This window comes from Marmota monax, unplaced genomic scaffold (assembly GCF_021218885.2).
Source record: "Marmota monax isolate L192 unplaced genomic scaffold, Marmota_monax_Labrador192_F-V1.1 WCK01_AAM20220418_F8-fsc00062, whole genome shotgun sequence".
Lineage (NCBI taxonomy): Eukaryota > Metazoa > Chordata > Mammalia > Rodentia > Sciuridae > Marmota > Marmota monax.
In genome coordinates this window covers 5,092,967-5,165,055 of record NW_026695221.1, presented here as the reverse complement: position 1 = coordinate 5,165,055, position 72,089 = coordinate 5,092,967, and the positions used below count along the sequence as shown (strand labels likewise).

The following is a 72,089-nucleotide window of genomic DNA, read 5'->3' as shown; positions in this document are numbered from 1 at the left end:
ATCATTTAAGCATGTTTTTCCTTGATTTTATTGCCTTTAAAAATATTAGTACACATACATAAAGAGATTAAATACCTCAAGTTTATTTTAAAATTAAAAAAAATTCACCCAGAATTCTGCCATCTTAACACATTTCCAGCCTCTTGACATGCAAACATACCTCTGCATAGTTGCAATTGAATTAGATATAATCTGTAATATTTATTTATTTATTCTGCACAATTACAGAGTTTAAATATGTATTCTCAGAAAAATGAGAAATTATATCCCATCTATGAATGATGCATCAAAGTATATAAGTGCATTCTACTGTCATGTATGACTAATTAAAACAAAAAATAAGATAGAAAAAAATAAAATATTAAACCGAAAAAAAAAAAAAGAAAAAGAAAATTGGGTTTCCCAACTCTCCCATTTGGCTTCTGCATCACTTGCATAACTAATTCCCTGCATTAAATTCCACATGTATCAAAACAAAAAACAAAAAACAAAAAAAAAACCAAACCAAACCAAACCAAACAAACAAACAACCAAAAAACAATTACAGAGTTTATATATATGATCCTTATAGCTAGAGGAAATGCACATATAATATTTTTCCCTTACCCTAAATATGCTCCTGTATTGATTTATAATTTCTGTTGTTATTTTATAACTGCCAATAGGCCAATAGTATACAAAATTGAAACAATTTACTTTAATATTAATAGGTTGTAAAATATTTTACAGATTATGTTTCAATATCTTTGTGCAAATAATTTTTTTGAGAAAAAAATTTGGGATAAATTTCAAGTGAGATTACTGTGTTATACACTTTTTTATGGTGCTTAACATATGTGCTATTAAAAATAAGTATTTAACCATAACACAAGTGATGCTCTTTCCCTGTATCCCAAAATGAGCAGTTATTTGAAATCATTACTTTAGGATTTATCCCTGTGACCAGTTAGATTTAGGAAAGTGGTGCATTTTGGTCACAGAAGTATATTTACCATAGATCCTCTGTCAACTTATCCATTTCTCTATATCCATCTATCCATTCAGTCTGCTACTCACCCACAGTATCCACTCACCCATCCATTCACCCATTCATACACTCACTCATCTACCTACCCCCCCCATTCATCCATTCACCAACCTACTCACCCGTCCATCTACTCATCCATTCATCTATCCACCCGGCATCTACCCACCCAGCTTCTCACCTACTCACCCTACTCATCCATCCAATAGATATACAATAAGTATCCACCATTGACCAGGCATACTGTTTCCACCATTGTTGAGGCAAAGTGGTTAGAGCTAATCCCCTCCTTCTTTCTTTACATACCTCTGGATTTTTTTTTTTTTTTCTGATAGACAAGCATTGTTTTCCAGCTAAAGTAAAACAACCCATGTGCTTCACAGGAAGGAACATTAATCCATGCTGGCGATATGTTGTTGCACTAATGCCAGGCCTGTCAAGAAACATGACAGGGTAATCTCATTAAGACAAGGCATATTGTTTTCCACAGTGAAGTAAATTAAAGGAAGGTTATTAATTCAATAGTTGTTAAAATTTTGAGATTCTTCCTTTAAACTTAAATGCTTCACATAATTCTGATTTTTATAAATTTAGGTGTGGTTAATTGGTAGCATCTCTACTAGGCATATAAGAAGAGCAGAGCTTTGGGAAGGAGTTAAGAGGAATGGAGAACGTGCCCACTGAGTCTTACACGAGGCTGGAAGGTGGCCTTTCCCTGTTCTTTCCGTTCCTTCTTCCTCTTTCCCTCCTTCTCTCTATCTTTCCTTCCCTCCCTCATTATAATGTTTTTGGATCAGGCAATAGGAACTAAATTACTGTTTCAGGTAGTCTCATTTGTAATCTCAACATCTCTGGATATAGACTTCTCCCTCTTTATGTGACCAAATGAATATTTTCTGACTGAACTCGCTTTTGTTCCCATTGCAGTCTTCTACACACACAAAAACGACTCTGTCTGAAACCAGATGCCTTATGTGTCTAGTACTATGTGACCTGACACCATCCACACTAATTGTTTCCATTCTTAACTAGACCACAGCGTTTATTTGAAAAGATTATTCATCTTCCCCCAACTTCCCTTTCTTGCTCTTTGCAGCCACGTTCTTTTATTTGCTTCTTTCTTCTCAGTTGCTTCTTTTCTTTCCTTGGCAGCCTAACTTTTTTTTTTTTTTTTTTGCTTTAACTAAGCCCCCAAGTTGTCCTAGTTCAGAGAAGTCTCTTTTCAGATACACCATTGCTCTATTCACTTTTTTGACAGTTTTTCTCTTTTCAATAATCCTGAATTTATCGAGAAAAAATCAATCAATATATACTTTGTGATTATGGGCAAGACATTATGGTGAGTATTTTGGAAGGACAACGAATGCTTAGTTTCTGTTCACAAGGATCTTACATGATGTTCAGGCATATAGGAAATCTTCCTCCTAAACCCTGAAACATAACAAACCCAAACCAAAAAAATCCAGCAACCACACACTTTAATAAATTTCTGTGTATATTTCTCTTACAGATGTTACTTCATTCATCTGATTCCTCCATTATGGTGTGAGTTTTCCTGAATGCAGGAATATTCATCTCTGTAGGTTTCACTTAGCTTTTAATATATTCAGTCATTAATTCAGAAAAACCTTTATCAAGTGTCTTCAATTTGTCAGGCACTGTGTCACTCTAGATAGCAATAAATAGAATGGTCGAGTCAGACAACTGTTACAGATTTCAGAGGAAAGAGTTTTTCCCTTGGGTTTGTGTGGTTAAGGAGGTGAACTGTTGGGGGGATGCTAAGAATGCGTAACATTTGGTAATATGGGTGGAGGAAGGCCCCAGTCTATCCAGCCAAGAGAAGTAGAACAGGAGTGTGGGGACTGGGCAATGTAACAATGAACCTGGGAAACTGAGTAGAACGGTCTGGCCAAAGTGGAAGATCTGTGTTTGTGTTGGGATGTCTGGGAAGATAAGTCTGGGGGAGGCAGGCTTTTGTGTTGGAGAAACTCCCTGGCTGCTCACCACACTTGGTCTTCTTGCTTACTTTCCCACCTGCTCTTCAGCAGTTTCTATTTCTTCCTGGCCCCTTTCATCAATTTTACTCTCCTAAAGGATTGGGGCTGGATTTCTGCAGGCATATCAGATTGCAAATTCTAATATAATGTTTGGATACTGTACATTGCTACATTCTTAATGAAAACATCTGGCTTACCTCTGCATAAACCTGTCTGTTCTCGAGTGCCCTGAACCTACATGTTTACAGAAGGCTCTCAACCGCTTTACATATTTACAGCACTCTGCTTCAGTTCTCACACAGAAAATTCCAGTCTGTCAGTATCTCTCAACTGAATCTCATAAAACCTTGTAATGTCAGAGCTGCGAAGGGGTTTTGAAAGCTCCTTTACTCAATCCCTTCATGACGTGGTGGTGAAACTGAGAACCAGAGGGTAGTTATTTGCCCAAGACCACATTGCTGACTTGCTTATTCATGGTTATTCTGCCGTTTTGTTCCTTCATTTAGTAAAAAATTTAAGAAGTGCCTATATAGGCCACATGTGAGACAAATATGAATAAAACATAAAGGGAAACACTTGAGAAATATTCTAGAGGGACCGACAGAAGAGAGAATTAGAATCCATGATAAGTGCCATAATTTGATACAAACAAGTGGGGACAAAGGAGTTTACCGTGTCTTGGAGAACCAGCAAAGACTTTGTAGACCAGAGGTCTTTACCAGTGGGTCTTTTAAAAAAATGAGTAAAGGGACCACCAGGAAGAGATAAAGCAAGGTCATTCTAGGCTGGGCAAAGAGCAAAACAGCAAAGAATCATGGTAGGAAGGGTATGGTGCTGCTTGATAATGGTCAGTAGCACATTGTGGCTGGGGTCCTCAGGAAGGAAGGATGGGCTGCAGAGGGTGGTAGGGGGCAGACTGTGAAGGGCCCTGTGTGCCCACCTAAGGCGACAGTAAGTTCATGGAGGTCTTTAATCAGAACGTGATCTGATTTGATTTTTTTTTCTACAAGTACAATAACATCCATGGCACTGCAGCAGATTACATAGAGTCTAACAGGCCAATAGGAGACTAAAAAGAGGATTGTTAATAAAAATGAATATTGATGAACTCCTGAATTAATCTGGTGTAAAGAATTTGCAGAAGGGGGTCCTGATTTGGAAGGTATAGACTAGAATGCACAGGGGTTGGCAGTTAGTTGGTTCTGGGGATGAGAAAGAAGGAAGAGAAGGAGATGACGGAACTGGTAGTTTGATGGGCTGGTTGGAAGGGGAAGTTAGTGAAGGAATGCAGAATGGAGTGCTTGGAGAAGAGTGCAGAATGAAGGAGGAGAGGCTGCATTCGACTTGACTGCAGCCCTTCCAGGAAAACAGAGGCAGCAGGGGCTGGAGACTGAGCCTGGAAAGTTAGATATCACTGTTTCCCATCAGTAGTAGGTATGTCAAGGCAGAAATTCAAAATGAAAGGCACTGGTTCCTGGCTCTGTTCTTCCCATCCAATCAACATACTGCTCACTGCCCCTTTCTCTAACTCTCTATGCTCACTGGATTCTTGCTGGAGTGAATGAGCTCTGTGGCCAATCTCTCTTTAGTGGAGACCAGGGGCTCTTTGTTGGTGTTTTTATTATTTTTTTCTTCAAGTCATTTCCCAGGACTGATGGCATCCCAGGACTCCGGGGGAGGGCCTGTCAGAAGGAGTTTATTTATTTAATGGAAAGAACTTAATAATTTGGTTTTGTTTTCCCCCTGGTTCTTTTTCTTTGTAGCCCCTCCTCCTTCCTGGGCTTCGCAGGGCGGGAAATGGGTCAGTAGCTTGGCCAAAACATTATTGAGTATTTAATTCCTCGACTGTTTTACAAGCTTGCCTGGTTTATGTAACTAAGCTCTCTGAGCCTTGCCCTTGAAGGAGTGTGTGTCATGTGTGTGTGTGTGTGTGTTTTGGGGGGTCAGTGAAGGGTGGGATGTTGGTGGGCAGAGGTCCCGTTAAATCAGGAGAACTGACAGCAGTCTGGGGTACCTGCTTGGGCTCTTGCTGTTTATTCTTTATTGTGCTGGCCTTTCGGTTGGGTCTTGTTTCTATGCACAGGTTGTTTTCTCATTCTGTCTGGGGAGCTTGGTTGAGGGGGTTTGTCTCAAGGTTTCCTGTGAGTTTTGAAGACTCTTGGCAAAATGTGGAGAGACATGATTCCAAGATTTGGTCATTTGCCAGAGTGGTTATATTTGATCTGGAGCAGACAGCAAAGAGCTACATGCCTAGGAATAAAAGTCATTCCCATGCTTCCTCTTCTTTCCTTGGGAAGACACTGACTACTAAGGAATTTTCTACTGGCCCTAATTCCAACTCACTACAGCCCTTCTCCTGGAAAAAAACACAACCAGCTCAAATGTAGCCTCCTGTATTCCTCAGCTCAGTGACTTCCCTCTTGACCAGACTGTCAGGCTGAACATTTTAATTGGAACTTTGTCACAGATTGGATCTGCAGTGAGGGAAAGGGTGGGAAGCAGGGCCTGCGGAATGTGAAGACATGTGGTAGTGAAGGCCTGTTTCCCTCTGTTAGAAAGTGGGGTGGCTGTGGGTCTGAAATTTCCCAAATGTCTAGGATTTCATCTTAGGAAAGTATGTAACATTGCTAATGGATTGGAAGTGGGAACAGAATCGTTTTTGATGCTTATTATGTGCTAGGTCCTGCATGAAGGTTCCTATACCTCATTTCATTAAACTTGCCAAATCCTTAAAAGACAGGCGTTATTATTATCATCACTATTATTATTTACATTGTACAAATAAGGAAACTGAGGGCCGGGAGTTAAACACTATGTCTGAGGTGGTTCCACTAATCACTGTGGAGCCGAGCCTGATCCCCTTGACCCCACACCTCTGCACTGTGTGACTTTCATAGCGTTTCTCACACACTCATGGATCAGATTCCCCACCACAGAAATGTGATTATCCCCTAGGTATGATTATCCCCATTTGACAAATGAGGAAACCGTGACTAAGAAAGGTTAAGTGACTTGGCTAGAGCCACAGGGCTAATTAGCAGTAGAAGCAGATGCAGATTTTGATCTCCTGATCTTCATCCAGAATCTTCCCAACTGCACTTAAGCTGCCTGCTCCTTCTTGTCACTGCTGTACTCAATCTTTTTTTTTTTTTTTTGCAGGGTGGAAAATTCCCCATTTTTAATCTCCAATCTTAAAGTGTAACTTAAAGAACCCCAGGGAAAACAAATCAACTGCAATGCTTTCAGTCAAGGCTCCCTAGAATGAGTGGGACAGTTATTGTATATAATATGCTAACCCAATTAAAAACATATTTATTGAGGATTAACAAGTCTGTAATAGCTATAAATCTCCTTTATGGTCATTAACGTTTTAAAATATGTTTCCAATAACAATGCAATTATTTATATAATTGCCTGAGTAAAATAGAATTAAATGCTTACTTGGAGAGTATAAATTTCAATCTGTAAGCCTCAAGAAAGGGCCTGGAATTATGGGGGTGGAATAGAAAGAACAATGAATGTTCCTTTAAAAGAAGAGAGAGTGAGCAGGAGCTGGGGAAAGTTGGCAAGCGACCCCCCAATCCCATCTGCCAGCCCTGGGCCCCAGACCTACTGGGGCCTCACTGAGTGTTTCTGTTGACTTTTCACATGGTGCCCCTGCCAAGTATTTTCACTGTGTTTCCAGATGTACCTAAAGTATTTCCTGGGTGAGAGTCAAAGCAGAAGAAGCAAGGTGGTGAGTGCCGACAGGGCCGTGGCAGGTCAGCCCAGGTGGCCTGCCATCCCTTGCTTTGTTACTATTGAAGTCATATAAATCAGAGGAATTACATAATGGTATTGTTTTTGTGGCAACAAGTTTTAACAACCATTGTTGTAGAGTTGTTGCCATTGTTGTGACAGAGTTTCACTGTCACTGTGATTTTGGGGGACATTATTTACCATACACCGAGAAGGAATTGATGGCATTATTTACCACTGAGATGGAAATGAGCTGTTCAACAGATGGTGTTTCCTCCAACAGTTCTGACCATCTGGTCTTACTCATATACTTGCAAATGTCAAACTTTAAACTTATTTATGACTTCATTCACCTCCCCTTCATTAAATAAATATTGAGTGCCAATTAAGTGCCAGGCACTAGGTAGGCATTTTAAATGAGTAGAATAAGTCACACCTTATGATGTGATAACAGGGTGTGGGGAAAAAAATCCTGAATTAATCTGTCTTATCTACTTGATTTTTTTTACTAATTTATTCATGAATATTTATTGAATGGTAATTATGTACCAGGAACTAATCTGTGTGCTAGGCCTATAATAGAGAAATAAATAAACTTCATGCCCTCATGGAGCTCATATTACTGATCCCTGAGATTAGTTAATAGAAGCATAAAATGTTCCAACTGCACAATAAGAAATACTACTTGAAAAGCTATCCATATTGAAAAGAAAACAGTAAAAATTATCTCTATTTGCAGATGACATTATTTTGTATATAGATAATCCTAAGGTATGCACAAAAACCCATCAGAATTCATAAGTGAGTTCAGCAATATTGCAAGATACAAGACCAAAAAACAAAAATCTACTATATGTTTATACATTAGCAGTAAATGATCTCAAAGTGAAATTATGAAAACAAATTTGTTTGCAACACTGTCAAAAAGGATAAAATACTTAGGAATAAATTTAACTAAAGAAATGTAAGACTTGCATATTGAAGACTACAAAACATCGTTGAAAGAAATTAAATAATACCTACATAAATGGAAATATACTTTGTGTTCATGGATCTGAAGACTTACTATTTCTAACATAGCAATACTCCTAAAGTCGGTCTACAGATTCAATGCAATCCTTATCAAAATTCCAGCCCCCTTTTTTGTGAGGGATGGCAGGAATGACAAGCAGTTCCTAAGATTCATATGGAAATTCAAGGGAAAAAGAACAAGAGTAGAAAATAGAAAACTGACACTTAAATTTCAAGACTTACTACAAAGTTACAGTTATCAAGACTGAGTGGTACCAAAACAAGGATATATATGTGTATATATCACACACACATACATGCAAAATAAGGATATATATATATATATATATATATATATATATATATATATATATGTAATATTATATATAATTCATTCATTGTCCAGAAATAAATTTTTGCAGTTATGGTGAACTGATTTTCAACAAGGGTGCCAAGACAATTCAAGGGAGAATTAATAGTCTTTTGAGGCAACCTGATATCTACATACAAAAGAATAAATTTGAACCCCTAACTCATGTCATATATGAATATTAAGTAAAAATGGATTATAGACCTGAATATAATAGATAAACCTATAAAATTCTTAGAAAAAACATAGTCATAATTCTTTATGACCTTGAATTTGACAATGGTTCCTTAACTATTTCACCAAAATCTCAAACTACCAAAGGAACAAAAATTACAAACTTATAATTCAAAAGATACCATCAAGAAAGCAAAAGTCAACCAATGGAATGGGAGAACATATTTCAAATCAAATATATGATAAGACTTCAATATCCAGAATTAAAAAAAGAAACCCTTACAACTCAACAATAAGAAGACAAGTAGACCAATTAAAAAGTAGGTATAGGATTTGAATAGACACTTGTCCAAAAATATACACAAATGTTACTAAGCAAAAAAAAAAAAAACCTGATGTTCTGCATCATTTAATATTAGGAAAATGCAAATCAAAAACACAAGGAGATATCACTTCATACCCATTAGGAATGCTATAATACAAAAATTCAGATAATCATAAGTGTTGGCCAGAAAGAGAACTTGAAATCTTCATTTCTCATTGTGGGAATTGAAACTGGTGCAGTCACTTTGGAAAACAGTTGACAGTTCCTCAAAATATTAACTATATAGTTACCATATGACCTAGTAATTCCACTCCCAGATATGGACTCAAGGGAATTGAAAACGTGTACACACACATTGTGTGTCCCTTTATAAGAACATTCATATAAAGAATTATTCATAATAACCCTAAAGTGGAACAAATCCAAATGTTCATAAGTTGATTAACAGATAAATAAAATGTAACATATCCATATGATGAAATATTATTCAGCCATGAAAGAATGAAGAACTGATGCATGCTACAGCATGGATAACCTTGAAAACATTATGCTAATGAGGAAAGCCATACACAAAAGGGCACATATGATTCTATTTATATGAAATGTCCTGAATGAGTAAATCTATGGAGACAGAAGGTTAATTAGTGGTTTTCAGGGGCTGGAGGAAAGAGGCATTGGGAGAATGACTACTAATTGGTGCGGGTTTTCTTTTTGAAGTGATGAAAATATTCTGGAATTTGCGGTGGTAGTTGCACAACTTTATGAAAATAGTAACAACCCTGAATTACACAGGAATTCAGGGTTGAATTAAATGGATGAAGTTTGTGGTATGTGAATTATATCTCAATAAAAAGTAAGAGAAAAATAGCCTTGAAATGTAAATACACATAAGAGAAGTTATAAATGTTTAAAATTTTACCTGTTGCAGATCTGGTACATAGTAGGTGCTTTCTAATAAGAGTTCAACATATATTTGTTGAATGAATGAATGAATGAATGAATTATCAAGTTATTTTTCTAGGAATCAGGTTTTGAAGAAGGAAAAGGGCAAAGGGACGCTTGATAGAACTTTTTATAGTAAAGGAAGGGGGAGGGCATTGGAGGGTGGAGAAAATAACTATGTATTTCTGCTTTCCAGTGTATCTCTAGTGCCTAGTACTTAGTAGGTTCTCAGTGAAGACTTTCTTAATAACCAAATGATTTAAAACCTCAGGAACTTATTTGAAATTCCTTGGTAAATTTAGAAGATGGGAATTGAGAAAATGTACAGAGCCTTGGTGAGACAACCAAATTTACCTTTTGAAGCAGGATCTATTTATTGGAGAGAAAATTTAAGCCTTGTTTTACCAGACCCTTTGCATTGCTATGCACACGGCAAAGGCATCTCCCATCTCTTTCTTGCTATCCTACAGCATGGCTGGGAGCTAAGTCAGTCCATAGAGGGAAGCAATAATTTGCAGCAGACTTGTTCTGACTTGATGGAAGGGACTCTATTATGAATTAGGTACTATTATTATTTATAAATTAAGGAACTGAGGCATAGAAAAGTAATTTGCTGAAGGTCAATTGTTAGCAAATAACAGACCCAAGCAGTATGACCACAGGGTTTTAATACTATGCAACATGGCTTCTTGGATTATGATTCTAAAACACAAATTCATGAACTGAATATATTGTTTGCACCTCTCCCAAAACTATAGAGTAAGAAGTGGGATAAGAGTAGGAAGTGGTTTATCGTCAGTTGAGAAAGAACCAATTCTTGAACCACATAATGGTTTTGCAAGAGAATTCCTTTTGGTGAGTCAGATGGCTTAGAGTTGGCCCAGGCACTGGGATGGGTCATGCAGAGCCCAGGTGCAGGATTTAGATGTCATCATTTATGTCCTTCTTAGTTGATGACAACTGCAGTGGCCATCTTCAGAGTTTTGGCTTTCTGTGGTCAACTGCTCTCTAGTGTTCATTTGGTTGCTGAGCATAAAGAAAATAAACTGAGAAGGTAAGGTGAGAGGAAATTACTTTTAGAGATGGAGCTGAAGGGTGTTTCAGGGAGGCTACTCTATCTTCCTGCTGTACAAAGGCAAGAAGATGCCCAATGACTCGCCAAGGCAGATCTGAAGAAAGTTTAGGTTGATTCCTGCTCTACAAATTAGATTCCCAAGCTTGCATTTATAAGCAATAAATTCCTCTATGAGGTTTGTCTTTACATTTTGTTGGGAAAATTTCCTCATAAAGTCCCTCTTCAGGCCATCATATTTCTCTAAACACTTGCTCTACATGTCTTCTGATTTTTCTCCTCTGGTATATCCTATCCTCTACTTCTGTTTAGAGCTTCATTCCAATCTTTCTTCCTCTCCATCCATCATACCCCAACTTGTGATTCCAAGAAATTTTGTTTTATTAGGGCTGCCATTTTGAAAATTCCACTTCCAACTCTAGGAAGTGCTTTACAGGTGAGACAGGATACCTCTTCATTTATCCATGAGTTGAAGAATATAAATCTATGCATGAGTATTGAGTTCTTATATTATCTACTTTAATCTATCTCTAAACATGAATATTGTGCAGTGTTTAAGTCAAACAGTCATCTAGTAGCTATTTAAACACTTTATAAACAGTTCAACTTTCAGAATATTCTCCTGGGAACTTTTTTTTTAGTAGTGCAGAGATGCAACATCCACCTGTTAGTCCCATTTCTTCTCTGATTCCTGACAAGTCTTGGAGAATTTGAAGATATCTTTCATGGTTTTTGCTCCAATATCCATGCCAAAACATTAACCACTTTCTTCATTGAAGCTACATGTCTTGTTCTTTTAAAGATCCCTGAGGGATCCAATGATTCTTTCCAGGCATCTTTCAGTGATGCCTGCAAGTGAAGCAAGGAATATTCCAGGTGTGGTCCAATAACACAAAGGAGGATATTGCTTGTGTGTTTTGAGTTCCAGAGATTTATCCTAAGAACATGTTCGTTTTTTGTTTGGTGGTCACATTCCTATGTTAAACTTTCAGAAAATTATATCCTTAAGTTTTTCTCACCAATTTTGACATATTCCTCTAGGGTCTAGTAATAAGATAATGAGTAGAATGAGATTTGGGTGCTCTTTATGAAGAGAAACATCCTCTGTCTGAAGTTTTGCTATCTGTGCAGATGACTGATTTAATATGTGAAGGTTTGATGGTTCATGCTGTCATGTGGCTGACCGAACAAGGAAGCTGAGTGGACTGGGATAATGGAAAAATGGCTACTGCTTCATTAGCTGTTTAGCAGGATAAGATGTGGGTGATTGAATTGGGTTTGAAAATCAGGGTAAAATTTTTCAGAGAAGCCAGAGAAAGAATAGCTACAATCAGGAATGAGCGGAACCCAATGGCTGCATTTCCATTTGTTGAAGTGAAGTAAAGAAAGTTAAACATGGTACTTTCTGTCTGAACTTGTGTTATTTAAATTCAGACATGAGCAGTTAGTGTAAAATTTACAGACCTTGATAAATTCTCATTCTGGGATGGAGGGCATTTGTGTTGCAATCAAAATATATGTCCTGAGGTTGTTTTTTTTTTTTTTTAACCACTCTGATAACACACTACTGAAGACACTACAGAGGATGGACATAGTTGTATTCCTAAGGCCCCTTTATTGAAATTTTCTCAAAGATATGGAGACTTTGATTTCTTCCCAGAATTTTTCAGGCATCCCTGAGACCAGAGATTTAAAAGCCTAGTTGTTCACAAATTCAAAATGTAAGGGCATTACCTCCTAAACCCAGAGGAGGTGCTCTGACATGAGGGAGGGTAGAAGAGAGTTCACAGGTCCAATTGGGTAGGTCACTGTGGTCAGAGGGAATCATGTTGGTGAGAAGGGAGAGGAATGGTATCTTCTCTTTTTAGAGGTGCCGTCTCGTCCACTTACTCCCTCTGGTCTCTTCATTGCTTACCCCTGCTGCTGGAATGGATGAGTGAGAGGGCCCCCACAAAGGCTCAGCACTGGGTGAAGAAGGCATAGAAGAGGTGGCCCTGGATTTTCTCCAGAATTTGGACTTAAGACTAAGAGTGCTGAAGGGGCTTATTAAGCTGGTCATGAGGGCTTGTTCTATTCAGCAGTATAGAGTTTTAGGTCAGATTAAAGATGAATTTATCCTGAAAGCATCCTTGGTTAAGTGGACCTTTAGGAATTTAGAAAGCATGGTGCCTGGCAAGAGTCTCAGAGATCTCCTCATCTCTCATCTTTATTGATAAATGCTGCACAGCATCCTTCAGGTCACTTAGCACATTAGCTGGCACCTACTAGGTACTAAGTCAACATGAACTATTATCATAATTAAAAGCCAGATTAGTTTCCTCACATAGAGTTAAGCATTCTCAAATATTTTGGATCTGGAAGACCTGGAAGAATTTGGGGGTCACATGAATCACCAGCAAGGCACTGTATAGAAACTGACTTTGTTATTCGTGTTCCTGACAGCCCAGCCCCAGAGTGACTTCCTGAAGAACCCCACAGAGTGTTAGCAAAGGCTTTGGGGAAAGACCTAGGAACCCTGCCTTGTCCCTTGCTATGTTAGGCATCAAACCCTGCCTGCCTTTGCCAGAAACAGCAACCCAACAATGCTCTCTTCTGCCAGATCCCAGATGCCTTGCCGAGTTAGGCAGGTCAGAAAGGCAGATGTCGGCCAAATGTGGCTCCATTTGAATCATGTCCTGGGAAGTGTGTGTCAGAAGCAGGTGAAGGATGTTAAATTTCACACAAACTATATTCCAGATGAAAGGTGAGGACGTAGCAGCCTGAATGAAGCTTTACCTTGGTGCCCAAACCACTCTCTGTTATGCAGAAAGAAAAGCACCAGAAGTTCTAGACCAGAAATGAGGTCAAGTCTGGTGATTGGGAATTGAATTAGGAAATAGGGAACATCAAGGGTGCTACCACAGGGTACTGCTTCCACCAGTCATGTGACCTTGAGGCTTCAGAGAGGCAATATGCACAACATGTGAATGTGCTTAACACCACTGAACTGTACATTTAAAAATGATTAAAATGACACTGTATATATTATGTGTATTTGAACAAGAGATGCCAATGTGAAAAGTGCTATGGTTTAGATATGGTTTGTTTTCCAAAGGTTTGTGTGTTGGAGGCTTTGTTCTTCAAGTGGTGGAACCTTTAATACTTAGGGCATGCTGGGAGGTGATTAGGTCATTGGGGACAATATCCTCAGTAGGGATTAATGCTCATCTCCAAGAAGTGGGTTAAATCACAGAACTGGACTGGTTACTCTGTGAGCAGGTCCTTATAGAGCAAGTTTGACTCCCTTAGTTTTCTCTCTCTCTTTCCCTCACCATCACCCCCCACCCATCTCTCCCTCATGCTCCTGCCATGTCATACAATCCACCATGTTTTGATACTGGAGATGTCCACCATCAGAGGCCAAACAGATAATGGCAGCCAATCTTGGACTTTCAGTCTCTAAAGCTGAAAGCCAAAGAACCTCTTTTTAAAAATAAATCATACGGCTTAGGTATTTTGTTATAGCAACACAAGATGGACTAAAATAACAGACTACTAAACAAAACAATAGCAACAACAACAATGGAAATGATTTCCATTCAGTTCTTAAGTGCAAGCAATATAATGAGGAATAAAACAGGCCTGTCAAGAGGCACTTGAGGATCAAGTGAGAAAAATGGTGTAAGCCCTCAGGAAGCCTATCCCAATGTGCTTTTTAATTACTAGGGTTCTGGTCTATGCCTTTGAATGATTTTCTTGTCCAATATCACCTTGGAACCCATGGGTATACTTTCCACACCAAAATACGGATCCTTCCAAGGCTACATTTTTTCTCCAGGGTTCTATCTAGGACTCAAGCTGTCAGTGTCATGCTAACATGATGAACATGATAAGTTCATTGTCTGTGGCACCCTGCATCTGCAAAGCCTTGGGCAAACATCTTGCACCCTCCTTTTCTTCAGCCAAGACAGTGTGTATTTTCAAAGTAACTTCACTAAAATCTAACCAGGATGCATGAAAAAATAATAACCAAAGATGCAAATTTCATAAATAGAAAAGTAGCTGTACTTTATTGAATGCATGTCATATGTTTGACATCAAACTAAGTACTTGACTTGTCATTTTTAATCCTTGCAGCACTCTGGAAGGAAATTATTTTTGTCCTTAATTTTTTTTTTTTATAATCAAAGAAGCTGTTGCTCAGAGATATCAGGCACACAAAAAAGCTAAACCAAGATTCAAAACCTGGCTGACTGATTCCAAAGGCTTCATCTACATTTTCTTTATCCTGCTTCCAGATTTTACACTCAAAGAATGTTCACAGGGACAGTAAGGACTCCATGGTAACTGTGCTCTACCCATGGTCTGTGAGCACATTTTAGCCTTTTGCTTTTTTGTTCATCTTTTAGCTCTTACCTCTTTCTCAGTAAGCTCATAAGAGCAAGAACATGGCTTGCTTTGATCAGCACCATACCCCTATTGCTCAAAACAGAGCTTAGCATACATCAGAGACTCATAATGTCACCAAATCAATGAATGAATGTATTATCTGTCAATGACGTTGCGTTCTCGAACAGCATTTAAGGGCTGGTTTACCAGGCCACATTTTCCTATTGTCTAAGGACAGACATCATCTTTCATTTGTAACTCATTTTCAGAAAAACCCAGAGTATTTAATATTAGTTTCTGTGTGACACTATTAGCTGTTGGTTAATTTAGGAGATCCATAAAGTGAGTAAGTCCTTCCATAACCCAGTTACCTCCTTTAATTCCCTTGAGGACATTACAGACTATTGTTCACCCAGGTGAATAATAATTGTAGTTATGATTATGGTGATGATGAAAAACTCATATTTATGGGACAGTTAACCTGTTTTAGGTATCATGCTAACTTGACATGCATTCTCACATTTAATGCTCATCCAAAATTCTTTAATTATATCCACTTTGCAGATGAAACAGACTTGAGTAGTTCAGTAAAATAGCCAAAATCATGCCTAGTTCTTTCTGCTTCCAAAACTTTGAATTACTCACAAGAAATTTTTCTCCCTATTGTCTCGCAGAATGCACTATCTTAGAAAAAACTCTGTTCATCAAACCTATGATATCACAATACCCAGAAACACCTACTACAACTACTCAGTCTGCACTGTAAGAATCAGCACCCACTCTGTAACAGGTAAAATATTATTTTACAGGTAGATATGAAATTATCAATTTGGTTGATGAAATTGCCCCTTTTCTCTTTCTTCTAGAACCATCAGCCACTGCTGCATTTCCTAATTCTTCCTTCAAAGGAACACAGCCCTTTTAGCTGTATAAATCTTGGATGAACCTCATTCAAGGCCAATATTTTGTACTTAATTTCTTTCTAGATGGAACAGTAAGGATCAAGGGGATTTATGAAGAGTGTCTTCCTGGAGCCTGACCTTCTTCTCATGTTTATAGCCTTGTGTCCTCAGTGGAGACATCCTGGAGCCTCCAGCTGTGTGATGTTATCAGCTTGCCCCTCACTGCTGGAGTGGAAGTTCTTGGCTATGAAGGAAGGGCTGGAGAAAGGTGAAGTGTGGGGCCTCAAACAGGGCTCTGGTGGTTTACGGGATGACTTCTCAGTGACTCACTCTTCTACCACCTGCTGTGAGAAGAGTCTGATTCTCTGTGGGAAGTTTCCTTATAACTTCTAGAGCCCCCTGCCCACTTTCCTTGTTCTGCCTGACAGAAGGAGCAAATCCTTGAATTTAGCAGTGGAGATGGAGAGGGAATTGGGGGGAGGAAATGAGAAGTTTTAATTCTAGAGAATTCAGTTTGGAAATATGTGCCTACAGGATTGAAACAAATCTCCATATTGCCCCTGGAAGGGGTTCAGGTCTTTATAAAACTCAAGCATCATCTGCTGATGCCCATCTCTTCAAACCTACACATTCCATGATTCTAAAGTGAGCAAATCCATGCTTCCTGATTTGTTCACTCTAGAATCCTTTCTTCTTCCTCACCTCAGTGACAACTTGGATATTCCCCAGGGAAAGGTTTCCTTTGCAGTCTCTCCCAGTCTCACCTTCAGAGAGATAGGGCTGCCATGTTCTTATCTTCATGGGTCACTGGGAGATTGCCACTCAGAGTAACCCACCCTTTCCTCTTGTGCTGACACTTGTCTCCCTGGCTTAGGCTGCTGTCTGTTTATACTCTGGAGGGCCAACCTGGCTCAACTCCACCAATATCTGTAGGAAAGGGAAGTGGAGAGAGGGGAAGGGAAGGAGGAAGGAATGGTGGTGATGAGAAAGAAGAGGAGCAGGAAGAAGAATCTGATATTCCTTTTCCAATCTAGTTTCTTCCTTCCCAACTCATTCTTTACCATTGCCTTTGATGCATCCTATAGGCACTTTCAAATCTACATGTCTGAAACTACTCACATTTCCTCTTTAGCAAAAGATTTTCTCTGTTCACTTTCCCATCCTGCTGATAAAACCATAAGTAGTTAATTTCTTCTGAAGAACAAATTGACAATACGTTTTAAAGACCTTATCTTGTACATTTCGTTTGATCACAAATCATGCTTTTAGGAACTTATTCTCAAGAAGTAATTAAAGATACACAGAGATTCAGTTTCAAAGATGTTAATTATAATTAAAATTGGAATCATGCAGGACGGTTTGTGTCAGAAAACATGGAGTAGATTTGTGATAACTCCATAAAGTAGAATTCTATGTAACTAGTAAAATGATGGTGAATTGCAATTATTGATGTGGAATGATGTTTATTATATCTGATAAGTGAAAAAAGCTTTAAAATTTTAATTTTAAATTAAAATATTAAAAATACACAAGTGTAAGGAAAGAAAAAAAGAACATGGAAATATAAACCAAACAGAATGGTTACAGTGAGATTGCAGATATTTGTTTTTTCTTTTCCTTTTACTTCATTTTCAGATTTTTCTTTAAAAAACTTTTTATATATATAATAATTAAAAGATATGAAAAGAAGAAGAAAAAAACCCATGTTTTTGCCCTGGCTTTTCTATTTCTGTTAACAGTATAGGTATTCTTGAAGTTGTTGAATACTTTGAGTGAACACTGACACCCAGGGTCCAATTGATTCTATTTTTACCATCTGTCTTGGGAACTCCTTTTCTTTCTGTTTGCCTGCAATCTCTGAAGATTGGACCTCATCACCCCACACCTGGACTATTGCAGTGGGTATCTTGACTGAGCATTCTCCTCCACCTGACCAAGGCAGCCAGGGTATCACTCAGGGCGGTTCTTGATCCATCACTCCCTGTACAGAAACCTTCAGTGGCTCTCCCTCGTGAGTTAAGGCTGGATTTCTTAGTCCAGCAGTCTATCACCTGGTCCCAACCAGTGTTTCCTTATTCTAGTTTCACACTTGGACTCTGTCTGCTTCAGTAAACTGTTAGTTTCTTGGGATTGTATTTACTGCTTCACTCCATTTATCAGCTGGCCATTCTGCAATTATATTGTCCTTCCACCCTTGCTCTGCCTTACTCTTCAATGCCCCACTCACGCGTCATCTTTTCTATGATGCCTCTCTTGATATAGTAACCATTGGAAGTAATTTTTCCCATCTCTGAACTGTGGAGCATTCTGTGCCACTCCCAATTTATTTTACACCATGTTCAGCACTCTTTTCTCATCCAGCTGGGCCAATGTTCTTCCCCTGGAGTATACTCAGTACACTCTAGACTCCGAGTCTTCTTCCTTGGAATGCCTTATCCTTGGCTCAACCTTCACGTTCATTGCATCCCCTCAGCTTTGTTGGCCTAAACCAGACATTGAAATGACAAGATTTGGACCTGATCTTAATCTTTTCCCATGTGTTTGCTGACTTCTCAACCCATTAAGACATAGTTTCTGGATCCTACATGCTATCAGAATTAAACGAGCAAAGGTCATCAATGATATTCGTTTGCGAAATCTAATAAACTCATGTGAGGGAAGGAGTACAGCATAGGAGGACTGACTGTGCAGCCAGACAGATGTAGTCCCAGCTTCCCTTTGTACTGCTCTATCTTGTACAAGTCACATAAGTTTTCCAAGGACCAGTTTCCTCATCCATTAAGTACAGAGGAACAATAGCACATTCTTACTAGGATTTTTGTAAACATTAAATGAGATGATGTTTGTAGAATATTTGAACAGTGCTGGACAATACAAATAGTTATGTAAATATGACCTCCTAATATTAATACCTTATAACATTACTTTGGTCTCTGCCTACCATTTACCTTCACTTTTTCCTGAGACCCTTTCCTTTTACCCCTTCTGTATGGTTTGTAATTCATTTGTAGCAGTCTGCCTACAACTTCTCAAATATGCTCTGTGTTACCTGAGTTTTGGGCTTGCTTTTCCTTTGATGAAGAATATCCTTCACCCATTCCTTACTCGCCTGGTAGATTTCTAACCATCTTTGGAGACTGAACCCATGTATAACCTGCAAAAGCCCAGCTATTCTTCTCTTCCCCAAAGAGGGATTTCCTCTCTCATCTGAGAGATGTTTGTATCTTGTTTGCATTTCTACTTAACAAATACCATACTGCGCTATACAATTTGTGTTTCCATTGTCACCCCGTCCCAAACATAAAATCCTTAACTTGGTTTCTATTTCTCTCTTCAGTACCTATGTGTGGCACATATTATATACTCAATGATATTTGCTGAATGAAAAAAAAAACATGGAAGGAGGCAAAGCTCAGACATAGCACAACTAGGAATTGAAATCAGGATTTCTTACTCTTAATCCCAAGTTCTCTCCCTGACATAACCTCAAAGTCACAGACACATGGAGTCAGTTTTGCAGGTTGTCATTTAATGTCTCATGGCCTTTGACTGACCCTGAGAATGAGATTTATTTCCTAGTGTTATAAAAGCTTTAGACTCCAGATTACCTCTAAGGAGTTTCACACAGAAGGACCAAAAGACTTCAGAAAACAGTAGGGATGATGAAGGCTCTGAGGCTGCAGCGGGAACCTCAAAGACCCCATCCAAAACAAAACAAAAAAGTCTTTTACAAAGCTCAGTAAAGAAATAGAGACACTTAAAAAAATTGAAATTAACGTGATCTCCAGGCTGTGTTTATTGAAACAATCTTAGGTTCATAATCAAAACAATGTTTTATCATTTCCCCTCCAGGCTGGTCATAAGCTACAAACTGGATCATTTGACACATCTCTTGTGCGCTTGAAATTTGAATTGAAACTCTGCCATTTTAACCATACAAAGAAAAATAACTTTACAAAGCCCCCCATATATATTTTTTTCTGATTCATCCTTTTGATATTTTACTTGGACCAAAACCCAAATTCACTTGGTTTTCTCCAAGCACATATTTGGGCAACTTCCATCATTGTTCTTGGAAATGACTTTTCCTTTTGACATACTGTACATTCGATATACAACCTGGTTAACACCATCAGAGGCCACAGTATTGACTCCCCCATGGGCTGTCAGGATGATCTCTGAAATATTATGTCTCCACTTAGGTTGACCAGATGTTTAGTTTTCAATGTTCAGGAGTGTGTGTGTGTGTGTGTGTGTGTGTGTGTGTGTGTGAATTAGTGAGTTTTGTGTCTGCTGGGGAAAATGCTGGATAAGCATGTTTTTTAGAGGGTTTGGGAAATTTCTATGGCTTGTTTGCTGATATGAAAAAATGTCAGAATATGCTTTGGGAAGATGTGTGTGTGTGTATGTGTGTGTGTGTATGTGTGTTTTCATTTAGCCGAGGGAGTCTCCTAAGAATAGGACACTTAACATAGAGGAGACACTGGGTTTCCTGGAGAGGGATGTCAGCCGGGGCATTTATTAGCAGAATATGGAAAGCTCATCAAAAATGGGCAAAATTTCACCCTTTTGTCTGAGAGGAAGAAGAGCCAGTTTACCTTATAGGTGTAGAATTTGATTACAGCAACTTCCAGAAACTGGTGTAGGCCATTTGGAGTAGAAGTGAGGCTAACAGAGCTAGCTGTTTCTGCCTGTGGCCAAGCCACCAACATTTTGGTCCTTTCAGACCATTTGGTGGGTCTGTTGCCACCACCAACTAGAATCTGCTCCTCCACATAACTCCTTCCCAGCCCAGCTCCACTCGTCAGGTCCTGGCCCTGTGACTGGTCTTGCTGCATTTCCCACCCCCTCTGCCCCTCTCTTGGCTGTCTTGCTACTGTTGGTCCTGGCTATTTCTCTTCTCATTCCACTCCACCTTACTTCACCCATGCCATTCCATTTTTGCCTCACCTTTTCTATTGTTTCATGCCTCTGCTTGTCTTTAGGCTCTACTCTCCTCTTTTCTGACTGCTCATCCTCCTTGTCCCTCCTTTTCTCTGGGTCTGTGCTAGTCACTGAGAACCCAGGTGAATCGTTGACAGGATGAACAAAACAGAAGACTGAAGTAAAATAAATGCCATGGTAGAAAAAGCAATTAGAGTCCCTTGGAAGAATTCAAATGCCTTCAACAAAGTCTGTTCTTAATACAAGACTGGAGAATCAGAGCCAATTAAACAATGATGCTGCTTCTGGCTTATTGCAGTACATTTTTAATAAATGTTACAGCTGGAGACAATGATTAGATAAACTTTAAGTTCCTTTCAGTGCTGAGATTCTATGGTTTGTAGAAAATTACAGTTGTAATATTTTAAGGATCATATATTCTATTTAAATAGTGGCAGCAGGCCATACTTTCATATATTAGCTAGAAGGAGGAAGGTCCAGCCATGTTCTAAGCTCTATAATTCGACAGGCATTGCTTTTCCTTCCTCTCGTCACTACTATAGCCAGAGCCAGGCAGCCTAGCACACCCAGAACTTTCACAGAGGCCAGAGTTGCTGCATTCCAATTCCTCCCACAGTTTAGGGAGGAGATGCCATATCAGTGCTTTCCTTCCAGTGTTGCTGTGACTTCAAAACACCATTAAGTAAGCTGAGAATGGCCCTGGCCAAGACTTTAGTCCCAGTCTTGCTCTTCTCCTTGTCTTGAAGAGGCCCAATTAGAACCTTCTGGTTCTTAGCCAGTGTAGGTGATATTCACATGGATATCAGGTTATCAGAGTTCTTGGAAGACATTCTTCCTAGAATCTGCCATGAGAATCCAAGTTGCTAACAGGTCTGGCATTGTATATAGATCTTCGTTTGACTAGTGTCTTAGCTTTCTGTTGCTATGACAAAATATTTGAGATCATCAACCTAAAAGGAGGAAAAAAATATTTTGGCTTACAATTTCAGAGATTTTAGTACATGGTAGCTTGGCCCCATTGCTTTGGGCCAGTAGCAAAGCAGAAAATCATGACAGAGTGCATGGCAGAGGAGGTCTATTTACCTTATGGTGACCAGGAAGGAGAGAGAGAGAGAGAGAGAGAGAGAGAGAGAGAGAGAGAGAGAGAGAGAGAGAGAGAGGAAGGGAAGGGAAGGGAAGGGAAGGGAAGAGAGAGGAGAGAGGAGAGAGGAGAGAGGAGAGAGGAGAGAAGAGAGAAGAGAGAAGAGAGAAGAGAGAAGAGAGAGATGGGAGGAGAAGGGAAGGAGAGATCTCCTAAAGGTTTCACTACTTCCCAGTAGCAGCACCCTGGGGACCAAGCCTTCATCACATGAGCCTTTGAAGGACATTCAAGTTACAAAATAGAGCAACAAGCATCTGAGCAAGTTTGATGGTTAAAATGCGTCAACTTGGCTAAGCCAAAGTAACTAGATATTTGGTCAAATACCAATCTGGATGCTGCTGTGAAGGTATTTTCTAAATGAGATTAACATTTAAATCACTGGACTTTGAATAGATCAAATTATTCTTCATAATATGGTGAGTCTCATCCAATTGGGTGAAAGACTTAAGAGAAAACAGACTAACAGGGCAATAGATTATAGACTGAAACTCCAAAATTCTCCAGATGGCCTTCAGACACAAGCCCATAACAGTGACTTTTCCTGGGTCTCCAGATTGCCAGCCCAACCCTGTGGATTTTGGACTTGCCAGTATCTGAAATCATGTGAACCAATTTCTTAAAATCTCTGTATCTTACTCTTATTTTTTTGGTCATTGTCTTTTTTTTTTTTTAAACTAACATGGTCGGTGAGGACCAGTGTAGGAGCAGGAGCTGTCCTTAAATGTGTTGTTGAATTTATCCCTGCTACAAAATATTTGTCAAATATCATTGAGTGTTAAGGATTAAATTTTCTCTGGATGGGTGACTGTGTTGGTACCTATATGATATTCCAACTGTAGGATGATCAATCATTCTGGTTTGCTTGGGACTTGGGGATTTCTTGGATATAGTTGCCAGTGCTAAAACTTGGAAACCAGAATGAACTGGTCAACCTAACTCACTTTAATCATTTGGGCAACTGACTTTCCGCGGCCCCCCCCCCCCCGCCAACTATTCATCATTTTGAGAACATTAGAGAAAGCACCTGTGGTGGACTTGTTGAGAAATCATTTTACCTCATGCTCCTCTCTGTTTTGGTTATTGATGCAATAAACATCATCCCCATAGCAAACATGTCATTTTAAGGCCCTAGCATTGCATCCAAGAATCACTCAGAACCTTACATAAACATACTCTCCTAATGTCCCCAAAGCACTTTAATTATTAGTGTACTTCCTGCCAACAAGTACATTTACACTCTGGCTGTAAGATTGCCTTGGGATTCTCAGATCTGGCTGCTACAAGCCACAAGAGACCCCACCCAGGTCTTGTTCTGTGGGTAGGGTGCTTGGGAACCACAGCTCTGCATTGGAGAAGACAGGTCCTGAACCTCACCTTCTCAAAAACTGATGGACAATGACTTCCAGTTTTCTGGAAAATTCACCTTTGCCTGTTATGCACGAGTCTCCAAGAGCCTTTTCCTATGGTTAGTATCAATCTGAAAGTCCATACTCAAGTTCTTTAACAGAATCTGGCAAGATCAAGTCTCTCCCCTCACCAACCTCCTTCCCTTCCTGACATTGTTTCTTGACTAACAACTCTATGACTGGACAAGGAATAAAACTGGAGTGTGATGGGGTTAATGTCTCCTTGCTTCTTTCCTTCCTTCCAGAGACAGTGTGAGTCATGGCCTCTTGTGAAGACGGAGGTCTGGAGGGCTCTCAGGCCTTCAGGTCTTTATAGACCAAACAGTTCTATATGGAATACGGTTTTTGATGGGAGAAGTTGCATATTGGGGATTATTATGTTTTTATTTAAACCTCATGGCTCAGAATAGCCAAACCCACATTCTCTACCTCAATTATCATTGCTAGTCCTGATGCATGGGGCCTGGGGCCTGGGGCATGGGGCATGGCGGAGGCACAGATTTCTGTAGGCAGATGCCAAATCCTAGAAGACTTCAATAAAAAGTACAGTGCTAGGCATTTCTGTCATCACTTTACAGATGAGGAAATTGGCTCTGAGAGATCAAATGTGTCTTTGATATCACACAGTGAGAAAGCAGTGAAACTAACCTAGGATCCCAAGTTTTTCTGAGTCCTTCAAATATAGTGTCCCTCCTCTGATGCCTCACAGATTCACAAATTGTACATACACGATACACTTGACTCTTGACTCGGTATCCTCTCTGAACTAAAAACTAGGACAATGTGTTAGATTGTGAAACATGAGCACAGATTCCTCCCCTCTCTGAATGCATATTCTGTACATGGTGCATTTGTTGTTCTTCCAACTATGAGTTAGAGACTTATTCTCTACTCTTTTAATTTGGGCTTGGACAGGTGCTATTGTTTGGATCTAAAACATCTCCCAAGACCCATGTATTAGAAGCTCAGGACCCAGGTTGGTGTTATTGGGAGGTTTTGGGAATTTTAAAAGGTGTGGCCTATTGGAAGGTCTTTGGGCCATTTGGGGCCATGTTCTCAAAGGAGACTGAAAGACCTCATTCTTTTGTGCTCTCTGCTCCCTGGCCATGAGGTGAGTGGTTTTGCTCTGCTATGGGCTTCTGCCATGATCTGTTGCCTTGCCACAGGCCCAAAGCCACAGGGCAATAGAACATAGACTGCAACCTCCAAAACCATAAGCCAAAATAAAGCTTCTCTCTTTTAAGTTGATTATCTCAAGTATTTGTTATAGTAACAGAAAGCTGGCTAACACATCAGGAAACTTGCTTTGACAAATACGACATTAGCAAATGTGGTGCAAGATAAGGCTTGAAAAGTGCTTGTGCATTAGTGCTTGCCTTCTCTTTGTGCTAGAAACACATCCTCCACCATGGAGCTTGCTAGAGACATGTGACTTAGCCAAGGGCTAGCATTAACCATCAGAAGAGCCAGTGATGCCATCTTAGACCATCCAAAACCTGTAGTTGTATGAGCGACTTCAGGAGAGACTGGGGAAGAACTGCTAAGCTAAACTTAGTTATGTATAGATTTTGTGAGCTAATAAACAATTGGGATGGCTTGATATACAGTAGATAACTAGATAACTATTAATGGAAGGTAACACTTCTCCCTGGCACATGAGCTGCAAAAGCACACATGTGCTCATATAGCAGGCAATCACTTAACCACTTGGAAGAAAGTTCATTCTGCTAAAGCTTTAGAGAGTGTCCCACCTGGTGGCTATACCTTTTCTTCCTTTCTTCCTATTACTTTCCATTACTTTCTTGTTTTAGACCCTGTATGTCCAAAGTATCTGTGTCGGGTGGGGGTGTGGGACTCAATACCTATATGATGATTAAATTCTACTTCTCTGGTGCATTTCTCTGCTTTGCAGTTTCAAGAGACCCAGATGTTTTAAGAATTCGCTGTTTTTAATCCTTTTCTTGTTTCTGGTTTTTCTGGGTTTGGGGAATGAACAGTGGGAGTGGGAAGAAAGTAAGCCTCAATTCCCCCATGAAGGGGAATGGCATGAGAGAAAAAAGTGTGAGAATTTTCCAATCCAGGGAATAGGTGAGTTTTTATACAAAGTATGAGGATTCATTTCCTTTGAAATAGTGATTCCTTTCATTTACTTTATAAGAGAAATTTTATTTCTCTTATGAACATAACATAGGCCTTATTTCTTGTGACCTAAAAACCTTCACTATTTATGCTTTCAGTATGTAAAAATAATACCAAAGGTATCAATGTTCTTTCTTTCACAAATTGAGTAGATTTATTTATTTATTATTATTATTTTTCAGTATCTTGTGTTAAGGTACTTAACACAAGAATTACTTAACACAAAAATTACAGTAAGATTTGGTTTGCTATTTTTGTTGAAACCACCCAGTAACCATCTAGAACAGGGAATGTAAAATTTCTGTAAAGAGAAAGATAATAAACTCGGCAGGCTTTGTCTTCTTACAGTTTCTGTGCCGAATTGTTATTGTAGCATGAAAGTAGCTATGGATCATAGTAATGAATAAGCATGGCCATGTGCCAATAAAGCTTTGTTTACAAAAACTGGCAGTGGAGTCGATCTGGCACAGTAGGTAGTAGTTTGCAAACCCCTATCTAGAACATGGAGGTTCTGAGCCATTGGCACCTAGTCCTTAAGGTTGTAAGTCATTCTCCTTAAGGTGAGTTAACTTATGTATAATAGGGTGCTCATATTGGGAAGCATCTTAGATAAGCATCTAATCTCACCTTATCCTTTTGCAAATAATCTAGAGGGGCTTAGAGAAGTGAAGGAAGTTACCCCAAAATGGGAAACAAAGCTCATTCTCCTCATTCTGAGGAAGAGTATGCCTGTTGCTACATATTCTTTTATGAGTATTTCTAATAGATTTTTGAAAGGTTTTAACAATAATAACACCACCTAACAATTGTTTGTCAGTTTATAATTTACAAAGATAGGAAATTATACCTTTCTTATACATGAACAAATTGCAACTCATAGACTTTCAGTGACTTGCCTATGATCACAAAGTAAGTTGTAGATCTAGACACAGAATCATGCCTTTGGACTCTAAGTGTTTTATTTATTTATTTATTTTTACATCAAGTACTATAAGTACTATTGCTTTGTATACACAATTTCTGTACATAATGCTCTATCTGACTGTATCTGGCAAGATGTGGAACTGGTAAAATAGAGAAAATATGTCAACTTCCAATTTAATTGATAGCTTTGTTCTTGGATGTGTTTCTGGGTTAGAGTAATAAAGGTAATCCTTCTTGGTTCTAAAGAGCTTTGATCCCAGGAATCTGGGCATTAACTGGTATGAAATCTTAAAAGTTATACCAGCACTGGAAATTCAAGATCACCAGTGTTTCCTGGTGCTGCCTTACGAAATACCAGAATTTTATATCTCCATTGAGTTTTTCTACACATGTTCTCAGGGATTACAGAGTGCAAGGGGCTTACTAAATAGCAGTCACTTCAGTGCTGAAAAAACTTCTCATAGCTTGTCTTTTTGTCCTGGGGAGAAGAGGTGGTAAGTACCTACATCATGGTGTCACATCTGTTACAGTACAGGGTACCAAAACAGTGGGGCACTGCCTAGTGTCTGTCAGTCAGATCCCTTCCAGCCTTTAGGTGAGACCCTGTCAGGGCAGCAGTGCCTGGCCACCTCTTCCCACTCACATTCCTGAGCACTGCTGAACCCAGCCCAGCTAAGATCAGCCTGCCAAGCAATCCGGCACACAGAGGGCAGCAAACTGACTAGAAGAATGCAGGGCTGAGGCCAAGGCCTGCTTGGGTTTGTTATTATTTATTTTGGTGTATTTAATCACATTTGCCATTTCTATTTTATTTTCCTTCCTTGCTCTTAGATGCCTCATGACAAGACTTTCTGGCATCACATCTAATTATACTATTTTAAAATTTTCCCTTTATTCCTGATCCACTCTCAAATGGTTTTTTCAAAAATCTTGATGGGATTAAAACTAAATTGACCAGATGGCTTCTTTGCACCTGATTTAGCACAGTCCAGCGGTGCCAGATTTCTAGGGCACAGGGACCCATTATCCCCACTCTTACTTCCTTGAGCTGCTCCACTCTGTTCTGCCTTCTATATTTATCAAATCTGGAAATGGACTTAAGGAAATGCACAGATGTTACTGAGCTAAGAGGAGCCTTGAGGCTTTAGGGTTTGGCAGAGAATTGCAGCAATGTGCTGGGAAGAGTTCCTAAGTGATGTGAAGGGTCATCTCTTCATCTTTCAGTTCTGTTTCCTGAAGCCCAGCTAACAAGATGGTAAATGGACTAGAACTATATAGCTAGTGCTGGATTTCATGTTATGTCTCTGTTGTGCTCATTGTCCAGATTTGTTAGAGGCTATGAAAGCTTTGCTGAGGTTTGTCCCTCCATCCCCTATTTCCTAAGTTCCTCTAATATGCCAGACAATAAATAGGAGCTGGGGACATCATTGTGAATAAGACAGGGAGTCTGTGGGGGTAAATATTAAATAAGAGTAGCCCTAATGTTGTTGCAATCCCTCCTTTATTTCTTCAAAGGGTAGATGTATTAGTCTGTTTTGCATTATTATAAGGAAATACCTGAAGCCTGCTAACTTTATAAAAGAAAGAGGTTTAAATAACATGGTTCTGGAGCTAAAGGATTCTCATCTGTTAATGACCTTTTTTCTGGCAGGGTCCCAAGAAGGCACAAGGTATCACATGGCAAGAGACAGAGTATGTGCAAGTTTTTCTGTATGCATCTGTCTGGTCTCTCTCTTTTCTTATAAAACCACAAGGATCTAATCATGGGGTCTCTACCCTGATCACCTTATTTTAAATATACTAATCATCTTCCAAGGGCCCTGGAGTTAGATTAAGTTTCCACCTTCTTAATACCTATGATATTGGAGAGTAAACTCCTGCATGAGTTTTGGGGAACAAATCATATCAAATCATAGCAGCAGTCTTCCATAACTGACAAGGCAAAACATTTGGACTTCGGAACCTCCCTGTTTGACAGCCATAAATGATCCAGCATTGAGCTGAGGTTAGTAGCTGATACTACTCCCACTGGACCCAAGAAAGCAATGAAGAAGAGCATTTCTCTCCCATGGGGATGTAATGTACATGTACACTGTACATTGTACCATGTACATGTACATGTACAGGGTTCCCCATGAAGAACTAGAGAGAGCTAAGAAGGGAAGGCTTCTACTCAGAAGCAACAAGACTGAAGATATGCTTAGATTCAACTTCCTGTTTTTCTGCATGAAGGTAGGAAATTCAAATCTTAAGCCTTCACAAGGAAGATACCTGTTACAGTTTGCTTATGGAGCGCCCACCAGAAACCCATGTGTTAATGACTTGGTTGCCAGTCTGTGGTACTATTGGGAAGTGGAGGAATCTTTAGGAGATGTGGTGTAGTAGAAGGAAGTTAGGTCACTGAGGCTGTGCCCTTGAAGGGGACTGTGGGACCCTGACCTCTCCTTCTGTTTACCTGTCATGGAGTGAACATATCTCCTCTGCCATGACCTCCTGCCATGGCATAATGTGCAGCCACAGGACCAAAGCAACAGGGTCAAGTGACCATGAACTGAAATGTCCAAAAACTCTGAGCCAAAAGAAACCTTTTCTTCTCATAATTTGATTATTTCAGGTATTTTGTTACAGTAATGGAAAGCTGATGAACAAAATCTTTATCTGGCCTGGCTGTCCTGATAGCAGGATCATTTTTATATTCATATGCATCTCAAACTTTTCCTCTAAAAAAATACATACCTCCCCACAGATGGAGGCTCAAGGTTCTTTCTTGACCTTTCAATTTCAAATAACTTCAATGATATGAACACAGACATTCACTGACCTTAAGTTTCCATAGCTACAGCCCTTCAGCAAGGGCACAAAGAGCTCCAATATCCACTAGGAAAATTTGGTGACCTGCTAGTTCCTTCTGTCAGTTTTGAGTCAGCAACTTAAGTAAAGATATCACTTCAAGATAAGTACAGACTTTTCTTAGAGCATAGACCGTTGAATCCCATGTTGGGAAAAGAATATTTTTGTTTTGGCAATGTTTTCTGGGTTAGTCCTTTAGGAATAATGGGTCCACATGAGTGGGCTAAAGAGCTGAGGCTCATTCCTGTTCTGATTAAGCCTGGAAGCATCATACTATATTAACCTTAGCTTTTAAAGGTTATTCTGGGTTGTTCTATTTATAATTTGGGGAATGATCCCAGCTCTGATTAAGTTATTCTCTTTATGTTCTCCCCTCAGAGGAAGAATTGAATCCTGAAATTCTGTCTCACCTCAGCATTATATACAAATTTTTAAATTGTCGTTGTTATAATTAACCCAAAGGAAAAATAGAGGGGTCCATGATGTACATAGGTGGAGACTCCAGATTGATCTGACAAGGGAGGGGGAGAGTTCCTAGGGTACCGAGATATGTAAAAGTAACTAAGGTTCTTCCACATCTAGCCAAGATGAGAAGGGAGGATCAGATTTACCCTCACACTGACACAACTAAAAACCTGCAAAATATATGAGACGATGACACTTGGGACCTTGATCATCCAATAAGTAAGGAGAGTGATCAATAAGAAGAAGGGAAAAATGAGGAGATCCTTATGGTTACCCCAGCTTACTATCTGGAAGGTTTCCAAGTCACAGTGCCAGTAGAGGAACCGGGGTTGTTCCTCTGTCTGAAAGGTTTCCAAGTTACAAAGTCAGCGGTTCCCCTGGGTTGAGGAGATGGAGTTGGGCGCAAAGGCAGGTAGAATTCTCATGAAAGGTTACTGGAAATGAGAAACTGGGGCAAAAAGAGAATCCCAGAGATCTTCAGAGGATCCCTGTCAAGCACTCAGTTGAGTACTGATCAGACCAAGTGTGCAAGGAAATTACTCAAAGCTGGGGAAAGAATCGCCCTGGAGGATAGGAACAAACACTAACCGGATGAGAGCTGGAGTACTGCCTGTTTCCAAAATCCACAGTGGAAACTCATATAAGTCAAGAGGCATCAGTTAATTCTAAGAAGTATCTTGCCTCACTAGCAGGGAAAATTACCCCTAGATTACATGTGGCTTCAGGCTCACCAATGAAGCAAGTCCCGAAAGGATCAAAATGTTTTCAAGTAACTTAGCCACATTCTAGTACCAAACTTGAGTTTGATTCTTTTATCAGACTTTACACAGAGGATGGCGAGGTAGTTTGTGGAGGACAATATAGAAAAAAAAAAAAAAGAATAAATCCTGCACAAATTTCTGTTCCATCACCACTATCTGTAAACTCATTGGAGAGATTCCCCTATCTAATGTGAATGCCTTATTATAATTAATACCATTCTTACTTTCTTCCCCAAAGAGATACAGCAGCATATCACTATGTTATGAAATAGCCTCTTGTTTATATTGGAAGCACGAGGAATTCAATGACACATTCAGATTTTTACAATTACTACTCTCAAGTTGTGATAATCATAGGATAACAATTGGTTGCAAGAAGCAATACAGAGACATCTGATGTGTTCTTTGCCCAGTTTCCTCACTAGTAACATTTGGCAAAACTATAGTACAATGTCATATGCAGAAAGTTGGCATTAGTAAAATCTACTAGTCTTATTTGGAAAATAAATTTTCCAAATTGTATTTCCAATTTTACCTATACTCATCTGTGTGTGTGTGTGTGTGTGTGTGTGTGTGTGACTGCTTAGTTCTACACAAGTTTAGCACATGTGTAGGATCTCCTATCCATCCCCACATTCAAGATCTGGAACAGTGCCCTCACAAGATCCTTAGTTATCGCCTTTTATAACCATGCCCACTTCCTTGTCACCCACATCCCTATTGCTTAGTAAATATTAATCTTGTCTCAATCTCTAAAATTTTGTCATTTTAAGAATGTTATATCAATAGAATCATACCATATGTAATATTTGGGCATTAGCTTTTTTTCACTTAAAATAATTGCCTTGAGATCCATCCAAGATGTTGCATATAGGAATAGTTCATTCCTTTTTATTGTTAAAGTGTTCTATGTTATGGATGTGCCATGGTTTGTTTAACCATTCAGTCCCTGGAGGGCATCTGGGCTGTTTCTAGATATGCGCAATCTTAGTCCACTTGGGCTGGTGTAACAAAGTGCCATTGACTGGGTGGCTTATAAACAACAGAAATTTATTTCTGGCAGTTGTAGGGACTGCTGGGAGATCCAAGATCAAGGTGCCATCAGAATTGGTGTCTGGTGAGGGCCTGTTTTCTGGTTCATCCTTGGCCATTTTCTTGCTATTTCCTCACATGTGGAAGAGTGATCCTCAGGCCTCTTTTATGAAAGTTCTGCCCTCATGAGCTAATCACCTCCTCAGTACCCCACCTTGTAACACTGTCACCTCACCGTGGAGGTCAGGATTGCAACATATGAATTTTGGAGGAAGGGAGAAATAAACATTCAGACTATAGCATGGCCTTACAAATTAAGCTGCTATGAACATCTGTACACAAGTTTTTATGTGGGCATGTTTTCATTTTTGAGGGATAAATGCCCAAGAGTGCAATTTCTGGGTTGTGTGGTAGTTAAGTATTTAGTTTTATGTAAAACTGCCTATTTTCCTGAATGACTGTACCATTTTACATTTCCACTGGCAATGTGTAAATAATTCTTTCTCTCTCCCTTCTCACTAGTATTTGGTGTTGTTACTATTTTTTTTGGTTGTTTTAGCCGTTACTAAAAGTGTCTAGCAATATCTCACTGTAGCTTTAATTTAGGTTGGTAGTGAAATTTAAAAAAATTCAACTATTGGAAGGAAAAAAGAGAGGAGTAACAAATGAGTAATGAAAAACCCTTCAATTTCCCTCTTCTCCCAAGTTCAGAAAGAACTTCTTTGAAGTCCTCCAAGCCTTGGTTGACAGGAGATTCTATGGGGCAGAGTATAAGAAGCATTTGCCTGTTTCGTAGCACTCTTAACAATACAATAAGAATGTCTACAGAAGTCTAAAGAATAAACTCTACTTTTAAAGATCATGAAAATGTTTGCAAATTATTATGTTTATGCATCACAGTCATTTTCTGGGATAAATGAGGATTTAAATGTTCCTAATTTGCAATCTCAGTTCAAAGATAAGCTTAGAACAGCATTGTCCAAAATGTGTTTTACAGAACTCTTCTGCTCATGGGTGTTATGGAAAAAAAGATGAAATTCAAGAAAACTGGATTTATGAGAAGTTATACTATGAATAATCATGAGAAACTCTGGGAAGGGCATGTGTTCTGTAAGAGAATATATATATATATATAAAATGGTGGTGGAATCTCTGCTTTTAGGCGCATTTTGTCAAACTGGTGTTCCACGAAATCTACTTTGGTGACGCTGACCTAGGGAAAAGTTTATGATCTGCAAATGTGATTTAAAAGTGAGGCCAGAAATCAATCAGATGTCAGGGAATAGTTAAGCAGGATTGTTTGCTCGGGATCATGATGATAAAAGTGCTTACCTTTACACATTATTCCTAAACTTTATTAAACAGCTTGAAGAGCAGGGGTCCTGGCAGTGGAGAGCCAGCAGCCAGACTAAGGCATGGAAACTCCTCCATGTGATCTGAGTGGGGGTGACTTGGGGAGAAGCCAAGTGAGAGAGCCAGGCTGGCTGCCCTGGAGAAGGCCCCAGGCAGAGAGGAAGGAGATGGGTGGGTGCCAGAGGTAGGAAACGACATTTTTCAATAAAAATTCTTCCTAGATGCTGTTGCCGTTCTACCATTTGATTTAGGAATTGCAATTGCTCTACATCTGTAAAAGCAAAGATGGGAAGAAAAGTCTAGAGAAACTCCCTTGGTCAAGGAGGGTAGGGGGTATAGCTCCTTATCAAGACAAGAGCCAGAGCACGGCAAGAAGAGATCTTTTAAAGGTGACCCTATATGAACATGTTATCCCCTAGACTTTGGTCTCCCTCTCTTAGGAGGAAGAGGGGGCACTCGTGGAATTTACCCAGAAGGCCCCTCCCTGGTTTCTGAGACTTTCTCATGTGGGAAGCATAGTCTTATAATGGTTTCTTTGCCTGCTTTTCTCCCAGGAGACTAAATGCTGTGGTTTGATTGCAGGAGTCCAGCATTTCTTTCTCTAAAGATTCTGATGTACTATCTCATAATATCAAGGTTACCAAATTGACGTGCCCAAACCCTACCTCATGGTTTTTGAACATGAAGATTTTGGATGGGCAAAAAACATAGCCAGAGGGCATACTGAGATTGATAATTGAGTTTTTTGGCATAGATTATTCCCCCCTGTAGTAAGAGGTGGGGGTATCATCTAATTCAATTGCAAGCCTTCAGAATAGGGCTTTTTCAAGCTGCCATTTACTAAGTGCTGGGAGATAGCTTGGGTGTTGCATGGGCCAAACAGCTTCTTTGTATATTTGGAATGTGTTGGGCAACTTTAAAAGACTTCTTTGCTTCACTCAACAACTTTCTAGAGACAGAGTTGCAGGTGCCTCTGAGCATGAATTTCTTAAACCTCATCCTACACAGAGCTTGTTCAAGACAGCATAGGAAGAAGTGGTGGTAAAGATCTGAATAAGCCTGGAAGAGGCAAACTGCTCTTCTTTTTTCCTTATTATGAAGAATACTGGAGCCTATACAGGAAAGAGCAAGGTCTGTCGTAGCCCCAGTCCAATGTGATTTTGACATACTGGCATAAGAATAGGTCCTGAGAGGGAATCAATTTCATAGCCATACTCCTTACACTCTTCACATGAGGAGGTATGCCTCTACCTCCTCCTTCTCCTTCCCCTTCTCCTCCTCTTCTTCCTACTCCCTCTCTTCTTTCCTCTTTTTCATCTAAAACTATTTTTATGGACAGTGTGGTTGATATCTCATGGGAGGCAGTGGACAAGAATTATTAAGATGCATGGGTCTCATGAATTTCATGACTGCTTTTTCTATTTCTATGAATAATGTCATTGGAATTTTAATAGGAATTGCATTAAATCTGTATAGTGCTTTTGGTAGTATGGCCACCTTGACTATTAATTGTGCCTATCCAAGAACATGGGAGATCTTTCCATCTTCTAAGGTCTTCTTCAATTTCTTTCTTTAGTGTTCTATAGTTTTCCTTGTAGAGGTCTTTCACCTCTTTTGTTAGATTGATTCCAAAATATTTTATTTTCTTTGAGGCTATTGTGAATGGAATAGTTTTCTCTTTCAGTTAATTCCTCACTGATGTATAAGAATGTAATTGATTTATGGGAGTTAATTTTATATCCTGCTACTTTGCTAAAGTGCCAGGCATATTTAATGAAATTCCTAATAAAATTCTAAGGACATTCTTCATAGACTTAGAAAAAGCAATCATGAAATTTATTTGGAAAAATAAGAGGCCCAGAATAGCCAAAGCAATCCTTGGCAAGAAAAATGAAGTAGGAGGCATTACAATACCAGATCTTAATTATAATACAGAGCTATAGTAACAAAAATGACATATTGGTACAAAACAGACATGAAGATCAATGGTAAAGAATAAAGATACAGAGTCAAACCTACGTAATTACAGTTATCTCATACTATACAAAGGTGCTATAACATACACTGGAGAAAAGATAGCCTCTTCAACAAATGGTGCTTGGAAAACTGGAAAGCCATATATAATAGAATGAAATTGAAACCCTATCTCTCACCATGCACAAAACTCAACTCAAAGTGGATCAAGGACCTAGGCATTAGAACAGAGACCCTTTACTAGAAGAAAAAGTAAGACCAACTCTCCATCATGTTGGCTTAGGAAACAAATTCCTCAACAAGACTCCTAAAGTACAAGAAAGAAAATCAAGAATTAATAAATGGGATGGTATCAAACTCAAGCTTCTTCACAGCAAAGGAAACAATCAAGAATGTGAACAGAGAGAGAAAATCTGTACCACGTGCACCACAGATAGAGCACTAATCTCTAGGATATATAAAGAACTCAAAAAACTTAACACCAAAAGACAAATAACCCAATCAATAAATAGGCAAAACAACTGAACAGGTACTTCACAGAAGAAGAAATAAGAATGGCCAACAAATATATGAAAACATTTTCAACATCTCTAGCAATTAAACAAATGCAAACCAAAACTACACCTAGATTTCGTCTCACTCCAATCAAAATGAATTATCAAGAAAACAGGCAATAATAAGTGTTGACGAGGATGTGGAGAAAAAGGTACACTCATACATTGCTGGTGGGACTACAAAGTGGTGGAACCACTATGGAAATCAGTACAGAGATTCCCCAGAAAACTTGAAATGGAACCATCATTTGACCCAGTTATCCCACTCCTTGGCATATACTCAAAAAACTTAAATCAGCATACTACAGTGATACAGCCATATCAATGTTTATAGCAGCTCAATTCACAATAGCTAAACTATGGAACCAATCTAGGTTCCCTAAAACAGATGACTGGATAAAGAAAATGAGGTATATATACACAATAGAATATTACTCAGCCTTAAAGAAGAATGAAATTATGGCATTTGCTGGTAAATGGATGGACCTGGAGAATATCAATGAGAGGGGAAGAGGTGAGTGAAGGTTCCCCTGGATTGGATGGCAGGAGGGGGAAGAGAGAAGTGGGATAGAAATGGGAAAGACAATAGAATGAAATAGACATAACTTTCCTATGTTCATTTATGAATACACGACCAGTGTGATGTCATATCATGTACAACCACAAAAATGGGAAGTTATACTCCATGTATGTATGTTTAAATACATATTACTGTCATGTCTAACTAAAAAGAACAAATAAACATTTTTAAAAAGATGTATGGGTCACAACTATCTATGGGATTAGGAAAGCATGTGTGGAAGACAATGGCTAATATAAGCTTCTTTCAGTCCTTCCCTTAGAGTTTGAAGCAGAATCTTCCTCAGTAATGATTTTCTAATGCCTAATTTATTTGTGGTGCAACCGGGATGGGGAACCAGCGCAGATGGATCAGGGCTTGAACTGAAACATGTTTAAGTTTTATTGCTTTAATGTACAGACAGGAACCAATTACCCTAATCATCTGTGGGAGTTGAAAACTCTTCCTGTAGCCAACAGACTGGGTGCAATGAAGGCAGGAGCCATTTTCCTGACAGCTGGATCCCATCTTCAAGAATATGCCACCTTCAGATGAAGTGGTCCACACCACTCTTCAGCCTGGAAGCACTTTGCTTCTCTATGTGGAGGTGGGTAATGAGTGAGGGTGCTGGTCATGAGATATCCCGTTTCCCCTGGACTGAAGAATTTGTGGACTACATAAGGGGTGGTTTCGAAGGTTCAAAAACATTCATAGTGCAGGGTTGCTGGAAGCATTCTCAGAACCATATCTGATTTTCAGGCCCTGGCTGGCAATCCAGAGCTCTAGGGCTTGGTGGGTTTCCAAGACACTTTCTGACACAGCCAGTAAAGGGCTTTTCTGACGACCTCCAGGCTATCAGAGGGCCCTGGTAGACATTTTGCAGCAGACTAACATCCAGATGAAAGGCACCTCCTATTTTTTTTTCTGCACTCCCTGCTATAAATGGGAAAAAATATGACAAACTTTGGGACTTTTTCCTATTCCCATGGGATACAGTGTTTTAGTATTGATTATTTGCACCCTGCCTCATTCCACAAAGAATATGAGGTGACTTACAGAAATGCACATTACACTAAGGAATGAAAATGCAGAACTGTTATGAGTCAGGCTGATAGGAAAATACAGTTAGTGACATGAAGTTATGAATGATTTTATCACACAAAATGCACACTCTGTGGTCCTACATGTATCCTAGAGTTGGGCCACAAATTTTTACCTGTGGTGAAGGAAGTTCAAGTCCTAAAACACAATCTGATAAACGTAATCCTAGCAAAGCAATAAATGTAAACAGTCCTTGAATCCTTGGTTGGGATGTTAAAAAAATGTTAATCTAAGCATAATTTCCATTTTGTGTATTAATCTTAATATGCTCTTGATTAATACAAAGGAATATTCATAGTATGTAATTTGTTAACATACTGTAGTATAATGAACATCCATGTCATCACTCAGTGGAGGACAGGTGCATGGCCAGTAACTTGTATCCTTCCTTACATGTGCACCTGCCTCCTCCCTCACCCTGCCTTCTTCTCTCACCAGAGAAAACAACTATCCTCAACTGTCTTCCTATTCCTTTGATTTTTGTTTTACTTTATTCCAAATGCATGCATACATAAATTATATTTTGTTCATTTTGCTTATTTTTTTAGGTTTTAAAAAAATAATATACAGATAGAGGTGTTTTGGTATTTTTTTTTGTTTTTCCATTAAACATTTTATTTCTGAGGCTCTTTCATATTTTTTGCACATGTGTGCTCTTTACCATTTTCTACTGCTTCATTATAATCCTTTTTGAATATATACTAACCTGTATCCATCTGTTTTTGACTCTAGATTGCTTCTAATATTGTGCTATTATGAACAATGGTACTGAATCATTCCTGAATATGTTTTCTGGTCACATATTCAAGAATTTCTCTAGGGCATATACCTGGGAATAGAATTATTGGATTTGCTTTATAAGATAGTGCTAAAATATCTTCCAAAGTAATTGTACCAAAATACAACCCCAACAGCAAAGTACAATTTCCTAAGATCCTTATTTGACATTTGACAGTGTTAGACATTAATCTTTTTGAGAATCAGGTGGCAAAAAATATTCAGCCACAGATTTTTTCCTGTGTATTTCAAATTTGAATCCAATCACATACTGAAAATCTTTACATGGTTGATTGTCTCACAGGATAATGAGACTTAACATGTCCAAAATTGGTCTCAACATCTTCCCACCCTGCCTGAATTATTCTGCTTTGTCTTCCATCTCAAAGATATCACCATGAATAATTCATGCATCCCGGACCCAAGTGTGGTTTTATAACTCTAGCCTTTCCTTTATAGACTATAGTCAGTCAATAATCAAGTTCTTTGGATATTAATTTCTAAATATTTATTGAACCCCTTTCCATAACTGCATCACCAATGTTATTTCTATCCTCAATAATCATAGGAAACGCATATTCCTGCAGGTCCTTCCTAGCTGAACTTGTGGTCTCCAAATTTACTTTCCTCCTATTCATACTCTTCACTGGAGCTAAGGCAAAAAGGACATTATGTGGCCAAGTCATTCCCTGGTTTAAAACATTCTAATGGCTTCTATTACTTATCAAGGTCCAAATGCATCATGGCTTACAAGACTCCTCATGACCTGACCCCAGTTCATCTCTTGTTCTTTGTATGTTATCATGGTCTCTGTTCTGTGCCCCAGTTGTACCCAGATATGGTGAAAGCTGAATGACATATACATGTGATGCTTATTATATTTTAACTCAAAACATTAAAGTTTGCATTTATTTAGCAGTGTTTTGAGATAAGGCCAAGTGCTTTACTTGGTGTAAGTTGGTTAGTGTTCAGAGTCATCTTTCTTGCATAAACCATACCAATAAGGGATTATTTATGATTTCCAATTACAGTTTTTTTAAAGTGGATTAAGAATGTAAGGACACTTGTGAAACAATGGGAGTGCATAACTCTTTTACATTTTAAACCTTTTTTCTTCCCAAACTATTAGAGTTTTTTTGATTATACCTAATTTGATGACATTTTTAAAGGACTCTTCATGAAATCTTGTCAAAGCATTCTGCCTGGAAGAAATACAACAACTTTCTTGTTGTAATCATATCTCAGAGTTTATACGACACCTAATTGTATAACCAAACTGACATTTAGACTGGCATTAATAGCTTTGGGAGTAAAAGTTACTGGCCCTTGGTAAGCATACCTGGTGGGAGTAGAGGTACACAGGCTTGCCAACCATGTATGCTCAGGGTGCTGTGGGCATCAATCAATGCGTTTTACACATGAGCTTGTAAGGGAAAGTTAGTTAAAAGAACATCTACTATCCTTGCAGTTTTTTAAATTTTTCTCCCCAGGTGTAGTTTCTTCTGCTTGAGACCTTTTTTCCTAATTGTGTTTATTCCTAATTCATATCTCAGCTCACATGCTGCCCCATCCAATATGCCTTCTGTGACTTCCCAGGACTTGGGTGGAAGGCTTACTGTGCTATCTATCATGTGTTTCTCTTTCTGCTTCTCAACATTTTTGAAGCAGGATGATTCTTTTTTTTTGTTGGGATCTGTTTTATGCTTTATAACATGCTTAGAAACATACCTGGCCTCCTCAAGATGTCAACAGTACCCTCCTCCAGTTATGACAATCAAAAATGACTTCAACATGGGGCATCACAATACCAGACCTTACACTATACTATAGAGAAATAGTAACAAAAATGGCATGGTATTGACACCAAAATAGACATGAAGATCAATGGTACAGAATTGAAGACACAGAGACAAACCCACATAAAGAAAGTTATCTCATACTACACAAAGATGCTAAAAACATACATTGGCGAAAAAATGCCTATTCAACAAATGGTGCTGGGAAAACTGGAAATTCATATGCAGCAAAATGAAATTAAACCCCTATCTCTCACTATGCACAAAACTTAACTCATGGTGGATCAAGGACCTAGGAATCTGCAGAGAATCTGCACTTAATAGACCCAGAGAATCTGCACTTAATAGAGAAAAAAAGCAGGCCCAAATCTTTATCATGTTGGCTTAGATCTGATTTCCTTAACAGGATTCCTAAAGTGCAGAAAGTAAAATCAAGAATCAATAAATGGGATGGATTTAAACTAGAAAGCTTCTTCTCAGAAAAGGAAACAATCATGTGAAGAGAGAGCCTACAGAATGGGAGAAAATCTTTACCACATGTACATCAGATAGAGCACTAACCTCCAGGATATATAAAGAACTAAAAAAACTTAACACCAAAAAAATCAAATAACCTAATCAATAAATGGGTTAAAGAACTGAACACTTTACAGAAAAAGAAACATAATCGATTAGCAAACATATGAAAAAAATTTTCATCATCTCTAGTAATTAGAGAAATGCAAATCAAAACTACTATAAGATTTCATCTCACTCCAGTCAGAATGGCAGCTATTAAAACAGGCAACAATAAATGTTGATGAGGATGTGGGGGAAAAGGCACACTCACACATTGCTGGTGGAACTACATATTGGTACAACCACCATGGAAAGCAGTATGGAGATTCCTTAGAAAACCTGGAATGGAACCACTAATTTGACCCAATTATCCCACTGCTTGGCATATACCCAGAGGACTTAAAATCAGCATACTACAGTGATACAGCCACATCAATGTTTATAAGCAGCTCAATTCCTAATAGCTAAACTATGGAACCATCCTAGGTGCCCTTCAATAGATGAATGGATAAAGAAAATGTGGTATATATACACAATGGAATATTACTCCACTTCAAGAAGAATGAAATTATGGCATTTGCTGGTAAGTGGATGAACCTGGAGAATATCATGGTAAGCGAATAAACCAAACCCCCAAAACCAGAGGACAAATGTTTTCTCTGATAAGCAGATGTTGATCCATAATGGGTGTGAGGGGGTAGGGGATGGTAGTGAAGGAGCTTTGGATTATACAGAGGGGAGTGTGGGGAGGGGAGGGCATGTGGGGAGGGGAAGGACAGTAGAATGAGATGGACATTATTAACCTATGTACATACATGTATGGTGTGACTGCACCATGTACAGCCAGGGGAATGAGAATTTGTGCTCTATTTGTGTATAATGTGTCAAAATGCATTCCAGTGTCATGTATAACTAATTAGAACAAATTTTTTAAAAATGGGATCTCTGGAACTTTATGCTATGTAAAATCAGGTGGAAAAGGGTACATAGTGGCAATTTTATGAAACCATTATTCTAAAAATGAAGAAGAGACAAATGTAACATATAGTCGCATGAAGTTGCTGAATAGGTTGTCTAGGACAAGAGATGAGAATTGAGACTTACAGGGAATGGGCTGAAAGAAACATTTTAGGATGTTCAAAATACTCTACATCTTGATTATGATCGCATACGTATACCTTTTCCAAAATTGAGCTTAAATAGTTGCATTTAGAGTTCAAATAGTTGTGCTTTATTTATGTATATTGCATTTTAAGGTTAATTTCAAAATAAAATTTAAAAACTAAACAAAACAAATGTCTTCAATTATTATCAGTATCCCCTGAGGAGACCAAATTGCCCTGACTGAGAACCACTGCTCTAGATTATAAATGTTTGTTAGGTGACTAAATGACCACTAAGTTTTGGGAATGACACAGGACAGAACAATGAAGCAGCACATGTATTCAGGAAAGTAATGGGGCATGCAAGTTCAGACCATGTCACCATCCTATGAAATACATTTAAGTACATTTTTATTTGGAGCAGTACTGTCAGCTTAGGAAGATATTTCATGGCCTATGGAAGATTGCTAGTAATATTTTATATGTTTTAATTTATTCTTTAGCCTGCTACAAGTCTGTCTCCCCTTCATCCCACTTTGCCATCTGCCAAACTCTTAGGCTCTGAGAATGAGAAATTCACTCTGTTGGCCAACTGATATCTACCAATACATCACCAGGTAAATTTAATCTCCACATTCCTCAAGGATTTTTTTTGTGTGTGTGTGTGTGTGTGTGTGTGTGTGTGTGTGTGTGTGTGAGAGAGAGAGAGAGAGAGAGAGAGAGAGAGAGAGAAACAAATTTTTGTAAGGGGGTGCAGGCTGTGGAGTAAGGAGGGATGTGTTTGAAGTACAGATAGCTTAGCATCTGATCCTACTCAACAGTCTCTCTTCACCCCATGAAACTCACCAAACTTCTAGATGGCAACCACCTTCCATATGCCCTTGCCACTGTCCCACTGCTTATGGGGACTTTACTCATTTGTTTAATAAATATTTTGAGCACCTAATGTATGCCAGATGCTGCATTAAATGATGGCCATGACACATATGTTTATACAATTTGCCTAAAAATAGGTATTCTATATAGGAACATTGGCCCTAATTGGGCAACATGCTGGTCAGAATCCCCTTTATGGCTCCCTAAATGTAAGGGAACATTGGGAGGTGATTCAGAAGACAAAGAAGGAGTTAAAAGGTCAACTGTCTTGCTTGAGGAATTACTAAGAATACTCATGGGTGCTCTCTCTCTTCTTCCACTAGGAGAAACATCATGAGTTACAGATCTCATCTAGAAAAAGAGGTCTCTTACAGGTATCAAGAGCTTTGCTCCTCAAGTCCACGTAGCATAGACAGGAAATACCAGGCAGCGGCGGAAACAGGTGAGACATCACAGAGCACTTTCTGATATACCTACTGTCTCCACCCAGGGACCCGCTGGCTGCCTTGCTATTTTTGTGTGCTGGTACCTTGGCCTAAGGAATTCTCATGATGAAATTCCTATCCAATGAAACTCTGCCTGGGGGAAAAACAGACTTTCATGAACAATCCCTGGAGTAACTGTTGTGGTTCGTGTTTTTTTCTCAGAGCTGTTGGAAATAGCAGGCTGGATGACTAACCTAGGAAGGGTACGTTAGCTCTCCGTTAGCTGATCGCCTGCAGAGGAGCAGAGAGGAATTCCTGCTGGACTCCCCGCTCTGGTCCACCCTGGCTTCGTTTTCCATCTCTGGATCCTTCCAGCCATGCAAACATACACAACATCACCATGGAGACTCAGACAGACACAGGCATGAGAGGAAAGCACGAGGCAAATCTCTCCTCTGATGCTTTGTTAGGAGGGGAAGGACAATTTTAACAGCTTTGGAAATCACCCTGTTTCATTCCCTGATCCTCAAGAGCAGTTACCTCACTCAAAAACATAGTATTGTTCTACCTTTGCTTCTGCTCTGCTGGCCACAGCGAACTAAAGCTACAGAAGATCTGACAAAGAAGACACTCCAGGATGAGCCCAGTCTTGTACCCCCAAACCCACCCTTAAAATGGTTTGCCAGTTGTTAGGTGGGGAAGTACATCAACAGACGATCTTGGCTGTCCACACTGGATTAATAAACTCTGTTTTTGCTTTGTGAGTTTCTGATGCTGGTTTTACCTGTGTATTCCTACCTTAGTTCAGCTGCCATCTCACACTGGGGTCATAGAGACAGAATCCCTAAAGTTTCTTCTCTCCACCCTCCTCACTGAGATAGACTAATTTTTCCAGAGTTGTTCTTGAGGAATCTGGTCATGGCCATGTCACACTGGATTCTGGATCACTTCCAGCCTTTTTCTTGCTCCTGGGTGGAAGCAAGTTTAAATGAATAAGGAGCAGGCACAGAAAGAACAAACAGCTGCTGTCTGAAGAAATGTGTAGCCAAAGAGAAACGATGGTAGAGATGGTGGTGGATGTGAAAGGCTGATGGGAGGTCCTTCATTTATCAGCTTCGCCATACAGCAGGGAGTGTCCTGAATGTTGATTGTGATCACCTGATGCCAAGAAAGCATTTGAGGCTGTACTTTGGGTCGATAATACAGACTGTGGGTGGACAATTAATTACCAATGCCAACATTTAATTCAGCAGAAGCCCTGTTTGGAGGAACAGTGCATCTGAATGAGTGAACTTTCATCATGTCACCTTGTGTTTAGAAGGAGGACCTCATTGTCGTCATCAAGCCCAAAGCTCCCCGCTCCCTCCTGGAAATCGAATCCAGGGCCTGGGCAAGCTAGAAGCTAGGGGAATGCGATGTTACAGAGCTACACCTCCAGCTTCAAGCTTCAAGTTCTCTGTCTGGCTTGTTTTTGGATTTACTTGGACCTGGATCAGATTAACTTAAGATCTGACTTCTCAGTACACCCTTTCTATGCAGCTCTGCATAGCAACTTTCTAGTCCTTGAGGGTAGCATACAACTTTCTGCTTCCATGTCTTCAAGGTCTTTTCCTCTTCCTCCTGCTTCCTGAAATTACTTGCTGTAAAGTTCAGGACCATCTCTTCTGAAAGCCCTGCAGACAGTTTTGCCCTCTGTGGTCTCTCTTCTTCCTTTGTTTAGCACTTTTCTCTGTACTTTGTACATTGCAGATTGGCACATGAGTCTTCTCTCCTAGCTTCCTGTTAGATTTATCCTGGGCATAGGTGGAGCTCTGGGACAGAGACTGTGTTCTGCCCTGACTGCATCACTGTAGACAGGAGCAGACCCCTGAGAAGACCTAAAAGTCAGCTTTCTTCTGCAATCTCGTAGTGTAGCACACTCTTAGTTGCTTGTACTATAGGTTATGCTTTTTATATCATATCTAAGGAATTGTCTAATTCATGGTCACAGATTTACTCTTATATTTTCTCCTGGAAGTAGCATTTAGTTTTTAGCCTCTGAATTACTTAAAGTTTTTATAAGGTGTGAGGTAAGGATCAAGATTCAATTTTCCTTTTTTTTTTTTTTTTTGCATAGGGATAATCAATTATTCTAGCACCATATTTTGAAATAACTCAGAATTTGGACTAGTGTTAAAGACCTTTATGGATTTGCTATAGGAGGATTCAGAATCACTTGTAGTACGTGTAAACTTTTGTATATATTTGCACTTGTGACTTGGGAATGGAAGGGTGGAACAGGAGACGACCCACAAGTTTTCACCAGATTATGGAAGGGACCCTGTCTCCCAAGAAGGTCAAGTGTCACAATTCTATTGTAACAAAACCATCTTCCTTACCTCTCAGAAGAGGAATAAACGATATCAAAGACTACCTGTGAGTGGCTTTGGATTTCCTGGGAAGAAAATGTTATGATCCTTTGGGAATAGGCCTGTACAAACACATGCAAATTATTCTTAATCATGGTATGAAAGCCAAGGCAGTAAACCCTTGTTAAATCGGCTACTAGCCATCTTTAACATAGCACATAATTCAAAGCAACTGTTTGGTTGTTTTAAAATTCATTCTTTTGGGTCACTGTTTTAAACAGATGAATCTTACTGAACAAGAGTTTAAACCCTAAGTGGAAAATGAAACTTCAAAGTTTTGTTTGACTATGACTGAAACTGGTCTTGTACATTGAGAATCTTGAAAGTCCTAAATGTCAATTAGCTGTAATCACCAGAGATCATCAGCCCCCTCATCTATCTGGAATGATCACAAGGCTCTGAAAGTAATCAGCTGCTCACCTCCCAGAGCTGCAGAGTGTCCATCTCCCTGGAGTAAGAGAAGCAGCAACTTCTTGCTTACTGGAGTGAGGAAATGAAGTGACTTCCTGATGGGAGAGACAGCTAGACTCCCATTGGCTATTCTTTTGTTACAGCAGTATCTGGCCCCGCATTTTCCAGGCCACCCATTGGCTGACCCTTCCATGTTTCCATTTCCTGTGAGTCTTCCCCTATGGCTCACACCAAGCCCACAAGGCTCTCTTAGTCATAGGCATCACAGACCAAAAGGCTGGAAGGAATCCTGGACATTAACTGGTCTGATTTCTTCTAATTTTCAGAGGAGAAAATTGAAGTCCATCCAAGGAAGGGCACTTGCCCAAGGTCACATAGTTAGAAATAGAACTGGAATTAGAAAGTGGGTTATCCTGCCGGCAAGGCCAATATTCTTTCTATTATATACCCAAGATTTTTAAAAATGGAAAAAACAAGAATTTAAGAGATAGTCAGACCTGGTTTTCAATTCTGACTTCTTGCTTTCCACTTATGTAACATTGAGAAATTACTTAATCTTTCTAAGCTTAAATTTTCACATTAGAAAACAGATAAATAGTCATCAGATATTGATGGACTGGCACATGCTGTTTTTGGCCTTGGTACACAATTGGGAATGAGACAAGCCAACTCCCTTGGCCCAAGACATAGAATTTACATCCAAATGTGTGTTAAGTTCAATGCAAGGATTTCTTTTAGAATTTTCAATATTTTTTGATATTGTGTTTTTATTTATTTAAATATTTTTTATTTGTTCTTTTTAGTTACTTGACAGTAGAATATATTTTGACATATCATACATACATGAATTGTAACTTCCCATTTTTGTGGTTATACATAATGTAGAGTTATAATGGTCATGTATATGAACATAGGGAAGTTATGTCTGATTCATTCTACTGTCTTTCCCATTCCTTTACCCCCTTTTTCCCCCTCCCCACTCTCCCTTGTCCAATCCAATAAACCTCTACTCCTCTGCCACCCCCACCTATTTTGAGTCAGCATTGTGAGAGAACATTCGGCCTTTGAATTTTGGGGGATTGGCTTATTTCATTTGGCATAACAGTCTCCAGTTCTATCCATTTACTGGCAAATGCCATCATTTCATTCTTCTTTAAGGTTGAGTAATATTCCACTATGTATATGTACCACATTTTCTTTATCCAAATTCATCTGTTGAAGGTGCCGAGGTTGGTTCCATAGCTTAGTTATTGTGAATTGAGCTGCTATGAACACTGAGGTGGCTGTATCACTGTAATATGGTGATTTTAGATTCTTTGGGTATACACCAAAGAGTAAAATAACTGGGTCAAATGGTTGTCCCATTCCAAGTTTTCTGAGGAATCTCCATACTACTTTCCAGATTGGTTACATCAATTTGTAGTCCCACCAGTAATGTATAAGTGTACTTTCCCCCCACGTCCTCACCAACACTTATTGTTGCTTGTATTCTTGATAATTGCCATTCTGACTCGAGTGAGATAAAAATCTCAGTGTAGTTCTGATTTGCATTTCTCTAATTGCTAGTGATGTTGGATAATTTACATGAGATGATAAGTGTGAATGTCAGCACGTTTCCTGGCAGAGTAGACATTTAATAGATGGTATCAGCAATTATAATTAGTACTATAAGCTCCAAATGTCACAGGCTCTTAGAAGAAGACCAACTGCCAGGATAGCATGCCCTTGTCCATTTCCAACCAGTACTCTGGATATATGGTCTCCAGGAAGCCTCTGACAATCATTTTAGTGCCCAAAGTCCTGCCCTAACTTACCTTTAAACTTTCAAGAAGAATCCTTGCTCTGAACTCCTCTGACAGCTTATGCACCCATAGAAATGCTACCCCTGGTTTTTCAGCTGGGAGCACTCCTGAAGGCCCACAGTGTGGTCCTGCTGGTGGCCTTCTGTCAGTCTCCTGTGTCGAACAGCTGGGATTTCCCAAAGGCTCACTGGCCTTTTTTTGTGCTTTTCTGGCTTCTGAGCTGCAGCCATAGGGATTCCAGCTCCGGCCTATCATTTGGTTCCTTGACTGTTCATGTGGGGATCATGGCTTTGCTCTGTCTTGCTTAGCCCTGATGTCCTCCCTGGCCTCCCTTGAGCTTCCAATGATGCAATTCCTGCCAACACTCCAGCAAAAGCCTCTGGAGCACAGAGTGCAGTCATCCCCACTTCACCACATCTCAGCCATTCTGAAATAACAGAATTTACAGGGGAGAGAAAATCCCTTGACTTTAAGGGCTTGTCAACACTACTCACCCTTCCCTTATGGATGGGGTACGAAGACTGTGACTTGGGATAGCAAGTATCAAGGAAGTTAGTTAGGAAGGAAAGGAAATGGGAATCAGAAAGACTTATGCACATATAGCAGTGTTCTGAAATCATGTCTTTCCTTCCATCATCAAATCTCAACAGTGTTCTTGTGAATTTTTCCTGATATATGGGAGTATTGGATCCCCATTCAACCCCCAAGTTCTCCGAGCCAGAAGAGAAAGTTAGTGTTGTAAAATGAGCAATATAAACATCACAGACTCTGTTTCTGCATATAAGCCTATTTATGAAATGTCTATCTTCCTTGCCTTCTTTTTAATATAAAGAGATTTGAAAATGACAGAGTATTAGGTAATAATATTCAACAATTATAGGACACTCAAAGGTATAGTTCTAAGTAGTTCACATACATCAACTTATTTAAAGCTCAGAGTAACTCTATGAGGTAGGTACTATTGTAATTCACTTTATTAACAGATGAAGAAACCAAAGTACCAAGAGGTTAAGTAATTGGTATAAGGATACCCAGTCAGGAAATACCTGACTGCTGGGCCATCAAGACCCATTTTCTATTCAGTAAGCCACTCAGGAGAAATGTCTTTTTATCTTATCCTAGACAAGAGCAATAATTTAACACAAGTGTGCATTCCAGCCACATTTTGTTGTCAGAAACTGTTACTAGGGGCAGCAATGGAATGCAAAGCATGGTGATATGTGCCAGGCTGTGATTTTTCTCCCTGTTGTATCAGAGCAGGAGAGGCACCTCCTTCCTTTCTTAACTTTTGAAGTTAGGCTACGTCTTCCTGTCTCTTATGACAGCCTCTATCCAGCTAGTGTAGGAGGGAATCCCAGTTTCAAAAAAACTTAGTCTCCGGAAGATTTCTAAATCAATGCATACTTATAATGAAAAGTGATTATTCTGATCAGTAAACTTGGGATCAGGAACTGGGTAAGTGCAGCTCAGTCCTTCCCGTCTCCTCATGCTCTTACCATCTGCCTTGCAGAACTCATGTTCTGCTTTGCTTCTGTAGCATTTTAGAGGGTACTTCTGTCCCTGCTGATGAGGCTTATCTAGTATAGGATTGCCATAGTGATGTGATTAAGTCTGTTGAATTTCAAAGTTTACTGTTAGGAAGACTAATGTTGTTCCACATCTAAGCCTTATTTCCAACAGCTATACCCATAATAAAGTTGGAATTTTAATCTTCCCTTCTCAGTTGATTCAACACAGAGACCAGGAAAAAGAGAAGTATTATGCCCATTCCCCAGCTGTTTTCTTTCCTATCACTGCAATTGGCCAAATTGATCATGAGATATGGTACAAAACCATGTATGTACAAATATAAGTAGTTGAAACCTGTAAATCACATCTAATGTGAATGCCTTATTATAACTAATATTATGTCTTATTTTCTTCCCCCAAAAGACACAGCAGCATATCAGTATGTTATAAAATATCACCTACAAAAAAATCAACTAAATCCCATAGAAAGCAGTAATGGAAAAAAATTAAGAACAGAAAACCAATAGCAAAATTACAAAAGTAAGTTCTTTTTTTCAGCAATTACTTTAAATGTAAATTTATTAAAACATTTATTTAGTAGATAAAATGTAAATGGATTAAAATATAAATTAGTAGAATGGATAAAAATGCCAATTATATGCTACCTACTGGAGACTCACTTTAGATTTAAGGATACACATAGGTCAAAAGTGAAATGATGTGAAAAAGATATTTCATGCCAAAAGTCACCAAAAGGGAGTTGGGATAGCTATATCAATATCAGAAAAAAATGACTTTAAGGAAAAAAAATGTACCAAGATATAGAGAAAAACATTATATATTGAAAAAAGTATCAATTTGTCAAAACATAGCAATTGTAAGAAGTTATGCACCAAACATCAGAGCTCCAAAATATTTGAAGCAAACATTGATAAAACTGAAGATATAGATGGATAGTCTACAACAATAGGTAGAGACTCCAATATTCTGCTTTCAATGAGGGCTAGAACAACCAGGCAAAAGATCATTGAGGAAGCAAAGGACTTCAGCATCGCTCTAAACCATTTAGATGTAAGAGACATGTATGAAGCATACCACCCAACAACAGCAAAACACACATTTTTTTTTCTCAAGTGTATGTGAAACATTGTCATGTTCTATATTTATGTACTTAGTCCTAAGATAGGATAGATCATACGTTAGGCAACCAAGCAAGTCTTAATAAATTTTAAAAGATTTAAATCATATAAAGTATCTTTTTGATTATAATAGAAACTGGAAATGAATAACAGAAAACTAGAAAATCCACTAATATGTAAAAATGAAACAACACACCCTTAACCAATAGTTCAAAGAAGAAATCACAAGGGAATTTCAGAAATATTTTGAAACAAATAACAATGAAAACACAACATACCAAAAAAATGTATGGGGTAGTGCATAGCAGGGCTAAGAGGAAAATTTTTAGCTGATTTTATAAAAGAAGAAACATATCAATAACCTAACTTTACACCTTGAGAAATTAGAAAAAGAAAATTAAACTAAATTCAAAGTTAGCAGAAAGAAGGAAATTATTAAGCTTTGAGTGAAGATAAATACAATAGAGAATAGAAAAACAATAGAATAAGAAAAAAGGAAAATTCCTCCAGATTATGGTAAACATTGTTATGGTTTGAATAGTAATCCCTCAAAGCTCATGTGCAAGATGACAAAAGAAGGTTTAAAGGTGAAATGATTAGGTTATGAGAGCTTTAACCTAATAAATGGATTAATCCACTCATATGGATTGACTCGGTGGTAACTGGGCAGATGGGGTGTGACTGATGGAGGTGGGTCACTTGGGGCATTATTTTGGGGTTTATATTTTGTCCCCGGTGAGCAGAGATCTCTTTCTGTTTCCTGTTGCCATGTTCTGAACTGTGTTCCTCTGTCACACCCCTCTGCCATGAGCCTTACCTCAGGCTCAGAGTTATGGAGTTGGCTGGCCTTGGTCTGAACCTCTGAATACATGAGCACCCCCAAACTTTTCCTCTTCTAATTGTTCTTGTCAGGTGTTTTGGTCACAGTGAACAGAAATATAAAAACTGAACCTAAAATTCAAATTTAATCTCAAAAGACCCGGAGTAGCCAAATAGACTTGAAAAAGAACAAAGTTGGAGGACTCACCATTCCTGATTTCAAAACTTACTACAAAGCTACACTAATAAAAGTAGTTATGGTATTGGCAATAGGAAAGACATATAGACAAATGGGACAACATATAGGACCCAGAAATAATCCTTCACATACACAGTCAAATGATTTTCAACAGGGGTACTAAGAACATTTAACAGGGGAAAGACAAATGGTACTTGGGAATCTGAATATCCACATACAAAAGAATGAAGTTGAGCCCATCCTTAACATCATATATAAAAATTAACTCAAAATGGGATGAATACTTGGATGTAAGAATTAAATCCATAAAGCTTTTAGAAGAATACACATGAAAAAGCTTCAGGACATTGGATTTAGTAATGCTTACTTGGCTATGGCAGCCAAAGTACAGACAACAAAATAAAAATTAAATTATACTTCATCTAAATTATTAAATTTTGTAAGTTAAAAAACAGGATCAGGAGAAAAAAAACAGCAACCCACAGAATGGGAGAAAATGTTTGCAAATTTTATATCTGAAAACAGATTAATATCTGGTCTATATAATGAATTCCTACAACAGCCCATTTCGGAAATGGGCAACTTTATTTGACTGAATATGTATGTATCCAAAGAAAATATACAAATAGCTGATAAGTACATGAAATGATGCTCAGCTACACATTAGGTAAATACAAATCAACCACAATTAAATTTGACTTTATGCACAGTGGGTGATGATTATTTTTAAAAAATGGTAAAGAAAAAGTATTGTTGAGGATGTGGAGAAATTGGAACCATCGTGTATAGCTGATGGGAATGTCACATAAGATAAATAAGCACACATAAAATACCACATAATCCAGAAATTCTATTCTTATATATTGTGTTAGTTAGCTTTCTGTTACTGTAACAAAATATCTAAGATAATAATTTAAAAGAGGAAAATTCTATTTTGGATTATAATTTTGGAGGTTTCAGTTCATGGTCGTGTGCCCCCATTGCTTTTGGGCCTGTGGTGAGGCAGCATATCACAGCAGAAGCATATTGTGGAGGAAGCTGCTAACTTCATGGCAGCCAGGAAGGAAAAGGTGAGAAAGAGAGGGGCTGGGATTCCAATATTCCCCATGTGGGTATGCCCCTAATGACCTAACTTGTTTCTACTGGGCTCCACTAGCTTCTAATAGCGCTATGGGTTGGGGACCATGTCTTCAACACATGGGCCTTTGGGGAACATTCAATATTTAAACTATAGCAGATATATATATATACAAAATTATTGAAACCTTATAAAGTAACAAAATTCTGATACCTGCTATAACATGGATGAATCTTGAAAACATTATGTCAAGTAAACTAAGTCAGGTACAAAAGGACAAATACTGTATAACTTCATTTATATGAGTATCCAGAATAAGAAAATGCAAAGGGACAGAAAATACAATAGAGGTTACCAGAGTAGAGGGAAAACATAAATTGGAAGTTTAGTGATTTTCTGTTTGGGGTGATGAAAAATTTTTGTAAATGGATAGTGATGATGGTTGCTTGTTTTTAGATGTACTTAATACATTTAATACCACTTAATTATATACTTAAAATGATTAAAATGTTAAATTTTATACTGTTTACTTTTCCAAAGTAAAAAAAAAACTCAAACAAGATTAATTATCACTTAAAATACAGATATAATTTTATATTGTGAGTAGGCATATATTTTAGTTTGTATTTTCCAAAAAATAATGGATCATATAAACCACTCAACCTTTTGTCTGGCTTTCCTCTGTGATAAGTGGTATTATTATCTTTGCAAGATGGCCAAGTGAGCTTTGTGGTCCATTTGTAGAATAATTTTGTAATTCTCTCCATATTCTAGTTGCCATATATATGGGTCTAACATGTTAATATTCACTTGAAAACATATCTATGTACTTAAGTTTTGCAAGTTGCAATGTGGATAAACAATGCATATATTCAGTGTGGCAATGATTCTTTTATTTTCCCTTTGAAAACTACTTTAATTGATGATATATCTTATAATCAATGTATGTTAATACAAGAAATCTATTAGTGACCCTATACTATGGGTCATATGTGAAGAACATCAAGGACTAAAAGAGAGAAGGGAATTAATTAAGAAAACCTAGGTAAGAAAGACTGCTTGGTGCTATCTTCCGGGTCTGACTAAAATGTGGCAAGGTAAATCAGAAGAAAGGTGGAAAATTTATCTTTTAAGTAGAAAATAGATGAAGTAGAGACAAATATCAAGAAATAATTGTCAGTCAGCATCCTAAGATCATACATGCTCACCCACAGCCCTTCTAACAAGCCTGTCAGTTGGGTATTATTATTGACCCACTTTGCAGTGAAGAAAATCAGACGCAGAATAAATAATCTCTACAAGGTTGCACAGCTAGTTAAGTGGTATAGTTATCTATAATTTGAGCCAGTATTTTGTGTGGAACCTGCTCTTGGTAGAAGAGAGGTCCTATGATAAAGAAAGACAGAGAGAAATAGAGATATAGAGAGTTTTAAAAAGTAAAGAAAGGAAATACATGCTTACTGAATGATTAAAACTACCAGCAAATGGTTGTTGAGATTATATAGGAGGTGCTGACTATTCACTGACAGTCTAAGATACTGACTTCAAGATACTGGTAGTCTAAGATACTGACTGGGAATATGGAGATGAGTGAATACAAATTGTGTTAGTCTCTTTTTTATTACTATAATGAAATACCTGAAGCAGGTTAACTTTATTAAAAAAAGAGGTTTATTTTGGCTCATAGTTCTTCAAGTACAGGTTGAGGGGCCACATCTGGTAATGACGGCCTTCTTGCTGGCAGAGTCCTGAGGTGGTTCAGGGCACCACATTGCAAGATCCAGGGAGCATGTGTGTCTATCTTGTGTGTCTATTCTTGTCTTTTTCCCTTTTCTTGTAAGTCTACCAGGATACAATCATGTGGGCTCTGCCTCAATGATCTTCTTTAATTCTAATCATTTCCCTATAGCCCTACCTCTAAACACCACAGTCAAATTAAGCTTCTATTCTCTTAACGTCATGTAATGTGATTTAGGAAATTAAACTACTATATGAGTTTGGGGGACAATATTCAAACCATAGCACCGACCATATGGGAGTTCAGTGGGAATGCCATAGGGGTATTACGTGTAGAATTTAGCAGGGAGTCAATTTGAGTGCCTTATTGTATCTTTGTGTATAGAGTATGGTTTATTAATTTACCATGGTTGAATACCACAATCAAGGAGTATAAGAAAAAGGAAGTTCCTGTTGCCGTGAGTTGGCTAATTCTTTTTTTAAAATTTATTCTTTATTTGTTCTTTTTAGTTATATATGACAATAGAGTATAATTTAACATAGTCGTACACACATGGACTACCTCTTATTCTAATTAGGATCCTAGTTTTGTGGTTATACATGATGTAGGGATTTACTACGGCGTATTTATATGTGCATATGGGAAAGTTAAGTCAGATTCTGTATTTTGATTGCCGTATGATGAAAGCACTGTTGGACTTGAGGCCTGCTATAGGTGAGCGGCTCCAGCTCTGTATGTGAAAGGTAAGTCTCTCCAGATGGAGTGAATCTCTCTGTGTTTTGGGTTTGGAATACTAGCACATCTCGGATAAGGCGATGATTATTAGGTAGTTCATAGGAAAATTATTCAATATTTACTTTTATGACTTCCATAGCTGGGACCCCAATATAGGTCTGTCTAACTTGACCTTTGTACTCTGAATTGAAGAGTTAGGGCAACCTGAGACCTAAGGCAGGCATATTTCTGGAGCTTTTCTCCTCTCCAAAAAGCTTGCCAAGTTTTGTGTTGTGTTTTAGCAAGGGAGGTATTCTCTTGTTCTTTTATGTGCTGATTAAGGCTTTAGAGTCATTCCAAAGGGGGACCTCCAGGGATATAGGACTTCCTGTGTTACCCACAAGCTTGATATATATTTCTCTTATGTCTTATAAAATTGTCTGACAAAAATGTTGAAGAAGAGATGGCCAGAATTGGGTGGTGTTTCAAAATAGTCTTAAAAGACTGGAACTAGGGGCCAAAATCAATAAAATGAAATTCAACAAGTCAAGTCCTGGCTTGAAGTAAAGAAAAAAAATCAGTTTACATAAGCACAAGGGTGTAGAGACCTGGTTTAAAAGGACTTGCAATTTGGTTGACTGTGCATTTCAGATCAGCCCACAGTGAGAAATGATGAATAAAACAGAACTTGAATTCTTAGGTTGTATCACAAGCAATTTAGTATTCAGAGAAGGGGAAATGACAGACCATTGTACATGGTGCTAGGCACACCTTGCCTGAAAATCATATCAATTATATACAAATAGGGACATTGACAGCCAGAGGATTATGGCTAAAGGAAGTAGGAGAGTTAGTATTGAGAAACTGTGATGATGAGGTAATTCAGGAAACCTGAGGTAGTGGGAGAAGGACCTGAATGGAGAATTCATGAGGATAGCTGAGCTACATATTCCCCATGGGCCTCTCTGGACATTCTGAGTATCTGCCATACCTGCAGGCATAGGTGGAGAATCAAGGGAAGAATGGAGGCTGTCTCTGCCCAGCTGTGCCTCTCTAGACAAACACTGCATGCCGCCATTCCTATTCTGTGGAAGCACACTGGGTCTTGAGACAGTGGTGTGCTCACATCTAGAGGACCATATGGGCCCATGCTCCTTTGTTTTTGGCTTTCTCCTCTGTGCATTTAGAACTTGGGTTCTCCTGCCCTCTGCCCCGCCCCAACCCCAGGCCAAGACTTGGGTAGGTACTGGATTTTGAAGGGAATGAGCCCATGGAGTCGGTTGTTCTGAGGCTCCTGTGGTCTGCCCACTAAGCTTTTTTTGGGACTCTTTGTGATCTGAGCTAACCATATGTGTAACTAACAGAATTTATAGATTTTCTTTCCTCTTTCAACAAAGTCTATTGTCCAACTGAGAAATTCCAAGAAAGTTATCTTCAATACTCATTGCTAAGTATCAGCATCTTTGTTCTAACAGACACCTCTCTCCCCAAAAATAATGATCATAATTGGTTTCACAGACAAGAAACCTAAATGTACCACAACTTAAGAAGAACAAAAAAATACATTGGTTTAGGTATTATGCCTAAATAATAAAGGAGGCAGGTGATGTGTGAGTATAGTCATGGAGCTAAGAAACATGAGAGTCTACACCAAAGTAAAGTATTGTAATTAAGCCTACATCTTAGCTTTAATTAAGATTTGACATATTAATAGGCAAGACAAACTTTTTCTAGAACCAATATATCTGTTTCAAAGATCATAATTTTTTATGCTAATTTCCAAAGTCAGATGCTGAACAGGAGGTTTTGACAAATGTCTGTTGAAGACAGCATACATGTAAGAAATGTTTTGTATTGAAGACATGCATTCTAGGAATTAAAGGAATATAAGGAAATCTGCTACAGCAGGGTTGGATTGGACTTGGATTAAAGATTGTGGTGAAGATTCCTGAATGACTATAAAGAGGTCCATGACCTCCATTATAACTGAATTCACCTTTCTATTTATGGGATTTACATGGAAAAGTCAGATAAGTCAAGGCTGAATTAGTCCACATTTGCTATCAGAGATTATTCATGGTTCTCAACTTCACCTGCACCCATAACTGCCTTCATTTCTTCTAGCTTTGGAGGACAAGGCAATGCTTTCTCTACCCTTTCATGTTCTGCACACGCCTTTAAATTATGACACTCAAAAAATAAATTTAGTGCCAGCAAACAATTGTAGGAAAATGACTGCATCAGGAAAATGAAACTTCAGTGTTTATAAAGGGATTTTTAATTGTTATGGTTCATGTGTTAAAGGCTGAATCCTTAGTGTGGTGATGTTGTGAGATGAGGTAGACCTTTAAGAGGTAAGACCTAGGGGGAAGTCCTTAGATCTTTGAAAGCACTACTTTTAGATGGTATTAAGGTAGTTCTCATGAAACCACTTGGTTTATTTCTCAGGAGAGGGTTGTTATAAGATGAGTAGGTCTGGCCTCTTCCCCCATCTCTCACTTCCTGCCTGGCAATGTGATCTCTTGCCTCTGCATATGTTCCCACCATGATGCCATCTGCTATTAGGCCCTCATCTATGGCCTGATCAAAGGGGCTACCTTATCTTTGACTTTCAGCCTCCAAAACTTAATAAGTTATTCCACCTCAAGTGTTTTATTACAGTAATAAAAATGGACCAATAGACCGATTATCATACTACTTGTATTCCTTACTTTCCTTTATCACCATGTTACTGCTTAAGTGTTTACTGCCCCATTTGCAGTATATTCTTTGAAAGCTCTAGCATGTTTTGAGGGATACATGATTTTCTTTTGCACTGGATGGACACTAAGGCTGGTCTTTTACTTCTTGTTTACAGGATGTGAGACCTCTTGGTGAAGAAAAAACCCTACCTTTCTAAACCTTTCCATTCAGCATAATACCTGGCAGATACTGGCAATCGCCAATCAATCAATCTTACACACTGATCATAATATGGGGGCACACTGGTGTGTAGGGCAGAGATGAGGAATTGTGGACTTGCTCCTTCAACATGGCTAACTCATAGATGTGTCCTTGCTCAATTCTCTCTTAATTCCCTTTGGTCTTTTTTTAAAAATCATTTTTATTTCTCTTTCCTTTATTTTCAAGCTTATCCTTCTCACTTTGACATGAGAATGTCCTTTTTACTCTGTTCTCTCCAAGTCCCAGATACCCACAAATCTTTTTTTTTTTGCCAACTTAAACTTTAAAAGTGGCCTGTTCTTACATTCTGCACAATTCATTTATTCATTGAGCCATCACTGCTTGGTTTCTATGTACATTCTACTGAAATTGCTCCTGTCTGTCATAGCTCACTTTTTTATAATGCCAATATTCCTGGAATTCCAATGTATTTGCTCATCTTCACCACTCTTTCTTTTTCAAAATTTCCATTTTTTTTTGTCTTTTGTTTCATACCTTTGATTATAGCTTCCTTTTCCTCTTTCACCTATTTGATGTTGGCATTTCATAGATTCTTATCCTTAACCAGCTTCTGTTCTCAGTTGAACATTCTCCTTGGGTGATTTTATCCACCTAAAAGGTCTTAAGCTTCATGTATACGTGGATAACTCTCAACTTTAAATTTCCAGTCCACACTGTCTTCTGAGCTTCCAGCTCAACATGCCCCAAATGGATCTCCTCTTTCTCCTCTAAACATACCTGAAATTCTCCATCTCCTTTTATAGAATAACCATCCTTATGGCCAACTAAGATAGAAATCTGGTGTTCTCTTTGATTCTTTCTCTCCCTGACTTAGTTGTCATTTCATACTGCTTTTTCTTTTTTCTAGGAGTTCTTGAGTAATCCTTTCTTGTTCATCCCTACAGCCACAGTTTTATTTCAGATTCTCATTTTTCCCCCAGATGATAGAAATAGACTAAGAAGTGACCCTGATATTTTCACACCCACTCATCTGCAGTTGATTATCTACAGAGCCATCAGTGATGTATTCTAGTCAAGCACATCACCTCCCAAACCTTAGTGGGGTTTCTCCTTTGACAATAGGCTCCAAAAAGACTATTATGTTCTGGTTGTGGAGTATCCCCCAAAGGCCTGTATGTTGAAGGATTGGCCCACAGTTGGTGGTGCTGTTGGGAAGTGGTGGAAGCTTTAGGAAGTAAAACCTAGTTGGAAAAGGTAGGCCATTGTGAGCATTCTATGGAAGGGGATATCTTGTCCCTAGCTCCTTACTCTCTTTCTTTCTCTGTTTCCTGAATAACATGAGGCAAACAGCTCTGCTCCAGCATCCACTGCCTGTCATGGTGTTCTGCCTCATCACAGGCCCACAGTGATGGTGTCAAGCAATTATGAACTGAAATCTCTGAAACTGTGAGCCAAAATAAATTTTCCTCCTTTTAATTTACTTTCTCAGGTATTTTGTCATAGTGACAAAAAGCTATCACAGAAAATTGGTACTGAAAGGTAGGGTTTTTGCTGGGACTATGTGGTTCAGAAGTTTTGGGAACTGGTTTGCAGAAGAAGTTTGAAAATGTTTGGGAGTGCAGACTAGAGAAGCCCTAGAATGCTGTAAGTGGAGCTTAATGAATAATTCTGGTATAAACTCGGATGACTAGAATACTGATAGGAATGTGGACTCTAAAGACTGTGCTGATGAAGTTTTAAATGGGAATGAAGACTGTTGGGAGTTGGAGTAGAGGCACTCATGTTATATCCTAGCAAACAACAAAAACAGCAGCAACAACAACAAAAAAACTTGTCTACATTTTATTAATTCTGTGAGACTTTGTGTGAGGCTGAGTTTAAAGATGATGGACTATTTAATCTTGTGGATGACATTTCAAGGCAAGACAACATTCAGGTGGTGACATGGTATTGTTGTTTGTTTTTAGCCAAACTTACACTGAGAATTAGAAGGAGAAAGCAGACCTGAAAGATTTAAAGACTTTTAGTTTGATCAGAAAATAGTCTAAAGTTGGGGTTAGGCTCACATAAAGTGTAACTGTTGAAGAGACTAGCATCATTAAAAAGAAATCAAGTTCCTTGCATCAGGATAATAGGAAAGATGCCTTGAGGGCATTTCAGGAATTTACCAGATCCAATCCATCAAAGGATCAAGGTTGTAAAAATATAAATTCATTTGAAAGAATTTGCTGAGAGCCCCTGGGTTCCCTGCTCCCACAGGGCTGCCTAGGATGATGTTTTCCCAAATTCCTATCACCATGTTTAGCTGTTCAGACACTCAGAGGCCACTGGCCATGGCCCAAGGGAGCACAGCTATGGCTCCTAGAGGCAGCAGCTCTTGGTGTCATCCATGTGATGCTGGTTTTGCAGGCATCACAAGTGTAAGATTATGGAGTCTTGGAGGTTTTCACTGAGATTTCAAAGGAAGGCTTGGGAGGTCACACAATGTGTGGAAGAGTCAGAATGCCTGTGGGAAGATCCTGAAAGGACAAACACATGAAGCCATGAGAGTGAGACCAAAGTTACAATGGAGACCTCAGGAAGTTAGAGATGCTGGAAATGTGGACCACCTACCAAGGAAAGCCACAGGCAACAAGCAAAGCCAGCCTAATAGAGGGAGCTGCAGCTGGCAAGGGTCATGGGGTGGGGCACCCAAGTCCCTTGGAGCACACATCTTTTTTTTTTAAAGAGAGAGAGAGAGAGAGAGAGAGAGAGAGAGAGAGAGAGAGAGAGAATTTATTTATTTATTTTTTTAGTTTTCAGCGGACACAGCATCTTTGTATGTGGTGCTGAGGATCGAACCCCGGGCCGCACGCATGCCAGGGGACTGCGCTACCGCTTGAGCCACATCCTCAGCCCTGGAGCACACATCTTATGCCCTCATTCCCTGGATACTGGATATGGGGTATAGGACTTAATGTTTTCTATGTTTTGGTTTTTGTTCTCATTCCTCCTTTTTATACCCCCATTTCTCCCTTTTAGAACAGGATTTTTATAGCTTCAATTGCATATAAATTATGGATACATAAAGGAACATGGTCTACTTTGCACAAGTTATGATTGCCTGTAAGTTTGTTTGTTCATTCGTTCATTCCTTCCTTCATTTATTATTCATTCTCATTTGTTTAACAAGTAATCATTAAGTTCCTACATGCATAAGACCCTGTGGTTGGTGCTGGCAATTCAAAGGAGAACAAGACAGCCATTGTGCCGGTTCTCATGGAGCTTAGAGCCCATCAGGAACAGAAACTAGCACTGCTCTGGGAGGACAAGAACTGTCAGGCTTACTATGCCTTAATGTCTTCATTTATTGTAACAGCAGGAGATTAAGGGTTGGAAGAATTTGTAAGAAACACTGGGTTAATAAGAGTGCTGATAGTAATAGGAACCACAGGCAAGAAATATTTGGGGTAAAGGCTAAATATATCCAGATTCTAAATTTGCTTAGTGATGTTTAAGTTTTAAAATGATCCACTCAATGCCACGAAGAATATCTTTATTGTCAAAACGTCTTCATGGAACAGACACATGAAAAAAATCACTTTATCTTGAATCTAAAGCTCACTAGCTTTAACTGTCCCTTTCCTGTTAGATGATTGTTACTATAATACATTGTTTTAGATTGAAAGGTTTCCTGGCATGCAGTTATTGAATGATGGAAAGACTGCATTTGAACTCTACCTCTTGCTCTTTATTGTTAAGTGTCAGTGAGGATAAATGGTTAGAAACTTCAGGAAAACACATTCTGGTTTAATATTGGGAGGGAGACTTTTGTACTGAAGGAAGAACAGAAACAATATTCTTTTCAGAATATAATAAATTTCCCCTAATAATAAAATGATAAAAGATGAAGATGAGAAAAAATAGCAACAACTATTTTATTGTAGATACTACTTCCCTTGTGCTACAAGGTTCACATACATTATTTCATTTAATCTTCTAAAAAATGCCTAAGGAGTTTTATAATCCATATATAGAGGTGATAAAACTCAGGATGAGCTAGGATAACATATTGGCTTAAAGTCATGGTGTTAGCAGCAGTATCAGGGTTTGAGTGCACCTGCTCCAAATCTTCTGTCCTCAATTTTTGGGTTATTCTGTCAGGGTTTTCATGGGTGGAGGTGCTAAGCAGCAATTGGATTGTTGCATGATGAAGTAATAAAGAGAAAACCCAAACTTCAGATGAGAAGAAAGGTCATAGAGCTTGTTAACAGCTAAGTCAGTAATTCTAAACATTTTTTTGTAATGGATCTTGTCAAGAATTTGACAACAGTCAGTGGGGCTTTCTCACTGAAAAAACACATGTGTACACATAGGAGATCAACCACAATGCAGAATTGGGGGAATGCTCATGAAACTCTTGATACTGTCTAGGGCTCCAGTCCAGGTTGAAAGAAAAAAAAGCTCTTGCTCAAAAGACACTTTTGCTCTGAGAGTCTATGTTCAGGTACATGCTTTTGCAGGTGAAGGTCCCTCCGAGTTATGACTACAGGTGTTGAGATGGCACCATTGCCATTTGGCACTAATAAAAAAGCAAAACAAAAGAAAACACTGAAATGTTTCACTCCCCCTCAAAGAAGGAGAAGCCTTCCTTCCACATTTCTCAAAGTAGGTTTTGTATGCCATTGGAAATCTCTCCCCTGGCTGTTACAATTTCAGGTGCATTCAGAATGACTCAGAAATAGAGACACAAACCATATGCACAGCCTCCGCTCGTGTTATTATTTATGGGACACAAGAGCCTGTCCCTCCTGAGCAAGCCCCATTGCCAATAAAGAAATGAAGGAGACTGGGGATGAGGATGAGATTGTGGAGGGAAAGTGTTTGTGAAAGGCAATATTTTTATATGTTGTTGATTTCTGGTCCCTGCCTTGCCCGACAGTGCATGTGTTTCTAATCGGGAATGAGCACATGAGCTTAGTACCTAGAGAGAGGCCTATGGAGCAAAGGACCTTCCTCTCCCACCCTGCCTCCCATTTTGCCTGCACCCCTGCTCTTGGGAGCTCTCATACTGTGGGTCTGGAAAACATTCTTCAGCTGGCCTGGGCTCTCTCAGTCTGGCACCCATCTCAGAAACATATGTGTGTCTGTGAGCACATGTGCTTATATGGGGTTTCATTTTCATTCTCATTTGGACATTTGAGTTGCAGAAATTTCCAGGGCATTATGGATGCATATTAGCGATTTCTGGGTCCCATGGGGAAAGCCATGGTGTTTTTCCTCCCCTCCCACCTGCCTTTCTATTTTAATGCATTGTTACATGCTTAATTGCTTTGGCACCATTCCTTGGAGCAGGACTCTGCACAGGTTCCTGATGATTCCTGCAGAGAGGCTCTGCAGGGATACAGGTTTACAGAGCAAGAGATACAAGCCAAAGGATGTGCAGAAAACAGGTTTCTGCTGCTTATCTCTTGCTTCTGCTCTACTTTGGGCTCTTGTATCTCTTATCTAGCAGTTGGTAATAAATAGCCTCCCAACTTTGTTCTCTGCCTCCACTTAATTCATTCTCTAAGCTGCTGCCAGAGCAATCTTTGTCAAATGCAAATGCAAATGAAAAAAAGTCATGGCTTCAAAGCTTCAAGTCTTCTCCTGAACCTCCTTATAAACAATAGTCACTATAACTTCTACTGTTTCTGGAACACTTACTCTGTGCCAGGCACCTCGTAAGGTGCTTTTCATATGCTACTTTTGATAATTTGTCAAACAATCCTACAGATGTCAGTTATTGTTTCTGCATTTCCACATTTCACTGATGAGAAAGCTGAGATTGAGAGTATTAAACTGACCCAACCAAGGTCACACAACTAGAAAGCAAAGATTCTGTATAATATGTAGTCTATGCCCCGTATGAAAGCACCCAGCACAGGGGAAAATGAGAGATTAAAATCTAGCCAGGTCTCCACATGCTGAGCCATTTGCCTCCAAAATGGCCCCTTCTCAGGTTTGTTCTGTATTTAGGGGAAAACACTTATTCAGATTTTAATTTACTATAACCTGCTGTTGTGCTTTCTGGGCTAGTCTACTTGGTGCTGGCGTGGGCTGCTAGGGATAGAGAAGATATAATAGACTTTGAACTGCAGAAACTTGGAGTTCTGTTGGGGAGATGGATGGTCAATGGGTGACTGTTTCCATGGGTTAAGTGTCATCCACTGGACTGTGCACATATGCTAGGAGAGCATTGAGGTAGAATACAGCTCACTTAGGATAGGGAGAAGAGTGAGGAGGGTTCAGTAGGTTTCTTGGAGGTAAATGACACCTAGGCAACCTTAATAATGAAACTCACTTGGTCATATGAAAGACAGTGGAGGCAGAGAAGAAGGATTTATAGGTAGTAGGAATGAATAAAGGACAAAGGTGTGAAAAATATGGGGTGTCCAAGCCCCTGTTTGGGAAAATTTTCCTTTCAAGTGAATTCACTATGGAGAAAATTTTTAATTTTAGAGTAAAATTCAGTACACCTAGGAATTTTCTTTATCAAAGTGACTAGATGATCAAGAAATACATTAAAAATGACCAATATTTTTAGCCATCAGGGAAATGCAAATCAAAACTATAGTTAAGCTGGATATAGTGGCACACATCTATAATCTCAGTGACTTGGAGGCTGAGACAAAAGGATTGCAAGTTCAAAGACAACCTCAACAACTTAGTGAGACCCTCAGCAACTTAATGAAAACCCGTCTCAAAATAAAAAGAAAGAAATAAGACTGAGGATGTGGCTCAGTGGCATAGTGCCCCTGGGTTCAATTCCCAGTATCTAAAAGAAACAAATAGACAAGTAAATTAAAAACTACAATGAGCTTCCATCTCATTCCAGTTAGAATGACAATTATAAACACACACACACACACACACACACACACACACACACTAACCACACATTAACAAATAACACAGCTGGAGAAGATGTGGATAAAAAGAAACCCTTACACCCTGTTGTTAGGAATGTGAATTAATACAACCACTGTGGAGACTGTATGGAGGTTCCTCAAATACTAAAAATAGAACTACTATTTAATCCAGCTATCTCACTTTTGGATATATACAAAAGAGATATCTGCATGCCCATATTTGTGGTGACACTATTCCAATAGCCAGGCTACGGAACCAGCCGAGGTACCTACCAACAGATGAATGGATAAAGAACATATGCTATATATACACAATTGAGTATTATTTAGCCATAAATAAGAACAAATCCTATCATTTGCAAAAAAAAAAAAAAAAAAATGAATGGAATTGGAGATTGTCCTGTTTAGTGAGTGAAATAAGTCAGACACAAAAAGACCAGTAATACATGATACAGATAGACCTTGATGCTTCAGATTGAAAAAAGCTTTAAGTCATCTGTATCAAGTGGTGCATCATTTATGGGCAGGTGTTTCTTCTGCTCCAACATTAAATGAAATTTGTGGGAGGTCATGGATTTGGCTGGGCACTTATACTGGGTCCAACAAACCAAGGCAATATGGTCTTTAATCACAACAACTGAGCTTTGGTTGGTTGCAGGAGACCCTGTGTCCGTCTCACTATCCAAGCTGTAACCAATTGACTCGCTGATGGACTAAGCAGTAGTCAATTAAGTTGCTCTCTACGCCTCACTTCCATTTTTCTATAACTGTTGTCAGATCACGTTGTTGGCTGGAGTTCTCAGAACCAGCTCTGGTTCTGGCAGCTGTCTGATTCTCAAATCATGTTTTGTTTTGTTCTTTGCTCAAATAAATTCTATTTGACATAATTGGAATTTTCCCTTTTACATTTTGGCATAGTCAACATGATCCAAAACAGATCTCCTGCAACCCCGTCCCTTGGGCCATTGAGTAACCAGGCAGAGATACCGGTAAGCCCATTGTGCATGTTATTTCCTTGTGGCATCTAGGGAATCATGGATAAGTTCTCTCTAGCATTCTGATGCTCCATGGATTTGTGTTTTGAGCTGAACATGAGCAAATGTTTTCTATCCAGATTGGGTTTAGAAATTATGAAAGATAGGAATTGATCCTTTAGTGTGGTTTAGTCAGTTTTTCATCTCTGTGACAAGATACCTGAGAAAAACAACTTAAAGGAGGAAAGATTTATTTTTGGGTCTTATTTCCAGAGATTTCAGTCTAAGGTCAGCCAACTCCATTGCTTCAGACCTGAGGTGAGTAGAAAATCATGGTGAAGGGTGTGGTGGAGTAAACTGTTTATGTTATGGTGGCCAGGAGGCAGAGAGAGAGAAAGGGGCTAGGCACAAATTACTTCCTGCCAGGGCATACCACCAGTGACCTAATTCCTCTAACTGGGCCTTATTCTGACAGTTTATACCACCTCTCAATAATGCCATTACATTATGAATCCATCAATGGGAGAGCACATGATTCAATTACCTTCCCAAAGTCTTCACTTCTGAACACTGCTGTATTGGGGACAAACTCCTCAGCACATGAGCCTTTGAGGGAAACTTTCAGATCCAAACCACAACATGCAGAGAAGTCTCTGGCATCTGACTGAGGTCAGAAACTGAACTGGGTTCACTAGATGAGGAAGGTACTAGAAGACAGGGAATAATGGGCTTATCTGGATCCAAAGGGTCTAGAACTCCATCTTTCAGAAGTCCTTTCAGACTTAGTTTATGTTGTGAGAAAGAGGTGAATGCTCTTCCTCTGAGCACAACTCCAACCCCTGGAATGCATTTTTAAAATTAGTACACAAAGTCTTTTCAAAGACTGAAGGAGAAGAAAAAAAGAGTTGCTTATAGAAATTGAGCCAATCCTAAGAAACATTATAATTTATAGGAACAAAAGCCAGAGAATATACAAATATCCATTCAGCCAGGTTGTGTCGGCCTAAGATATGCCACAATTCTGGTTCTCCAAGTTTCCTTGCATGCCTTTTGGCACCAGGGCTTTGGTGGGGGGTTTAGCTTCCATTCTCAGCATGAGATTGTTGCCTGTGAGAAGCTTCTGTGGAGAAAATAGTCAACAAACAGGTTAGTGAGAAGTGGCTGGGGATTGAGGAGAAAAAATTGAAGGCATCGTTGAAAATTTCTAATTCTAAGTGGGTCCTGTATCTGACTCTTATACTTTTCTATATTTTGGCAGGTAATAGTATTTAGGCTTGATTATGAGAGCAGTAATTGGGAGAGTCATCAAGAAAGGGGAAGGTGTCCCTTGGCTCAGGCTCCTTTCAGAAATGAGTTAAGAGTCAGGGGGTAGGAAAAAAATAAAGTCTTCAGAATGAATGGTTTTTGAAAAAGATGAATGAGGATTTAGAAGAACAGATGATTTTGGTAACAGGGTCTTTCTAGGTGAGGGGAAATCTTTTCTCCTGTGATAACAGTTAAGTCCCTTTAGAAGATCTGTATTTAAGGAAATAAGGGAACTCAAAGCCCTATACTTTAAGCTTTTCAAGTGCCTTAAATTTAAAGTCATCCATTTAATAAAGCAGTATTTTTTGGAGTGATCCTCCTTGAATTCCCACAATGGTTAACTTTGTTTATTAGGCAATTAAGGCATAATTTTTAAGAATGAATAAACTGAGTGAACAGAAATAAGAAAATTTGTATGTGAGCTTGTCATCATTCTAAGAATATCTTTCAATAACTTGAGGTTTTAAAGTTATGTGAATTAAGTAGATAGATATTTATGAAATGTCACAGTCATCTTTAATTAAGTGAAAATGCTAAAACTTGTCCCATGACCATTCTGACTTTCTTGTGTGTTGGGGGAGTAGAGTCTACAGACAGATCAATGGGATTCTGACAAATGGAAGTTCTCAGTTTTATATTTACTTCTCCTGACAGGTCTTCCTTTACTCCACATACTAGGCTCGGTCCTCTGGTATACGTTCTCCTATTTCCTATTTCTTTTCTTTTCCTGACTTTCCTTTTTTTAAAAGAATAGCGCTTTTTTTTTTAATGATTTAAACAGTGCTACTTCAATATAAGCTGTTGCCTCAGATCTGTGGCGTGTTCTGTCTGTCTTGCTTCATATCACCCTGGCACAGAGCTTGTCTGCTTTACAGGTTTCCAGAGGAAATCCACTACACCATGGAGGCCAGTAGAATTTACTCAACATCTGGAGGATTTGGAGGTACATGGAGTTGTGGAGTGTGTGACCTTCTATCACTTCCTGGGTTTCTTTGTCTTTCTTGCCTCCTTCTCATTTCTGCTTCTTAAATCTTTTCTAATTGTCTATGAGAGATCCTCATTTTTTTTGTTTGTTATGCACTTGTGTCTTTTTCTTTGACATTTTGGTTCCACTTGACTTCCAGCAGAACATTCTTTGCTTCTGTCCAAATAAGAAGATATCCCTTGACAATATGGCAAGTTCTTTCCTTAGAGAAGAATTTCAGTGAATGTGTTTCTCCAGTTTTATCTTATATTTATTTGAGCACTTGAATATTTAGCATAACAATATGAATCTTCTCTATAAGATCCTAAATTCTTTCAGATCAGCTATATTTGACACGTATTAGACAATTTTATGAATAAGTTGGATAATAGCAATTCGGAGATTCTAGAATGACCTGCTTTCCCATGAAAGAAACTCTTTATATGGCAGGAGATTTACTTGTAGAAGTACTCTTGTCTTAATATAGATAAAAAGTGGGGAAGAACAATTTTTATAGTGGATCAAGGAGAGGAGTTGGGCTTTAATTTGAAATAACATGAAATTTCCTGGGAATTTTGAAAGGATCCAGGGTTAAATCATTCTAATCACCTTTGGCCCAGAATATGACACTTGTGTACTTAAGGATTTAGACGCAGAGCCAAAGTAATAGCTAGTCACTGTGTCCTCAGAATATTATATGTATTGTTCTACTTAATTCTCCCAATAATCAAATAATGTTGGTATTTTTATCTTGATTTTTATGGTAAGAAGACTGAAGCATTAAAAGATTATATAAATTTCCCACAAATACAGTTAATGATATTAGAGCTAGATTTTAAACTCAGAGAGCCTAAAACCTTAGCATTTACTCTTTAGAAGATTAAAAATAAGGGAAATATTTGGTGGGGAGTGTACTGGGGATTTAACCCAGGGGCGCTTTACTATTGAGCTACATTCCCAGTGTATGTTAATCCTATTTGTGATTGTTTTGGCTTCTTGTACATGTGGTTTATATTTCATTAATTTTGGAATATTCTTAGATTATCAACTCTTCAATTTCTTTTCCCCCATTCTTGCCCTCTTCCTTTGGGAACTCCAGTTATGCAAATGTTAGACCATTTACTATTGTCTTTCAACTCTCAGAAACTTGGTTTTGTGTTTTCACATTTTTTGTTTTCTTATTTGCTAATTTTGCTTTATTTTGCATAATTTTTATTGGCCTATTTTTCAAGTTCATACAGCCTTTCCTTATCTGTTTTTCACAAGTTGATAATTCTGTTGTTTTTCTCATTTCTGATTTTGTGCCTTTTATTTCTAACAAATGGACTCTTTATTACTAGTACACATTTTTTCTGCTGAAATTCTCCATCTGTTCATATGTGTTATCCACTTTTTCTACTAGATCCTTTAACACATTAATCATAGTTTTATTAAAATCACTGTCCAATACGTGGGTCCTCTCTGGGTCTGGTTCTAATGACTGCTTTGTCTTGTCAATGAATTGTGTGTCTCTCTTTTTTTTTTTAATTGAATGATGGATATCCTGTCAGAAGAAGCATAGAAATTAAGAGTAAATGGATTTTTGTCCTTGGAAGTGATTAGACTTCTGTCAGGACACTCATATTGGAGGACAGAGTCAATTTATTCAAAAGTTGAGCTGAATTTGTGTTTTGTTCTTGCTATATTTATCGTTAGTACTCCACAGAATTCAGTCTTTAGCATGGGCTTCTGCTACCTTGTACTTTGTATGGGGTCTAGGGTCCCAGGGGGTTTTTCTCTGCAGTCTTCTTGCACATTGGTCTGGTCTCTTCATGTTTCTTCCCCACCCTCCAGCTGTAGCCTGCTTATTGTTTGTTACTGGGTATGAGCTCATGTGTGGGATGAGGGGGTTGGTCCTCAGTTTTCCTGGTCCAGTCTCAGTCTTGAGTAGACTCATTCTCCTGGGCTTTCTCAATACTTTTCCCCTTCTCCTTGTGACAGCAAACTGCCACATGCTGTGAGAGTCTTGGACATTTCTAGTTTCCTAGAACCCAGTGATCCCAGACCTCCCAGTGACCCCAGACCTTCACTTTGTTACCAGTTTAGAAGCCTCCAGGGACAGTTTTTGCTTCTGCCTCTCCCTCAGTGGCAGGGTTACTTTGTGGCTGTATATGGAAATTCTCCCTGACCTTCCTCTTATGGTGGAATACCACTGCTTCTTACTTGATGCCTGGATCTTAGTAGAGGCAGGGGAATTTCTGCCCCTCCCCTTTGCTTCTTTGCTCCCCTTAGCAGCAGCTTCCAGTTTTTTTTTTCCCTAGGATCTGGGAGTAGGAGTGTCTCCTACCTTTTTTTCCCGGTAAATGATGGCTTTTGCTTCACACAAGAAAGCATTCCAGCACTTTTGTGTCTGTGCACCACAGAAGGGAACTTCTCAAGGACGCTGCCCTGCTCTGCTCTCTCTTGTTAGCACCCAGTAAAGGGCATGACAGAGAGCTTGTGGAATCCCCTGGGACTAGGGCTCTCATGGGATTATTCTAACAGCCCAGAATCAACTCTTAAGAATTTACTAAAATTTTAGTTCTTCTCTTTCCTGCTGCTTTTATGGCAACTGCCCCTTCCTCCTATGCTTTGTAAAAGATTAAACAGTTCATGTCTCTACTCATAGGGGCCCTTGGACTTCAGTCTACCTGGTTACCTCAGCTCTCTGATGTGCTTAAAAAGTTATTATTTTGTAGATCCAGCTTTTTTTTTTTTTGTCTTTAGAATGGAAGCTGCTTGTGGCTTTCTGTGTTTTGAACAGAAGCTGAACCCCCAGGACAACTCTTCTTAACATGATAGGGATGAAGATGTCAGGCTAGCTCCATTTTCTCCTAACCATTCTGGTTTGGTTTCTCAAGAAGTCATTTTTCTTCCGAGGTTAACCATCATAAATCATATTTGCATTTGGATATTTAGCTTGCAAAGCACTTTCCCTTGTATTTTTACTGGTTCCCGTTAGTGTGCTTAAATAGTTAAGAACCGCACAGACAAACCCTTGCTGCTGCTCACCCCGGAGTGAAAACATAGAATTGCCTTCGTAAAGGAGCAGTGCAACCGAAAATCATCTCTACACTCAGAGCATCTGTCCTCTTGACTGTCATTTGGGAGCCCAAATTTGAATCTGTTGTTTTCTCTGACTTCAGTCTCTTAAAATGCATGACATGTCACAAAAGACACCACTGAGCCTCTATCTCAGCTACTGTGGAGGAGGAATGCTAATTTTTATGAAATACCCTCAAGGGTTTTGTCCTCTCCCTCCAAATTATTATTGTTTTTTTGTGTATCAGGAGTCTATTCCAAATGTACTGTCTATATTTGGTGACATATGAACAGGCTTTAACAAGGATACAGAGTCAGAGACTTTATGCATCTAGAATTGATCTGGATAACAAAAGAAGTAGTCACAAAGAATCTAAATGACTTGGCCAAAGTCACTCAGCTGATAAGCAGTGGAGTCAGGATCCAAACTCAGGCTGATGGGCTCCAAAACCTATGTGTGTAACCACCAGGCTATACTGCTAATCTTAGATCATTCAGCTAGAACTTTGAGAAGGTAAAGTGTGAAAAGAAACAAGAGGACATGTGAAGCACCAATGTCCATGTTAGGCACATATTAAGACTTTGTTGGTTGTGTTAGTTGGCTCCTATCACTATACAAAATACTTGAGATAATAAACTTACAAAAAAGGGTTTATTTGCCTCGTGGTTTTAGAGCTTCTGGTCTAAGATTAGGTGAACCCATTGATTGCTTTTAGGTCTCCAGTGGGGATGCTAATTGGCAATGGTGGGAGTGTATGACTTAGCAAAGTGATCACCTCATGGATAGGAAGCAAAAGAGGAAGAGCGGGTCAGAGTCTCATGATCCCCTTAAAGGGCAGGCCCTCAGTGACCTAAGGACCCCCTGCTAGGACCCACCTCCTAAAGATTCTACCATTACCAATTGCACCAATCTGGGGATGTAGCCTTTAAATATATGGTCCTTTAGGGGACATTCGATATCCAAACTATAGCAATGGTCATGGAATCTAAATTTACTAAATAACAAGTGGCATTCATTTCCTAGGGCTGCCATTTCGAAGTTTCATGAATGGGATGGCTTAGACCATAGAACTAGTTGTCTCACAGTTCTGGAGGCCAAAAGTCTGACATCAAGGTGTTAGTGGGGTTGCTTCCTTCTGAGGGTTAGTTAAGGGGCACTGGCTATATTGGATTAGGAGCCTACCCAACTCCTTTATGACCTCATCTTTCCTAGTCACATCTACAACAACCCTATTTCCAAATAAACTTATATTTAGAGGTACTAGCTGTTAGGAATTCAACATGTGAATCTTGGGAACCACAAGTCAACACCTAAGAGTTACCACCATGGTATAAAACTCTAGAAAAAATACAGGACATTGTGTTGATCAATGGAAATCTTCTTAGATTCTACTAGACTTGACCCAGCACTTGGCAGTTGGCAGGAACTTGGTGATAGTGAGGTACAAGGGGACATACAGCAGTGGGAATGTGATGAGGAAAGATATGGAGGCATGCTGAAGGTCAGTAAGGAA

General features: G+C 38.9%; 1 long non-coding RNA gene across 1 annotated transcript; it reads left to right on the top strand.

Moving 5' to 3' along the window:
* Nucleotides 1-40,741: 40,741 nt before the first annotated feature.
* On the top strand, nucleotides 40,742-45,073 carry LOC124085244 (uncharacterized). Its single transcript, XR_006849381.2, has 4 exons — nucleotides 40,742-40,840; nucleotides 41,864-41,977; nucleotides 42,560-42,678; nucleotides 42,884-45,073. It is a non-coding gene; the product is annotated as an uncharacterized LOC124085244 (long non-coding RNA).
* Nucleotides 45,074-72,089: the final 27,016 nt, after the last annotated feature.